This window comes from Adelges cooleyi, unplaced genomic scaffold, assembly GCF_023614345.1.
Source record: "Adelges cooleyi isolate 19-005CV unplaced genomic scaffold, UGA_ACOO_1.1 ACOO_flye_CR_arks_rails_tigmint_CR_PRNA_247, whole genome shotgun sequence".
Classification (NCBI taxonomy): domain Eukaryota; kingdom Metazoa; phylum Arthropoda; class Insecta; order Hemiptera; family Adelgidae; genus Adelges; species Adelges cooleyi.
Genome location: NW_026095912.1, coordinates 340 through 72,428, shown reverse-complemented (window position 1 = coordinate 72,428; position 72,089 = coordinate 340). Strand labels below are relative to the sequence as shown.

General features: G+C 29.4%; 2 protein-coding genes and 2 long non-coding RNA genes across 4 annotated transcripts; 1 reads left to right on the top strand and 3 right to left on the bottom strand.

Moving 5' to 3' along the window:
• The first annotated feature begins 5,882 nt into the window (after positions 1–5,882).
• LOC126836793 (uncharacterized) lies at positions 5,883–7,588 on the top strand. The gene is made up of 3 exons (XR_007685392.1): positions 5,883–5,953; positions 6,749–6,950; positions 7,445–7,588. It is a non-coding gene; the product is annotated as an uncharacterized LOC126836793 (long non-coding RNA).
• A 5,754-nt stretch (positions 7,589–13,342) lies between these two features.
• Positions 13,343–15,428, bottom strand: LOC126836791 (uncharacterized). Its single transcript, XM_050570436.1, has 3 exons — positions 15,286–15,428; positions 14,099–14,273; positions 13,343–13,669 (listed from the first exon to the last, which is right to left on the bottom strand). Exons 1-3 carry the CDS (start codon positions 15,355–15,357, stop codon positions 13,530–13,532), a joined length of 387 nt encoding a protein of 128 aa, XP_050426393.1. The 5' UTR covers positions 15,358–15,428; the 3' UTR covers positions 13,343–13,529.
• Positions 15,429–33,536: 18,108 nt separating this feature from the next.
• Positions 33,537–33,936, bottom strand: LOC126836792 (uncharacterized). Its single transcript, XR_007685391.1, has 3 exons — positions 33,827–33,936; positions 33,695–33,766; positions 33,537–33,614 (listed from the first exon to the last, which is right to left on the bottom strand). It is a non-coding gene; the product is annotated as an uncharacterized LOC126836792 (long non-coding RNA).
• An 11-nt stretch (positions 33,937–33,947) lies between these two features.
• Positions 33,948–70,077, bottom strand: LOC126836909 (uncharacterized). Its single transcript, XM_050570630.1, has 26 exons — positions 69,956–70,077; positions 68,425–68,545; positions 68,029–68,139; positions 67,581–67,664; positions 66,992–67,121; positions 66,617–66,847; positions 66,270–66,543; positions 66,051–66,201; positions 65,515–65,747; positions 65,222–65,420; positions 53,795–53,906; positions 42,788–42,856; positions 42,641–42,729; positions 39,064–39,147; positions 38,423–38,552; positions 38,156–38,243; positions 37,350–37,452; positions 36,836–36,919; positions 36,165–36,294; positions 35,851–36,081; positions 35,500–35,773; positions 35,240–35,429; positions 34,671–34,897; positions 34,382–34,586; positions 34,011–34,028; positions 33,948–33,957 (listed from the first exon to the last, which is right to left on the bottom strand). The coding sequence occupies exons 1-26, from the start codon at positions 69,999–70,001 to the stop codon at positions 33,948–33,950; spliced, it is 3,624 nt and encodes a 1,207-aa protein (XP_050426587.1). The 5' UTR covers positions 70,002–70,077.
• Between the last annotated feature and the right edge of the window lie 2,012 nt (positions 70,078–72,089).

Below are 72,089 nucleotides of genomic sequence, written 5' to 3'. Positions count from 1 at the left end.
GTGAGGTCAGGGCCGGCGCTACGATTTGCGAGGCTCGGGGCAAATTAAGTATGCGAGGCCCTTTTTTCCGTAAAATTAATTGTGACGCCAATTTTTTTGCTCTTCACTTTGTATATTTGTACATTATTTAAATTTCTCATTTCTCATTTTGACTTACTTTTACCTCGCTATTTTGTGTGAGGCAGGACATTTCTTTGCATACACTCTCTATACAGAAGCCAGAACAATACATTTTTTTACCGGTTAATTATAAATTTACAATTGAGTTTATGATTTAGTTCTTTGATTGTCCATTAAGACTTTACTCAACTAACTTCATAAATGTTAAATATCTTTAAGTATATATACAATTTTCTAAAGACATTTCAATGTTCAAGTGAAATTTAAAAAAATAAGTTGTAGGGCATTTTTCTACACTTAAATAAATACAAGATAAAAGGCGAATACCTTGTTTTTAATGCTTAAATTATTAGGAATAATTTTACTGGTATGCAAATAGTTGAACAGGTCACTCGATACAATTTAATATAAATGGTGTCCCGTGTCAGTAAGTAATAATTATCACCACCTTATTTTATGGTCGATTTGTTATCTAATCGATACGGAAAAATATTACAATTATACTAAATGTGTCTACGGGCATAAGCATAATATTTTAACCATTCAAAATAAATAGGCTATATTCTAAAAGTTTAACAATTGTATACAGTTTTAAACTATTTTTAGATTATACCATAAAAATATTAATTTAAAAATAAAATATTCAAAATATTTTTGGTACAACCTTATAAAAAAAAATAACAAACCCGTATATTTAATTAGTAAAATAACTATAAAACCCTATTATATGAGCTTAGATTTTATGTATTACTATATCAAACGAAAGAGTAACTTTTTAGGGTTCTAACAAAACCGGCAGATTCTGAAATAATTGAACAGTTTTAGTTCTAGACGAAGAATTGTGCAAATTAATGAAAAACTCCTACAATTTTAATTAAATCACGTTGAGCGACCTGTTAAACATTACCGAAAAATCCCAAATTTTGATCAATCTATTTTTTGTGGTAGGTGAACAAAAAAATCAATTTTTCTTTCGAGCTACCTTACTGCTAGTGCCTTACAAATTGTTTATTTAAATAGATATTAATTTTTTTTGTTACTTAAAAATCTCAAAAATAAGACTTTAGGGAAAAAGAGGATAAAAAAAATATAGCGGTTGCGACATAGTAACAAAATAACATACATTGATAACAAATAATTGTACAATCGGCAGTAGACAGACATGACCCAATATAATAGTAATAAAAAAATATTAAAAACAATTCTGGTAAAATACTGGTATAAATATAATAAAATATATAATATATTATAAAAGTATATGTGTGGGGGGGGGGGGTAAGTGTGATGTAATGTAATTACTTTAGTAGCCACAAGTATTTAACAATACAATAAAACATAAAGAATAGTTATTAGTTTTGCAAAAGTTATTAATAATTATTAAAAAGCAATGTAATAGTAAAGTAAACTTGTTCGTAGCTACCCAAAAAAATTAATTATATTTATAATTCTATAGTTTGATAATAATAATTATTATTATGTATGATTTTAATAGTATATAAGCTTATATTACTAATAAAAAGAAAAATTTGGTTTGAATTATATAAATCCCGCCTTAGAGCTACTTAGATGCTCCGATTTCAATTCTAAAAAAAATATTTGAGTTTTCAGCTTAATTATTTTAAAATTCTTTTTTAATTTCTCAAATTTTTAGTGTTTATTGCCTTGTTTTTTTTTTAAAGTAAAATAAATATTTATTAAAAAATCGACTTTGAGAAGTCAAAGATAATTTTCTTAAAAAAATTCTATCCACATAATATAATCTTTTTCTTTATTAAAATTGTCTTATAGTAGTCTCGATTAAAAAACATATTAAATAAATTGAGCGTTTTATATGTTTTTGTCACATAAATTTATATAATATACAGAGTGGATATTTATTAGCTTTATGCGGCCCTACGGGGGTGAAAAACGTAGACAATTTATTAATCAGAGAAATTTGTTGAAGAAATAGTATTTTACGTATAAGAGCGTATTTTGTAGATTAGGTGTTATTTTCAGATTTGAGAATTTTGCGTGACTCGTTCAAAAAAATGTACTATACCTACAATTGTCCAATTTTCAAAAGTATATAATTTTACAATTTAATTTTAATGCATAGACTAGAGTCTATATTTCCCTTAAGTTATACAACAACTAGATGAACTAAGTGGGTAGGTAATGCATTTTTAGTTATTTGTTACCAAAAGGTCCTAAAAAGCGCGAGGCCCTGGGCATGAGTCCCGCCTGCCCCTCCCCCCCCCTAACGCCGGCCCTTGGTGAGGTTAGCGGAAGTAGTCAATATACTACTCAAGGAATACGAAGAAATTTTATATCATGATTTAATGTTTAGTTCGACGCTTTTGCATACATTTTGAGCTGACTCGATAGCGCTTTGTAATGGATATTATTTTATCTCTTTTCAGTTTCATTATCTTAGTAATTATATAAACAGCTGGTTTACATAATCAAACAGCAGTACATAGAGCAACAAAATACCTTTGTTCAACTACAAAAGGAACTTACGCATAATTTCTTAACAAAGCCTTATTATTAACGAGCCTATACATAAAGTTGACGGACTTACAGCTATGTGGTCTGTAGCCATAAATGTATAATATATTGTATGGCGGAAACGGTAAACCGTTAAACAACTTTAAAAATCCGTCCGGGAGAAAAAGACAAATCCCAAATCCTATTACCTCTTTTTATAAAGAAGATCCAGTTTATCAGTAAACATTCATAGTAGCATTTGGAATAAGAAAAAAGTTAATATAGATCAATTTAACATTTCGATTTAACAGGGTTGCAAACCTTTTTGAGTATTTTTCAATTTTCTCAACTTCGCCAGAGAGAAAATAATATTTTCCCCAACCCAAAATTTTGTTTTGTTCATCATTTTAAAATACCATTCTAAAGAGCTAATCAAATATAGTTAGCATTAAATCCAAAATTCTAAATTTCACTACTTTCTCCACGCTTATGTAATCCTAATCAAATTGAATAATTTTTGCTCTATTAGTATTATAGCAGTTATTATTGTAATTTTTTTTCAATTTGCATTATAATGTAAAAGTTTAAACAGATATTTTATCAAAGCGTAGGTTTGAATTTAAAATCTATTCGTTAGCCGGTAAAACGAAATTGTTTTTGTGTTTTCTGCTGTTGTTGTTGTAATAGTTCTTATATGTACAAATGTCGCATATACCAAAATATAAAAAAGAAATATATTTTTTTGTTCGGTACAAGTCGATATACTTCTATTTGCTTTTATAACATTTTTGCATATTATTGTTTTCATAGTTTCGCAGTATTTTTTGTCACTGAAAACGATTTTTCTGTTACAATAAAAAAAACGGATTTTACTTATTGTAATAGATTTACACTACAATTCTAAAAACTACGGTTAAAAAAAACAACTAAAGATAATTATTATTCCGGAACTGTCTGTATAATTCGAAAGGAGGAGGGATAGGAGAAGAGGGTGGTAGAGAACGCTAGCTTATCTGCATCTTCATTACCAAAGATACCCGAACGTCCGGCACCCAGAAGAGTTGAACTTTTTTACTATCCAAAAATAGAGGGGAGGGAAAAAACAAATGTAATATTACATAAATATATTAAGAACCATTGAGGGTACAAAAATTAATCATACGTATTTTATATTGAAAATCATGTAGATTTCAATTTTTTTTCCAACACCGTAGCGTGTGCTGAATTTAAAATTTATAAAATTGTTTTTGTGGTTGTGTATTGATTTAGAGAAGTGTTTTTTTACGGGCAGTTGATCAAACGTTGTTCACCACGTGCCGAAAAATACTTTGAAAAATGAGGCACCAAAAACAACGGTAAAAAAAAAACACTCGCATGTCTAATATATACTAACGCATCTAAAAGTGCGAAAAATACGGCTACACAGACCATTATTAAGTATTTTTATGGGTATTATTATTACTCATGATACGTATGTTTTTCATACCGATGCGAATGTAAGGTAAATACAGCGCGGTCGGGGCATAGTGGGGACGGAGAGGTCACAGGTCTACAGATTTGATCATAACTGAAAATGATAAAATCACTTTTAAATAAACGCTTCGATGCGAATCTGTGGATAGTATTGTAAAGGACCTACTTGTCTAGCTGGCTAGACTAGACAAATTGGCCGTCGACAAGGCTAAAATAGATGGATCCCCACGGGAAAACGATTGGCTAGGCCGCTGTCTACGTTTAATCGGCCTTAAAGTCGTCTCCCTTATTAACTTAATATATCGCCCGAGGAGCTAGAACGGGCGGTCACAGTGTTAAATAATCTAACTCTCAGCTGCAGGCCGCAAGATGTTTTATTCCAAATTAGGGTTGCTAAATAAAATGCAAAATTATACACTCTGACCTGGGTCCGGCGATGAAATGGTTGGTCAAAGCGGAGTCGAAACGGACGCACACAAAAAGATAGTCGGATGGGCGACTTGTAGTAAAACGGCAAAAATATAGAGCGCAAGGTCGAGGATATTGGCGGTCCGTGATGGTAAAGTCAATAAGATGACACGCGACGTGCATTGTCCTGTGTGTGCGACCGTTCCCCTGCCTATAGCCGGGGGTGCTATAGGGTGCTGTGTCAGTAGGTTTGGGACGCGAAGTAACGGTCAGGTGAAGCATGATCGCGGTATTATAGCGGTTTAGGAGATATCGTGGGACCAGCAAAAATGTACTTAAAATTTAATATTTAGTCTTGTGCAGGGTGGATGCGATAGGGGTTGATCGTCTCACTATAAAAATGTACTGTCATAGTTACCCGTATATCGTAATTAACAATATCGTAGAAATATTTTCATTACCCGTTGACTGTTGATTCACTCACACGTAGCAACCTAAAAACTAACTACGGCCAAAGTGTAAATGTACCCTATTTTTGGAATGTTTCTTCGATTAATTAAAGAACAATTCATATAAATTTTATTTTTATTTTACCGACAATGCGTATTTAAATTTTATAATCGGATTTTTTATGGATTTTAACTTTGTATTGATAAAATAATTTCAGATTATAAAAGATTTGTTCAATGATTGTTTAAAACGGTTCATCGAAAACGAACGGCGTGAAAGAACTGTTATTACAATGGATCATTTTATGAAGTATATGGACAAATCCGATGAAAATTTAAAAATCATGCATGATTTCTTCGAAAAAGATACAAAAAAAAAAAGAGAAGATTATGGTAAACATTAGCTACATTGTTATACGTTATATTTATTTGAGTAAAATTGTTTTATCTTTGATGCAACACTGTTAAACAATTGGTTTGAAGGAAGTGTTCTGATGCGCATTAATATAAATTTAAATACCAAAATAACTTTTGTGTAGTTTTTCATAATTTCTTAAAGTCATAAAGACCTTCATAAAGTTCTAAATTATTTATATTTCGATGTTATCAAACACTGTGTGCATCTTAAAAGTGTTTAACAATCAACGGCCGGAAAAAAAAAATTACCAAAAAAATGTTTATAATATACACAAAATAAGTAATATTATAAAAAATAAAACCCAAATATACGCTTTATAAGTAAAATAAAAAATTAATGTCTGCTCCTTAGTCCGGACACAAATATAGAAAAAAAAAATACATCATTGTAAGAACAACACATTTTGTGCCTAAATAATTTGTTTCATCAACAACAGTGGTGATCACTGGACTAAACCATGCCTCTACTATAGCGTATTATTATTTATACTTAAATTCAAAATTTTCATTTTGTTTTAGATATTTTAAATTTAAAACGATTCGAAGAAATATTTGAACATTATTGCAACAGCAAACACATAAGCTTACAAGATTACGCTGACGATAGGAAAGAAGCAGTTAAGATTAAAGTTTATAATAATAATTTATTTTTCAACAGCTAAAGTATACAGGGTCAATATTTTATCTCAAACCACTCAATATCTCATAGGGTTTAGTAAGAAATAACATTTTTTTTTAATAATATTTTCATACAATGTTATCTCTATTTTTCTTTTATGTTTTCCCCCCTACCAACTTAGTTTTTTTCTTCACAATTTTTGGAATTTAAATGGTAACGCATACATTTTATTAATTTTTTAAATTGAGAATAATGTATTAAAAGTTTTGACTTGGCGATAACCAGTTTTGGATAACTACTTTTGATGATATTGAAATTTGGAGAGTAGCATTATTTTTAGCTGGGCGCACATTCCAACAACACTTCCCCTCCCATCCTAACTTTCAAACTATTATTACTAGTTTAGACTATTAACTAAAACTATTACTACTATTTTTAGTACACTATTCTCAAATTATGAAAAAAAAACAAATTATTTCTTATGAGATATTACCCTATGAGATATTAATTGATCCAAGATAAAATTATTACCCTATATTTGTGTTATATTTTAACAACCTATAAAATACCTTTAAAAATCGTTTCAATTCTATTAGTTTGGGTAATCAAATATTAAAGCTTGTAATAATACGAAGTGTGCTTGGCATACCTGCTACTTTAAATAAAATATATTAAAAAAAAATTGTTTGTTAATTAGCATGTAAGTTATACGTGTATGAAGGTCTGTGCGCATTTAAATTTTATAATCGTATTTTTTATGGAATTCAACTTTGTATTGATAAAAAAATTTCAGATTACGAAATATTCGTTCAATGATTGTTTAAAATGGTTAAGATATCAGGAAGATCGGACGGTCCAAGACTACATGAGTGTCTTATCTGAGTCACATATTACCTCGGATCAATTTTTGAAGTATATGGTTATTTCCCACCCAGAAGATATTGCGGTCATCAATAAATACTTCGATGATTGTCCAGAAGCAATGGAAAACAAAGGTAAACATTAACTATAAAAGTTTTTACATAATTTCATAATATCTTTTTTATCTTTGAAGCGAAAATGTAAGGACGTCGGTTTTAAGGAATTATTCTCATTCGCACTAATATGAATTAAAATACCTAACTATGTATCTTTTGTTTCTTTTTAACAACAAAAATTATTAATCGAACAGTGTATACGTCTTGAAAGTGTTAAACAATTAACGTCTTGAAGATGTTAAAAGTGACAAAAAAAAAATATCATACTATGTACATTACTAAAAACTGGTGGGACCCAAAATTATCTTCTAAAATAAATAGTAAAAAACAATGTCCACCTTTTAGTCCGGATGCAAATTTAAACAAATAAAAACACATCATTGTAAAAACAATCCAATTTTTAGTTAAACTGTTTCGTCGAAAACTGAGGTGATCTTCGCACCACACCATATCTCTATAAAATAATATATTATTTATATTATAATTTAACATTTTTGTTTTTTTTATTTTAGAAAATATAGGTTTGAAACTATATAGTGAACTTGTAAAGCACTATTGCGAAATACATCACCCAGAGTATACTCTAAAAAGATGCATCGATATGAGGAAAAGTGCACTGTAACAAAATCTAATATAAAAGGAACGTGTCAGCCAAAAACCGATTTGTTTTTTAATGCATTTGATTAATTTTTGTGTATGAAACTTTAATTAATAAAATCGTTGCCATCAAAATGAATTCCCTTTATGACTGTTATATGCTTCAAAATCATCTTAATTCGCTTGTGTGCTGGTTAAATGAACGTGGTTTACACATCAATATCCTTAAATGAGAGTTAATGTCTTTCTCCCGCTCTCGCCATCCTATACGTTTTACGTATACGATAAGGGGCTTTCCTGTTAATATTTTCCACTACAAAACAAAATTAGGTATAACTAATTACGATAATCTTAGTTTCCACAAGCATATTGAATCTACGTCTTGTAAAGCTTTGAAAACGTTAGGGTTCCTAAAACTTTTATTAGGGTTCCTAAGTTTCTTCAAAACCTTCTCTGTGGAACCATAGATTGTCCTACCCTTCTTGCGGAATTTGATTTCCGTCGGGGTAGGCTATAAATCTATTACATGTAAAATAGGTATTATATTTTTTTATTCTAGCTGAAACATAATTTTCAGGGACAAAAAATACCGTGAAAGTTCCGCTATTGAAGTGGAGCTTTCATAGTAAGCCAAAACGTGATTTATTTGAAGCTGATGTAAATTGTTTAATAACTATTATTTCAGCTCCACGGGACTGATGTGACGGTTGGAAAAATTATTACTATATTTGCTAGAATTCGGGAAATAACATACTTTGCAAACGGTTTTTACGGTTTTTCCATACGTATATTGATTTTTAATACAGACTACGAAAATATTGATACATTTCCTAGCAATACAAAATATGTCCTAGGTATAGAGGTACATACATAATACATAGTATAGTTTATAATACACATTTTATAACGTCGTGTAGTCTTTGTCAAGAATTGAAAACAACCGAGGGCCTCTTGAACATCTAAAGTCATTGTAAATAAGTAGAGGAAATAATGTGAACGTTTATTGTTCAAATATAAAATAAAAAATATGTTTTTCTACTCGACGCAAAAATGTAGATTGCTCGTGTATGTACAAATTTATAGGTTTTAAAAAAATACAACAGATATTTTATAGCTTACTTTATAGAAGCCATACCATATTATCTGATTTGATAAAAATGCATAACAACTAGTTAACAACTATTTGGGTTCCAACAACAACACATAGAATAAAAGGAAAATGCAAGATTCGCCACATTGCAACTGTGGGCAAACTTAGACAATCAGACACATTGTAGAAGAATGCCCCGAAACGAGATATGAGGGAAGCATTAATGGATTACATAGGTGCGATTAAGAGGCAATAGATTGGCTATGTAATCTTACTGTCCGCCTTAAAATTGTAGATTCGTTATTATTACATTATTATTCATTATTTTATGTGTTGTGTAGTTTAGAATAGCTACAATTTTAAATTTTACTCTTCTCGTGTTAATTAAATGCCCCCCCCCCAAATTTTTCACTAAAATATGACATCTGAAATAATAAAAAATCACAGAATAATATGGTAATTAAGGTGACTAGAGTAAAGGTTGCTTATTTTACTAAACGTAATATTTTTATATTCATCTATCAATGATTTTGTTTAGTTTGAATTTCAGACTATCAGCTCTACGTAAAGCTATTGTTTTGAATATTAACCTTTATACCTAATTCAAAAACTTATAATTTCAATACAAGAATATACACAGTTTTTGTTAGGTGTCAATAAAAATCACAATAAAATACAATTTAGGTTACGTTGCGTTATAATAGGTAATAACAATATAATATAAATCAAAACATAAAATTAAGATTTTTAGAGTCGATGCAAAACAGGAAAGGTATTGTTTTTATTATATGTTTTTATAGTATTGTTTTTAATATTTGTGTCTTAACTCACATTAGTTCTTTCTAATTTACTGATTTCTATTTTTAATTTTTTAAGTTTGTATATTAGAAACCATATCTTAATGTGACTTTATTAGGGCACAATGCAGTTCAGCCCCCCCCCCCCCCTTTCAAATCACCAACACATTATAGATTTTTAAACTTAAATAACGTTGCACTCGAGCTTTTTGAAAAATAGCTAGTCTAATTACTTCAAATTTGTTGGGTTACTTTTTAGATACCTACAGTACTAAAGATGTACATATATAAGATTGACATTTCGAAAAATAGATATAAATATAAGGAAACTATCATACATAATATGTAGATAGGTGCCACATTAAATATTTACAATTTTTTTAGTTACAATTCACACGTTTAATATAATACAATATATGAGGCGCTCAGAAGCCAAACTTATTAACTCCAAAAAATGAAATTGCCAATGTACTTAGCGCACTCTAGTGGTGAAAAATTCAACTGTGGAAGTATTTATTTTGGCCACTGAAAATTATACACTTTGGTAATCCAACCATGCTATTATTCGAAAAAAAGTGGATTTAATCGTTTTGGCATCTGAGCGTACAATTCATAACATAAAAAAACAGTTTATAAAAACAAATCGTGGATATAACTAAAAACACTGACGTCAGACTCAAAACTGTGTTTATTATTTAACAATATACAACAATAACATGTTTTTGTACCTATACAAAAAACCGTACACCATATGTTAACCCAATTATTATTCGTTAATATTATATTCTATCAAGTATTGAAGAAGATAGTACAATATTATATTTAAAATACATCTACAAATCGGTTCTCATTTACTAATATCAAAGTTTATTTTATTTAAGCGTTTCATAAAGTTTTCAAGAACTTGATATCATATTAACACACAAGTCACGGATATGCACAAGTTTTTTGAATTAACCTTTATCGTTTTAACGTCTAATTCAGGTAGATAATATATTTTGTACTGCATAATAAATTATGACCTAGTAATTTAACGGTTTGTAAATGCTACACGAATAAATAAATTATACAAACTTGTCTAAAAAATCTTATTTAGCATGTTCTGATCCTAAAGGTTATATGATGCGGCATTCGTCTTCCAAAGTGCGCAATAACAAGCAAATCGATCACTCTCACTTTATAATCAGCGAACCAAGCAATCTGCATATAAATGACAAGTATTGAACTTGTACCTATAAACTATATTATTTTTATTATTTTGGAGTTATTTAGTTACGATGTTATGATTTAGTTGATGTTAAACATTATAATTACACGTCTGTTGTTGAACCTATACATTGAATAAAGATGGTAAATGCAGGATTTTAAAACATGGATGAAATCTGAACAATTATCAATATTCGTTTTTTGATATTTTCGTTTGTGAACACAATTTTTATCCATCAATAATGTATTAAATAAATTATTCATTGCTTATGTTATTTTTCATTTTGCACTAGGAACTTATAGATAGATAAGAAAATAAGATAACAATTATTGTATGAACATTTTTCTAGCCAACTATCTTAAACAGAAATTATAACTACATAAACTATTATTACTTTTTGTATTCTTATGTATTAAAAAAAAAAGTATTATGAAGTAACTTTATTACTTATTGCAGGTTTTCAGATGTTGTTTTGGTTGTAGATGAAGAACGATTGCCCACCCATCGTAGTGTATTAGCCTCACGCAGCGAATATTTTAGGTATTTTGAATTGTTTCATTAATTTAATTTTTTTAGACCTTTTTTCTATAGCGGGTAAAAACTATTTGTCTTATTACTATAGAACATCAAAAACGGATTAATGGGTAAGAAAACCTACGAAGTAGCTCATTCTTTGAATAAAACATATATATATATATATATATATATATGTATCGCGAACCTCTCAATATCTTACTGGGTTAAATGAGAAATTTAATTTTTTTTTACACAATGTTTTTATGCAATGTGATCTCAATTTTTTACCATTTTTTGTTTTTTTGTTTTTCCGCCCTCCCAATTTAGTTTTTTGATAACAACTTTTGAAACTTAGGTGGTAACGCATACATTTCATTATTTTTTTTTTTTAATTGAGAATATCGTACTAAACATTTAGACCGGTCGATAACGAGTTTTGAATAACTATTATTAAAGTTATTGAAGTTTTAAGTTTAGGGCATGAGGGGTGTAGTATTATTTTTATGTACGCGTATTTCCCAACCGCACTTCCCCTCCTTTCTAACGTTTTAACTGTTATAACTTTAAAAATAGTTTTCCAAAACTGGCTGTCGACCAGTCAAAGTGTTTTGTATATTATTCTTAATTTGAAAAGTTAATGAAATGTATGCGTTACCATTTAGGTTGGGAGGAAGGTAAAAACAAACAAAAGTGTCAGAAATTGAGATTATGGAAAAAAAAATTATATTATTAATTAAACCCAGTAATATATTGAGTGGAATGACTCCTAATTGACTAATTTAAATCTAGTTCCTAAGTATAACGTCGCTTCAAGATCTATGAATGCATCAGTAATCAAAGGACAGAATGGTTCAAGGAGCCAGTCGATGTTACATGGCTTTTATAAAGACTGTGATAATGTACACATTTATACGTATCATCTGCTGGGATCTGGTTTTATAGTGGTTCATCTTGCACAACCATATATACTAAGTTCAATGAGGTAATAATATAAATATCTTGCAATTCGTATAGCATTAATTTCACTATTCTTGCCAGGCTCGCATTAGTCTTCTTTAGACAATTGTTTGTTATCATTTCCGGTCGTTGAAATAAGCTCTTTAGTTCATCCGCGGCTTATAAAAAATATCTCTTAGGAATAGTTCACTCAAACTATGCAGGTCTCGATTCTTATTCCCTTCTTAGAGCACGAGTCTCCAGCTTGTACAATAATACTAAATATCAGAATAGTGTTAAATGTTTAGTCCTTTGTTCATGAATTTAACTAAAGACAATATTGCTAAATTTGACAGGATGCGGCTTTGGGACCACGATGACCGAGTGTACAGTTACACTATTGAAGCTTCTGTCGATAATCAGAATTGGCAAATGCTTGTAGACAAATCTAAAAAGCTGACACGGTCTTGGCAGGTGTTGCAATTTAAACCCAGGCTGTTGATGTACATCCGTATTACTGGCGTTTACAGTTCAGCAGATCATGTAAGTTCGAATTATACCACTCGAACTGTGGTTTTTAAAATTTTATATTTTTAACACCTTACTGTTGTAGGATTTTCGTTGTGTATATTTCGAGGCTCCCGCTCAAGTGACATTAGATTCCAACATCGTTGAAGACGACCTTGCGGTAACAAATTACAGTGTAAGTAAACCAAAGTCGATACAATATACTGTTGTTGGTTTCCTCTGATATTTAGTTTTTACTATTTTAATGACGAAAATTGAAAGCGACTTTCTGTTGTCAGGAGAACAGTGAAACAGATATCACTGTGCCAGAAGCATCGGCTCAAGCTGCAGACGGTTAAACCAAATTCCGTACATATTTTTATATTTTTCGATTTTATACATACTTATTTGATGAGTGTAATTAAATTTTATGATTTTTGCATTGTGTAAAATTATGTATAATTTGATACTGCAGGGTGATCTAACTGGTGTAAGACTCGTTGATATTCATATTCCAACTATCAAAGATCAAACTTTAGTCATAACTACAATTATTATTCTGAATGGTTGTTTACCTGTCACCGCGCACATCCGTCTTGATATTTTTACTTGAAGTACTATCATAGTTATTTTTTGTCTTTTTTATTCTATGCCTTATCTACACTATTTTCGCATATTACTTACACGAGCTAAGAGTTGTATAAAGTCACCCGTAATGGGAAATATTTGGTGCCATCAGTTTAAAAAAAAAATCTGTCACTGATTTTATTAATTTTTTATATATTTGACGTATTGTATTTTTAATAACATTTTTCGAGAGTTTTAAACATTTTAAAAAGTTTTTAATATTTTAAATATTATACAATTAGACTTTAAAAAAAAAGGATTTTCATATAACCTTTATTTTTACTTTTGATTTCATCATCATAGCTCGACCGATTTTTAAATCAACCTTGCATATCTTTAAGAGACCTCGCTAACCCTGCATTTTTCCTTAATTCAGCGAATACTTCGAATGATATGGTAGCGTATTGTTTTTTCCAAAAGTGTTGTAAAAGTGCACCATATAGTGCCTTATCTATATTTTCTAAACAAAAAAAAATCCAAAATTATGCATATTTTTATATTATTATGGTATGATGTGGTCACCTCAATATTGCCGCTGAAAGAATTTATATTAGCTGAGAAGGTATTGTTTTTTTTATTTAAAATTTTTCAGCGTATTTTTGGGTCTCGCCAATATTTAGTATATTATATTTTATATGATTTTTTTTTTTTTTGGTAACGTTAATAATTGTTAAACACTTTTAAGGCGCATACACTGTTCGATAACATCGAACGATTGATAATTTGTGTTGTTGAAAATAAAAACAAAGGACACATACTTAGGTATTTTAATTTAAATAACTGTGAATGAGAATACCAAAGCTTTACAGTTCCACATCAAAGATAAAAAAATTGTATGTAATAATAGGATAATATGTATAACGCTATAACTATAGCTGTTAATGTATACCTTTTTTCCCCTTTGCACTTGGATTGTCCACGAAGTAACAATCAATTACATCAGCATCACGAGGAGAGTGATTACCCAAATAATAGAGTAACAGATCCACAGTTAAAACATGATCGGTGGGCTCTTGGCCATGGTTCGTCCATTTTAGACAATCATCAAACGAATCTTGTATAACCTGTACATTATCAATATTTAATTTCATAAAAAATTCGATTTTAAAATCAAAATACGCATTAACATAAATATACTTATAACTATTACGGGCTAATTAATATTATTAATATTATCATTTTTTTGGAGGAGGGGGGAAATATAATTTTCGTGTTTTTTTTTTACTGAAAATAAAATTATACACTTATTACTCGATTCTAAAAATTAAATTAAACCAAAAAAATGGTCGTTTTTTTATAAATTAATTAAGAAAAAATTTCAATTGTAGTAGCAAGTAGGTTCGCCAAGTGCACGGTAATAATGTGACGTGACACATTATTACAAGCTTTAATGTTTTATTACCGAAATTTAAAAAAAAATGTATTTTAAGATTATTTCATTGGTTGCTATAATATATTTTATAACCCAAAATATATACTTGAATTGTTGAAAATAAAATTGATTATAAGCTTTAATGTTTTATTATTCATATTAATATATATAATATATACACATTTATCTAGACAGTGCTTCATTATTTTCTGTGTAACGCAAGTATACTTTAATTCAAAGTCAAACCCTTAAGCGATGGCGTTTAAATAATTATGCCGAATTTATTAAAAAAAAAATGTATTTTATTTAGGATACATTATTTATTAAGTTCGGATTTATTTAATCATTTACAGAGTAGTATAATTAATAAATCTTTTTTTTTTGCTAAACAATTTGTTAAGTAAAAAATGTATCATATGAATTAATTTAACTCAGATGATTAAATTACCATTGTAACTTAAATTCAATATTATAACAATATCGAAAATAAAATGTTAACAAAGATCATTAAAAACTTATTTTGGTTATAAATATTTATAACAAGAAATTTAATAATTGTAAGTCTTTAAGCAAAAATAATAATAATTTCCTAGATTAGAAAGGGTATTAAGCTAAAAAATTAACCTTTATGTTATTATAAATGTTTCAGAAAAATATCGACAAAAACCTAATAATAGTAGATTTAAAATAGTAGTATAAATTACCTCATCGTCAGGTCTCTGTGCAAGTTCACCTACGATAAAACATATTACCACAATAGAAAACCTAAGTATCATTGTGTTATTCTTTGAATCAAAATCTGAAGTAAAACTCTGAGACAGAATGAATGCATTTTACCGTCTTTGAATGTCTGTTTTATATAGCATTGGAAAAAAAAACTACAATAAATCATATGAGTACTACACATATGATGACTATTGAATTTCTTAGGTGTGAAATTTGAATTGCATTTTGCACAAGTATATAAAAAGTACACGAGTATACAGGGTAATTATTTTGTCGTTAATCACTCAATATCTCATAGGGTCTTATAAAAAATTTTTTTTTTTCTTAGTATTTTCTAATAATGTGATCTCAATTTTTTACAAATTGTTTTCTTTTTACTATACTATTTTTAAAGTTATAAGAGTTTAAGAGTTATGTCAGGAGGGACAATGCGGTTAGGTGGTACGAGCAATTAAAAATAATACTACATTGATTTAAATTGAAACATATAAACTTTTAATATTTTCACCTTAAAATTTGAATAATAAATTTATGGCTGGTCATCAATATATAAAAAAATAACTTCCAATTGTTATTATGAGTCAAACCAACTTTTTAGGGGATTTTTCCTTATCATTTGTTACTTTTTTTGAAATACTGCTTTAAAAATATTTTCAACTTTTAACGTTATTTCATTTTTGTGAGCTTAGAAAATCGAAGGTCGTACTAGTAGTATACCATAAGTTGACAATATTGTCGAATCAGCTTTTGTGTACACAGATGTGTTTTTATTTCTACTGCGCTATATCATTTGATTTTTTTTAGAAAACCCGAATTTATTAAAATATTTACAAATCCGCCCTAAAGTACCAACTAGATGAAATTTGTGATTTATTGAGTTGCTACTCGAAGGAATTTGTCCAGTGTTAAAAAAGTTACAGTGTATACAGAAACAAAAATAGCTCACATCGAAGCTAAAAATGTTTAAACAAAAGCGTGAAAATAAAATGTAATACAAAATTTGAGTTTCGGTTTTATTTTTTTTAATGGATCAAGATTTGTTCATTTTTTGAAACTCTCGAAAATGGGAATCTTAAACAAATGGTATTGGTCACAAAAAAATGTTTTATTTAATATCATAGCCATTCAATGTTAGCATTCACTAACCTGTGAGGTACATTGAAATATATTACATGATTTGATTACATTTCGAACACCATTTTAATACTATTTGACATGTGCAAAATAATAACTACTAATACTTATTGATATTTTTGGGGAAACCCATTTTTTGGGCTTTTTATACTGCTTTTTACTTCTAGTCGATCGAATTTTTTTTTTTTTTTGTGTTGGTGTGAGTGCTTGCTATTATAATAGCTCAGAAAATCGAAGGTTTCACTAGTAATAAATTATAAGCTGACAATATTCTAGAATCAGATATACTACCGTTGGAGTTGTATACACAGATGTCTTTATACGTTTTTTTTTCAACTGCTTTATCGTTTGAATATTTGCAAAATATATTCAAGTCTTAATAAATAAATTGTATAATATACAGAAAACGACCACGTGTGGCCTAGTCATTTGTACACGTTGTCTTTTTTCAAATTCAATATCAATCTGTTAATATTTAAAACGTTTGGGATTCCACGTAAATCATAATAGTATTACTTTACAGCGTGATAAAAAAACCCTTATTGAAAATTAGTTTTAACACAAAAGCAAAAAATTAAAGTAGAGTAAACATTTTAGGTTTTGGTAAGATAGACCGAATCACATTGAACACCATTCGAATACTTTCATAAATGCACTCTGGGTCTTTTGTCTCTCTGGCGTGTTTCCAAGCAATAACCCGTTGATTGTAAAACTCGAATAACCAATAAAAAATTTTGACTTGAAGAAGTCCGTCCAGTATAAAAAAAAAACAACATACACACAAAAAAACTCCACTTAACTGTAAACCAATACCTTCGTCCGAAGCTGAAATATCTGAAACCTTGTCCCCTAGATGAGGTAGAATATTTTTCTTTCTTTTGTGCTTTTGGAACATAAAGTCTAAAAATCAGACTAAATTTTCGTTAAAAATAATAAAAAAACTACCACAATGTGTTTATTATCTATTTTTCTATTAAGTACTCGAATATATTGTAAGCTAATTAATTAGTTTTCATAGTTGTTAATAATAATTGTTCGAGTTCGAATATCGAACATTTTTTATTAGTTGGTAACATGTTTTCAAAAAGATGTTGTATAAACAGAGTAGGTATATATTTTTGTGCTAGTATAAAAAAAACAGTTTTCTTTTAAACGTATTTCGTCTGGTTGTTTGTATTTTTATATATTTACAAAAGTTATAGCGATTGCCTATTTTGTACATTTCAGCGTTTGACAAAAATCCCTTTTATTGTACATCAATATATTGGTATATTGTATTATTCACAATGACTATAGCATTGCAAGCAAAATATGAAAAACACCATTTGATTAAATACCACCTGTTATGACTATACAAGAACAGTAAAAATTTACAAAAAAAAAATAGTTTATAGTTTTTTTGTATTATATGCTAAAAATGGATTAGACGAAAAAAAGACTCTCGAAAGAGTCTACGAACAAAAAGATAAACTAAAGATAGAACAGACAGTAGATAATAAACTATTTTAGTACAAAAGGATAGAAAGTAGCTGGTATTTTTATATTTTTCAATATTTTATAGTTTTCCCTACGTTATATATTATTAGTATGATCCAAACCACAGTGGCGCGTATTTAACTGCACAATACATAAATGATACAACGACGATTAATTTTATACTTACAAGTTCTGGTCGGTGGTAGGTATATAACTTTTATACAGCGGTATTTTATTTTTTAATAGGTTCCGGCGAAACTTTTAAGCGCAATATATGTAAATTTCTATGAGAAGTTTGTTACTTGTGTGTCGACCTTCTGTAATCCGGATTTTCACAGTCAACTAGTTTTCTGTCTAGCCTTTTGCCGACTTCGGGTTTTGACTTCAACTCGATGCAAAAATCCTGGTTGACGTGGAACTGTTGATTTTGCCCATGTGCAATCAGACCCACACTGTGCAAATGACTGTCCCCAAAATAATCGAATAAACGACTAACAACACAATAACAGTCGAGTACGGTTTATACATGGTAATTATAGCTGTTATAAGAGATGTTTTTTCAAAGGCACAACAGCAAAAATAAGTAAATATATTATCTACAAATATTTTTTTTTAGCACTGAAACGGTTCATACAGATGTAATAACAGCAATGGTAAATGGTCAATACTCTTAATACAGATACATAGTACATACGTATTTAAACGGCTTGTTGATTTCATTACTGCCATAACTGTTAGTCGTTTATTCCATAATGTTAGGGAAACACGTGTCAGCCAACATTACATAAAGTCAGTTGGAATTCTCCTGACGAAATGGACAGCCATTTGCTCAGTGTGGATGTGATTGCACAAGTGCAAAATCAACAGTTCCACGTCAACCAGGATTTTCGCATCGAGTTGAAGTCAAAACCCGAAGTCGGCGAAAGGCTAGACAGAACACTTGTTGACTGTGAAAATCCGGATTGGCCGAATCTACAGAAGGTCGACACACAATTAACAAACTTCTCATAGAAATTTACATGTATTGTGCTTAAAAGTTTCTCCGAAACTTATTAAAAAATAAAATACCGCTGTATAAAAGTTATATACCTACTACCGATCAGAACTTAAGTAAGTATATAATTAATTTTGAAATTAAATTCTATCGCTGTATTGAACAGGTTGTTGGAACGACTAACGGCTTACGAACTGGCATCCGAGAATGGATAGACCTTTGCCTATCCACAAAGATTATTGTAAATTGCTGTTGTGGTAATTGCTGTACTTCTGTTGCTGCTATGTACTTTGATGAAAAACCACAAAATATAGAAATTGAAATTAAAGAGGGAAGGGCGCAATTTCGGCTCTGAATCGAAATAGTTATTAGGTGCAAAAATTGGTCTTTTAGAACCCATATGGAAATTAGTATGCTTCACATAAAAAATAACAATTGAAATTCGTCCAATAAATACAACGGAAAAGGTTTCTTTATTAAAATTTAACTATGAAAAGTTAAATAGCTTGTTTTATAACGTGATATACACTATACTGGACTATAGAAAACCGCATCCAAATGAAATCAAGATCTTACGGCGTTTAGACTAGATTACTATTAGGTTCTTAAAATATTCATTAAAATCAATTTGAACCAAAATTTAAGATTTTAATAAATACAAATAAATGGTGGGACCCGGCACCAGTCAAACCTACTCCGGTTATCGTACTTTACCAAGGCGACGCTGATGGACCTTTGCCGGCCACACCGGAGAACGGCTTGTGAGAACTGCCAGTAATCTACTGGAAGGCGTACAGGAGCGGTGGAACGAATTGACCAAGTTGGTAATGTTGGACAAACAGAAGAAGATGTTGATGAGACCTGCCGGGTAGTAGCGCAGCGAATGGCCGGCGAACCTATGCAGTACTTTAGGTTCGTCGACATCCTATCTTTGTTACTGGCCTACTCGGAAAACGAAGTCACCTATGCGGCGAGGCAAACGTTTCAGCCTAGACAGAACACTTGTTGAGTGTGAAAATCCGGATTGGCCGAATCTACAGAAGGTCGACACACAATTAACAAACTTCTCATAGAAATTTACATATTTTGTTCTTTAAAGTTTCTCCGAAACTTATTAAAAAATAAAATACCGCTGTATAAAAGTTATATACCTACCACCGACCAGAACTATGTAAGTATAAAATTAATTTTGAAATTAAATTCTATCGCTGTATTGAACAGGTTGTTGGAACGACTAACGGCTTACGAACTGGCATCCGAGAAGGGATAGGCCTTTGCCTATCCACAAAGGTTATTGTAAATTCTGTTGCTGCTATTTACTACTACTGTATTTCACAATGTACTGATAATATGTGGGAAATATACATTGTTCTTTTGATAAAAAACATTACAGTTAACTTTTGTTTTTAGACTTAAAAAACGACTGGAATAATGGACCTTATCGACCTACATACATCATTTAGTTCATATTTTCGTAATGGACCAAAATAAAGTGAATGAAATATGATACCTCAAGCAAAACAGTGTGGTATTCTATTAGAAATAAGGGAAATTGAGTCTCGTTTGGTAAATAACTGTTCTAGTTTAATTGAAGTCGTAGTTAACAATATATGCAAACAGTTTAATTCTATTATAAATATACGTATCGGTGGGAGAAGAATACATTTTTTACAAAGAAATAGTTATTCAACAAGAGTAAAAGTAGGAATTATTATAATTCAACTCTAAAACATGTTTACGAAAAGTTCATTAAAAAATTGTGAATATTATTATAACGTCCAGGTAATTTGACGTTATTAATTATTATTTAGGTATATTATACAAAATGTTTGATATAGGTATTGAATTTTTTTAAAAATCTAGAACGCTTACTTCCAATATCTCGAACAAAAGTTACAAATATGTTAGGATAATAAACCTTTATTTTTTTTATTTTTTAGGGAAAATTGTAAAAAAAGTTGATAAAAAACACTTATTGGATAAGATTAAATGCAATTAAGAGACAAAAATTGTATTTTAATAACCATAGTTATAAAAAAAAATCGTGGCTGTTCGATCAGCAGGAGTGCCAGACAGTCATTATGGACTAGCTAAGCCTCTAATTGATACTCTAGACGAGAATAAATTGAAAGAAAATCAAACAATTTATTCAGAGTTAGTGTATAGAGATAGGTACGAGAGACGAAAATCAAAATCTTGTTTAGTTTCAAGAATGGAAAAATCGTCTGACAGCTTTACGGTTTGGTGAAATTTGCAAAATGCTACCCTACACAAGTTGCAAAATCAAGGTTCACAATATTTTATACAAGAACCAGTCAAGTCCTATTACATAAAAATAAATACACTGCACCAGACAATGCATCATATTTTATTTAGTAGGTGCGACCATTGTCCATCAGCAACTACTGCTCACATTAGAGTACCATCAACTTCAAGTTTCCACGTTTTAAAGCTAACTGCCTTTCTTCGTTGCCAGCTTTACATTGAGCTTTTTATTGAAAAGAATATGTAGATATGGTATAAGTAGTAGTGGGATAGTAGCTGGTAGTTTTATATTTTTCAATACCTAATAGTTTTCCGTACGTTATAATTATTTGTATGATCCAAATCGCTGTGGCGCATACTTAACTGCACAAAATACAAATGATACAAAACGATATTATATTATGGGGTTTTTTTTTAATTGAAAAAAACTGTTTGCTACATAACCTAGTAAAAATGCCAGTGAACTCGTACAGCTTTACAGAATTAAAATCGTACCATCTCAAGTAGTCGAAATGTTGTCTAGCTTTTTGGTCTAAAACGTCAAAAAAAACAGACCACATGCCTTAACTCACGTTCTATGTCCACATGATTATTACGCAGTGGCGCAACCAAGAGGGGGGTCCTTGGGCCCAGACCCCCCTTGAGTATTTCTAACTGGGTCAGTAATAGTTGGAAAATTGGATCAGGTAATTTTAGTTATTGTCTAATTATATTTTACAGTAGGTAAACAATATTTATTCATTTTGGCAATATAATAATTTTGTTTCGGCCTGCTTTGCGGCAGATAACAAATTGTTATCACATATTGTCAAAAGTTTATACCTTATAATTAAATACAATACAAAATAATAATGCACTTGTGATTATTATTATCACCCCATTTGATTGTTGATTGTCAATTGTTCATTAGAAGGCAATTGCAGTTTTTGTGAACATTTGGTTATACTCGATTTAGTCCACGCTTTGACTCATGCGCGTTTTGAAACCGCGTACCGACAAGTATATCTGTTAACATACTTAATCAAGGAGAGATCGGTTTGCTTAAAATCATAATACAATTTTTTTTTTAGCGCGTACAGGTCGGTATGTCTTCCGATATCTCTGACCCAAGTACTACCAGCTTTTTTTATTCGAATACAGCGTATAGAAAACATATAATGAAAAGATTGGGTGATTTTTTTTTCATGTATGTCTTTCTTTGTTTAATGTGTTTTTTAATTTATGTGTTCAATTTTGAGTAACCTCAAAGATGTATTACTTAAATTTAAAACAAATAATATGAGTTATTTGTTTAGTTAACCGTTTTTTTTTTACTATAGAATGTTTAATGTTTTGTATTAAAATTTAACTCCTTAAAGTCCAAAAGAATGTTTGATAACGTGATATACACAATTTTGAGAAATATAAAACAGCACTATTGAATGAAACCATAAATGCTGATGCAGATTTTTCAAGTTTCAACAAGTGTTTAACGGCCAGTGACATTGCCAATTTAATTGTCTGGTGTATTATTGTCTAGTTAAGCCCAGTATATTTGATATCCATTATTTCAAGATATTTCAACTTTTTCCCATAAATGTGCACTTTTAATTTACATTTCAGATATATTAGCTAAAAGATTTTAAAAGTGAATTCTACTAAAGTTCCTAAACTTTTTAGAAAACATAGTTTCAATTAGAATTCAAGATCCTACTAAGTTAAATACTTTTACCTACTAAGTTTTATCTTACTAAGTTTACAATTTATAAAAAACATCTAACCTCAATATAATCGACTGGAACATAATTGTATCTGTGTCATAGTTTTTTGACCGCCAGTTAACGGCATAAGTTGACTTCTCTAATTTATTGTGAACACAACATTCTATATTATCTCCAATAGCCGTTGTACATTCATAAAGTTGTTAATTGTAATAATATATATTGAAAATCACTCATTAATTTCGTAATCAATTTGGTTTTTCAATTCATACGAATATGGGACCATACGACTACTTGTTAACGGCTGGAGGCTTCGCCCTTGGACTAGGAAGTGCGGCGTTAGTGGGTGAGTTATGGATTTCGCCTGCCGTACGAGTCAATAGAAGCTAAAGAAATTGAAGCATCGTGGCAGAAGCTAGTGGATGAAGCCCTAGCATCAGCACAGGAAAAAAGTTACACCAGCGGCCAGGAATTAGAGCGGGTTCTAAGTATACTGAAAGAAAGGAAGGAAATAATACTAGCCCAACTTGAAAAAAGTAAAGAGGGAATGGCGATCTTTGCAGAAAGCTTGCGAGAACTGCCAGTAATCCTACTAAAAGACGACGCTGATGGATCATTACTAGCCAACCCACCGAAGGACGGCGCGGTAGAACCTACTCCGGTAAACGTACTCCATGGCGACGCTGCTGGCCCGTTGCCGGCCAATCGTCAGGAAGAGGACGGCGTGGTAGAACCTACTCCGGTAATCGTACTCCACCAAGGCGACGCTGATGGACCGTTGCCGGCCACACAAGAGAACGGCTTGCGATAACTGCCAGTAATCGTACTGGAAGGCGTACAGGAGCGGTGGAACGAATTGACCAAGTTGGAAATGTTGAACGAACAGAAGAAGATGTTAGAGACCTGCCGGGTAATAGCGCAGCGAATGACCGGCGAACCTGCGCAGTACTTCAGGTTCGTCGACATCCTGTCTGTAGTACTGGCCTACTCGGATAACGAGGTCACCCATGCGGCGAGGCAAACGTTTCAGCCTAGACAGAAGGCTAGAAAGAACACTTGTTGAATGTGAAAATCCGGATTGGCCGAATCTACATAAGGTCGACACACAATTAACAAACTTCTCATAGAAACTTACATATTTTGTGCTTAAAAGTTTCTCCGAAACCTATTGAAAAATAAAATACCGCTGTATAAAAGTTATATTCCTACCACCGGTACCAGAACTTAAGTAAGAATAAAATTATTTTTGAAATTAAATTCTATCGCTGTATTGAACAGGTTGTTGGAACAACTTACGGCTTACGAACTGGCATTCGAAAAGGGATAGGCCTTTGCCTATCCACAAAGGTTATTGTAAATTGCTGTACTTCTGTTTACTTCTACTGTACTTCACAATGTACTGATAATATGTGGGAAATATACATTGTTCTTTTGATAAAAAACATTACAGTTAACTTCTGATTTTAGACTTAAAACGACTGGAATAATGGACCTTATCGTCGGTTGGACCTACATACATCATTTAGTTCATATTTTTGTAATGGACCAAAATAAAGTGAATTAAATACGATACCTCAAGCAGAACAGTGTGGTATTTTATTAAAAATAAGGGAAATTGAGTCTCGTTTGGTAAAGGACAGCCATTATGAACTATGTATAACCTTAATATAATCGACCGGAACATAATTGTATCTGTGTCATAGTTTTTTGACCGCCAGCTAACGGCATAAGTTGACTTCTCTAATTTATTGTGAACGCAACATTCTATATTATCTCCAATAGCCGTTGTTTATTCATAAAGTTGCTAATTGTAATAATATATATTAAAAATCACTCATTAATTTCGTAATCAATTTGGTTTTTCAATTCATACGAATATGGGACCATATGACTACTTATTCACGGCTGGAGGCCTCGCCCTTGGACTAGAAAGTGCGGCGTTAGTGGATGAGTTATGGACTTCGCCTGCCGTACGAGTCAACTGAAGCTAAAGAAATTGAAGCATCGTGGCAGAGGCTAGTGGATGAAGCCCTAGTCTCAGCACAGGAAAAAAGTTACACCAGCGGCTGAGGAATTAGAGCGGGTTCTAAGTATACTGAAAGAAAGGAAGGAAATAATACTAGCCCAACTTGAAAAATCTAACGAGGGAATGGTGATTTTCGCAGAACGGCTTAAGAGAACCGCCAGTAATCGTACCGAAAGCCGATGCTGATAAACCATTGCCGGCCAATACTAGCCCAACTTGAAAAATCTAAAGAGGAAATGGCGATTTTTGCACAATCAGAAAATACCAGAAGTGTATATATATATAAATGAGGAGGAGTGACTGAGTGGGTGAATGAGGCAGTGTGTAAGCGCTCACTGTTGCCGGATCAACACTCGGTCACAGGCGCTCTGTTTGCTGGGCGAGCAATCGTCCGGTGAAAAGGAACCGCCATCCCCCTCTCCGGCGACGGATTGACGAGCGGTTCCGGAAGAAAATTTGTCAAGAAACCATCTCATAATGGCAGCGTTGGGCCTACATGGCCCCTTAGTATATACTAGCCCAACTTGAAAAATCTAAAGAGATAATGGCGATTTTTGCACAATCCGAAAATACCAGAAGAAAAATAAGCAGGACCAGAGTGTTAAGAAAGCCCATTTCCAAATGTCTGTTCTTCCTAAATTCTATTGAAGAACTTGAAGGGTGTGCCCAGACTGAAGCGGAAGTTGAAAGTGACGGTAACCGTGAAATAAAATTGTTACATGACCGGTTGGCCACGGCCACACACGCGGCCAAAGAATTAAAGAAAGTACAAAACAAAATCTATGAAAAACAGCAAAATATAGAAATTGAAATTGAAGAGGGCGGGGCGCAATTACGGCTCAACAATTGCGAGGACAGAAAAACGGATGAAAGGAAATTTAGTAGGAATCCTATACTAATAGAATTTTTAGAACAACTTAAAGATAGTGCTGAGAAGAAACCTACTCCGGTAATCGTTCTCCACCAAGGCGACGCTGATGGACCATTGCCGGCCAACCCACCGAAGGACAGCGCGATAGAACCTACTCCGGTAATCGTACTCCAAGGCGACGCTGTGACTTGAAGGTGGTGCTGAGAAGAAACGAAATCAGTGTCATAAATGTAGACGTTACAAATGCCAATGCCTGGAGTAATCGCCAGGACTGTTGAGCTGTTAGGATCTCATTGTAATGATTTCGTTGATGTTCTACGAAAACCGGCCATCTACTTTGCCATTCCGATAAACGTTTTAGCAGAGTTAGCAAGCATTGAAAACAATATTGCCATATTTTCAACTCATAGTTCAAGGGTAGGGCGTGTTACATTAGACTAGATTACTATTAGGCTCCTAAATGTTCATTAAAAATAATTTGAACCAAAATTTTAGATTTTAATAAATAAAATAAAAAATGAAGAAATTCTAACCTTGGACCATATTCTTGTCGCTGCCATGTAGCATAATTGATTGGCGTCTGTAGATGTGAACACAACACTTGAAGAGTTCTTATTATTCGTTTCAATTATTTTTCATTCAAGATTTGAAATCTCCAATGATATATTCAGAAGTTTCTATAAAAAAAAAATCATATTAACTCTTTCGTTTGATATTTATAAAAATGTTATAAAATCGTTGTTTAACATTGCCATGGCGACAACAATAATGCAAAAAATAAAATACTGCTTTATTTCTGGCTTTATTACATATGAGGCGCTCAGAAGCCAAACTGAAATAAATAAATATAAAACTGAAACTCCATAAAATGAAATTTTCAGGACAGGCAGTTAAAGTTATTTGAAATAATGTATTTAAGTGCAATTGCCAATAGCGCAATCTTGTGGTGAAAAATTCAACTATGGAGTTATTTATCTTGGCCACTGAAAATTATACACTTTGTTAATCCAACCATGCTACTATTCACAATTTGAAAGAAAAGTGGAATTAACCTGTTTGTCATCTGAGCGCCTCATATGTTTTATTAGAGAAATACAAAATTAATCTAGAAATATTCGGTAGTGTATAGCGCCAAATCAGGTTATACTAAGAAAAATCATTAGAAAAGTCAATTTGATATTTACAATATAATAGTATATTAGTATATTATGATAAATAGGGCGTTCAAAAAGTTGGGAAACTTTTTTGAGATTTTATTTTTTAGTAGATATACGTCAGATGTCCTAAAAAGCGATAAAGAAACAAGTTTAACCCGTTGCTTATTGGTCCGAGATAAGTTATGACATTTTTGTTTTTTAACTTTGATTTTGAAGCAAAAAAGTTAAGATTTGACATTTTGACTATTTATGATTTCCACCAGTCTAAAATACTGGACTAATTTTTACTCCCACTTTATCTAGTCCAGCTCCGCTACCTTCGGTGAATCATATTAGTTAAAAATAAAAAAATTACTCGTCACAATACCGAACACATAAGTTATAAAATTTGCATACCTCCGAGTCTTCAGAGCATTTCCTTTCATTCGATTCGATAGATATAAACATTTCGTTAGATCATTAAAACTGTGTGTCATTCACACAGTAGAAACGACTCGTGTAGGATAAAACAAAATTTTATGTAAACATAAATATCTACGTAGCAACATAAAAAATAGAAGCCAGTATTACAAATAACAACGATTAATATATATATATATATATATATATATATATATATTCACATTGAGTTCAAGATTACAACACAAAGCCAAGTGGGAATGAACAATTCCATGGAAAAGTAAATAAACATTTCTACCGTTTGTATTAGCTCTTATATTTTAACGCACGTACATTTTTTTTATTAAATTAACAACATCATGTTCAACGTTTTAATACGTCTTATTTTATATATTACTAGATTAGATAAATTAATATTGTTCCACGAGAAGAAATACAATGTCAGTGATCGTCCATAGGAGTGCTAACATATGCAGATGAATTGGTGTTCATGGAAGAATCACGAGACGGATTAAAGTCATGTTTTATCGGTTGGAAAAAGCAGCACTACAAGTTGGACCACACATAAATAAGGATAAAACAAAGTACATGGTCACAGAAAGACTAGATAATACGAGAATCTATCCGGCCCTAAACGTCGGTAACCACAATTTCTAAAGATCCTAACATTTCTTAAGGTCAGCCCCTTCAGAAGGAAATGAAATCGAAAAAGAAATTATGTCGACAATTCAGTATGGAAGTAAATGTTTCTATGGTCTTGCTTGGACCAAGATCACTGTCAAAGGAATTGAGAAAACAATTAGGTATACACTTCATTGCTGCTTATAGCGCAGAGACATGGCCAATGAAGACTAGATAACACACTTTTAAAAAAATAATCATGGAATAGATATTGATTATTGAACGCCCATTTAAATAAGTAGTTTTATTTTTTTATCGTTCTGGCACTTTCTATATTCGATAGAATATAATATAAACTAATAAATGTGTACACAATATTTGGCGTATAACTCGTTGAATTGGTTCCCAAACGTGTTCTAGTTACCTAACCTAACGTATCCGCAGAATATTATACTTATGTATCTCACATATAATGTCTCAATTTATAAAGTATGTTATCTAATCGTAGGAGTATTATAATGTACTAGCTTCCCGGCCATCTTCCAGAAGTTATATTTAACAGTCTAATTTTTATATTTCAATTGGTATTGATGATATAACATAAAACATAAATTAAAAATAACATAATATAAAAGAAGACTACTCCTACACACTAATTTGCAGCTTACAATTATGCATAAAACAAACAAAAATTATTTGCAAAAATAAAAAATATAACCATGATCTATCAACAAGACTGACGTCGGCTTCAATGTGTGTTTGATGTTTGACAGTACACGACAATATCAAGCGCCTATACAAAAAATCGTACACACTATGTAAATACAATGGTTCTTCATAATTACACAACTTAAGCTGCCTAGTTTATGTTTTTGCTTGCCCTAATAGTACCTAATAATATATAGACTTATAAGTTTTGAAAAAACAAAAACAACGAAACGCATTTTTGCCAACGCAAAATTATCCACAAAAATATTTCTGTCTGTAACCAGCTCAAAAACCTATACTCAGAATACTTAAAAAAAACTATAGGTGGTATACCTATTTGCTTAATGCAACATTTTTTATGTACGAATTCATTTCTAATTCTAAAGCTCATTTTCTTTAAATAAATGTTATTTTGTTATTAACTATAGGAAACATTTTTAATAACACTACTTTACACTATACAAAAAATATTTCAATTTGTATCGGTGTTTGGCTAGTAAATATTTAGCCAACTCAACATGTATTTGACCTAACCAAATTTAGTTGGACCAACTATTTATTTAGTTAATCAAATTAGAAATCCAGTGCGTTCCAATACTATTAACCATAGTTTTAATTGGACTGTCTTTTCTGTGTGATCTTATTTTTTACATTTTTATTTTATTAAATCTTAAACAAATTGAAAATAAATAAAATATGCAGATGGACTTTTAAAACTAATAAGCCTTTTTTTTTGTACGTAAAATTAATTTTCAGAATAATATACCATGAGAACAGCTTTAGCTATTCAAAACTTAATTTGTTAGAATAATATAATATAAAAAATCGAAACCTTTTCCAAACTGACCGCGCTGCAATGTTATTATATAAAAAAAAAAAATACTTGGGTTTGATGGGTAATAAGTGTAAATACGTATATCAGCAATTATGAAAGAGATCCATGGTTGAGGCGGCCAATAAGGTTATACAACTTTTCCATTATGCACATTTTTCACAATTATTGTTGCCGACATATAAAACTGTTATAATTATATTATTATAAATATTAAATAAACAAAAGGTTAAGAAATGTAAAATTTAGAGGGTGGATGCTACCTGAAAGAATAAATGTTTTACTAATTTTATTGTCTTTTAATCCTAAAGGTTATATGATGCGGCCTTCGTCTTCCGAAACGAGCAGTAACGAGCTAATCGACCTCACTAAAGTCTTGGTTAGCGACATAAGCAACCTCTATTTAAGCGACACGTATGTGATAATGTATTTGTACCAATTAACTATAGTACTGGCATGACATTTATCATTTTTAAAGTCGAGTTAAATACAAAAGAAATGCACAAGGTGGGAATAAAAAATGGTTTCGTCGGTAAGTAAAGCAATTAATTAACTATTTTAAAAAAAATAAAATGATAATATACATTTGTCTAAATTATTAATTTCAAAGTTCCCAAGTACCAGTATAATGTCACTTCAAATTCTATGAATGCATTTGTAATTAATGGAGAATGTGAAAAAGATAGCCAGTCTTTGTTAAACAACTATTATGTGAAATATAATAAAGACATTTTCACACATTATGAACTGCGATGGGGTTTTATAACGGTTCATCTTACACAACCATATATTCTTGGTTCTATGAGGTAATAGTATAAATATTTTGCAGTCTTTATAGAAATAAGCCCTCTATTGATAATTTTTTTTAATCATTTCCGGCCAGTGAAATGAGTTTTTTAATCCACACACGGTCTATAAATAATTGATTTTAGCATTTTTCACTCGAACTATGCAAGTTTCGTTTATTATTTCCGTCACAGAGCCTGAGGCTCCAACTTGTACAGAAATATTGTTTATCAGAATTAGGCTTAATTAAATGTTTAGATATATCGATAAGATCCTTAATCAAATATTTTTCTTAGGCTGTAGTTACAACTATACCCCAATTTTTATTATTGAATGTTTTCTAGCTAGACCTGAAAATACAGAGTGATCTTTTTATCTTAATCCACCCAATGTCTCATAGGGTTTAATAAAAAATTGGTTTTTCACAATTTTTATACAGTTTTTTTTTCAATTGTATTATTACGTTTACATTGATTTATTCAACTTGTTATTCACAAGTAAAATACAATTTTATTTTGGCCAAACTATCTATTGTTCGTTGTTAAGCTAATACAATATTTATATTGCCATTTCTGACAGGTTGCTGCTTTGGGGTGACCGAGCTTACCGCTACAAGATTGAAACTTCTCTCTATAATAATTATGATTGGGAAATGCTTGTCGACAAATCTGAGGAGCTGACACGATCTTGGCAGATATTGAAATTTGAACCCAGGCCGATACACTACATTCGTATAACTGGCGTTTACAGTTCAACAGGCGATGTCAGTACTATCGATGTATGTTTTTATTTAAACTTTTTCTAACACTTTTATCGTTGTAGGATTTTCGTTGTGTATATTTGGAGGCTCCCGATCAAGTAACAATAGACCCCAACGTCATTCAAGACAACCGTGCGGTTACAAATACTTTAATATATAACATATGTACTATTACTATGGCGAAAATTGAGAGGGAATTTCTATTTTCAGGAAACAACGAAACAAATTATACTACCATGACAGATGCATCGGCTCAAACTCCAGACGTTTAAACCAAATTCCAATTGTAAGCATATTATTTGTGTTCATTGCACACTCGACACGACTTTAAGATATTCTTATTAAATTTTATTTTTCCGCTTATACACATCTATTCTAGTTTTTTCTTTATTAAGTCCTATTATTTCTGAATAGTTATTAATCAATATCAAGTTTTTTAAGCCACAATCTCTCCATTTTTCGTCATTTTTTTTTATTGAACTATGTGTAATTTATTAATTTTTCAATTCAATTATTTCTTAGTTAATAAAATGTATTATTTATTGTTTTTACATTCCGTTTAAATCAAAAAGAACTTAACAACAAAAAACGTTAACATAACTATTTATTATATCGAAAAATTGCATTGCATTGAAAATGAATAGTACAATATGTACCTACAAGTATAGGAAAAAATGATTTTAAAAATTTTCATTTTTCCTATGAAAATCAATGCCCGACATCATAAGAGTTGATCTTAACCCTGAGTTGATCCTAAAATTATAAAACACTAAAATATATATTAACATCATAATTTTCAACGTTTTAGTATGATACCAAACACTTGATGAATAGTTAACACTCTTTTAAATACACAATCATTGTATTTAATACCTATTGAAAAACGTGGTAATATTTTTTTATCGTCGTTCTGTTATTTTCTATGTTTGATACGAATTAATATTTTAAACGAATAACAGTTTATATGACAATTATTGGCGATTGGCTTTTTGTATTGGTGCCAAACATGTCATAACATGTCATTGTTGTAAATTGTTTATAATTATCAACCGATTTTATACAGATGTTTTGTGTTATAGATAGAACTCCCCATAGTTGTGTGAAAAGTATAGTTATGTATACCTCACATATAATATCTCAATTTGTACAGTATGTTATCTAATCGTATGAATAATATAATGTGTTCAATTTAAGTGTTCGACATTGTATTATAACACTATGCTGATTATTATTTTACGGCCAACTCCAGGTAAATAATATATTTTAAAAATATATGTATTATTAAAATACATTCGAAACTTAGATGTCCAATTTCTTCTTTAACCGAATCTATCAAACTCCAAGCAGATAACCAATTCATACCTCTTGTCTGAAGATAACGCGAAAATTCCTAATAGAATGTTCAGAAAAAAAGTTTTTTTAACATCTCATAATTGCTATTTCCTGGCGAATCAACCACTTTTAATAAAGCAAAAAATAACCTTTTATTTCTCCTTAATAAATGTACCGGATGCACACTGCTGCCTGATCTACAACACCAACATCTTGTGTACTATCAATCTGTAAACTAACATGTTGTTCACCCAATTCTAATTGTATTTTATCTCTTATAAACGTAACGATGGATAAAACAACTTTATTCACTGTAGTTTTAGATAGTAAAGTTACAAGTAAACCTCTACCGCAAGAAACCAGTGACTTTTTTTCCAAATTTTCTTTCCTACGTATGCTGTTTTCTATGGTGGAATTCAAATGCTTATATAACGTAGCATCCCGTTTAGCTGTAAACTGTATTAACTCCAAATAATTTATTTTGTTCAAAATATTATCTACATCATTCCATTTGTATAAACTTTCGGAATTTTTAGAGCCTCCGAGCGATATTTTTTTCTATCTGGTGAGTTTATATGTATTTAGTTTAATGTCACTGGATGTTAACGCCTGAATAGGAAATTGTTTGACAACGTTTATTTTTTAAGAATATTAGCGTTTGGACTAAGCTTGAATTGAGATTAAATTTCCTAAGATGATATAAATATATATTTGTCCAAACGCTCGGCCGGACCTACGCTTCGCATAAATACCATTCGAGAGGAACCATTTAGGCAGTCGATCTGCAAGTCAACTAGTAGACGTCCCTTCACACGGGTCAACATGTCAACTAGAACTTAAGACTTTAATCAAAAACATCATCTTTAAAATTTTGAAAAGCGTCTGTTTATGCGTTCTGTCAAATAATAACAACATTTTGGTAAAATAAGCCACTATGGTTTGTTTTCATTTCGAATCAACTCAATAATAATTTTCTCATCTTCATAGTAAAGACAAAACAAGAATAACACAGATGGCTTATTTAAATGTCCCTCAATTATTACATTTATTGTACATAATTTTACACAATACGAAAATTCTAAAATTTAATTAGATCAACCAAACAAAACAAAAACGAGTTTATATAAAACAAAAAAATATAATTTGCTAATAATATCTTTAATTCATAGCGAGCGTGTAACAAACACAAATATGATAATAACTTAAATATGGTTTAGGCGACCGTAATATCTGTTTCGTTGTCCTCCTGAAAATAGAAATTATGTCTCAATTTTCGTCATTATAATAGTAAAATATATATATAATATACGTTCAAGAATTTGTTACCTCAAGATCGTCTTCGACGTAGGAATCCAATGGTACTTGAGCGGGAGCCTCCAAATATACACAACGAAACTCCTACAGCATAAAAGTGTCATAAAAAGTTTTAAAAATAACATATATCATAATAGTACTGACCTTTCCTTCTGAACTGTCAACGCCAGTAATACGAATGTAGAGTATCGGTCTGCGTTTAAATTGCAACACCTGCCAAGATCGTGTCAGCCCATTAGATTTATTGATAATCAAATCCCAATCCTCATTGTTGGCTGAAGTTTCAATAATGTAACTATATGCTTGGTCGTCGCTACTTTCATTCGACTTGCCCCAAAGCAGCAACCTGTCAAATATGACGAAAATAATTATGTCTTAGTTCAATTATGTATAAGAATCATGAAAAAACAGAGTAAGTAAACAAAAAACTAGTGTAAAATACATTTTTGTTTCACCACTTTCTACTTCGTTTTACTTTTATAATACCGGTTGGTGAAAGATATCAAAACGAAATGATAGTTTATTTATATTTATAATAATACAATTTAAAAATAAACATAGTAATTTAGTTTATAAATTAAAAAAATCATTCCAACGACTGGAAATGATAAAAAGAATTATCAAAACAAGAGATATGTGGGCCTGGACAGCATAGTGAAATGATTGCTATACAAAATTGACAGAATTTTATACAATTACCTCATTGAACTGAGTATATATGGCTGCGTAAGATGAACCACTATAAAACCCGATTCCAGCAGATGATATGTGTATGTGCGATATCTATCGTAGTCGTCAATGAAGGCATTTAATAGCGTTCTTCTATTGTTACTATTTTTACCTTCGATTACAATTGCATCGACAGATTCTGAAGCCACATTATACGTCTCGTTGTCTTTGGGAACTTGGTTGAAATTAATAAATTAATCAAATATATTAAATCTTTTTTTTTTAATTAAAAAATAAGTTACTTCACTGGATTTCTTACCGACAAATCCGTTTTCGATTCCCCACTTGTGCATATCAATTGTATTGTAACGGACATCCCAAATTCTAAAAGTCGCAGTACTGTCGGTTCCAACAATGTGTATATACCGAACTATGCGTGGATGAATCCACAGACGTTGACGCGATCGGCAATTATAATTTGAATAATCTATAAGTCGCTCCCAATGTTGCCCATCTATTGAAACTTCAATGTAATAAGAGTAACACCTAAAGTATCACATAATTTGAAAATGTTTTAGAAAAGGTACTTGTAAAAGAGTAAATAAAATAAAATATTAGGTAGAGAGTTGTGAAAAATACTGTCGTACCAAGAATACAAGATATGAACCACGAATTCTCAATAAAAAAAAAAATAGAATACATTTTTTCAATCTTTGATTAGTTTGTTTGTTTTACTTATAATTAAAATAAATTCTTGACAAAAAAAAAAATGGTTACACATGTATGAATGAAAGTCACGAATATGTTGAATAATATTATTAAATTGCATTTTTTTTTTCTTCAATAATGGCCATTTAAATTAAAAATATTAATAAGTTCAAAACACACCTCATTATTTCAATCCTATGTTCACGCCATAAGGATATATCAACATAGTTTATAATTGATGGAGTATTTAACTTTATTACATTAGTACCGCTTCTGTTATTTAAAACCGAAAAACCCTGAGACCGATGGATAAGATTCACATTGGTAACTGGAGAACTATGAGACTGATAATCAAGACGCACATTGGGTTCTAAAAATTTTGATAATTTAAACCGTCATAATTTAAGATATACAAATATTGATGTGTACAGCAAGCATACTTATCTGTCCCCGAAATTGAGGCTTATCTGTTGACCAAGTGTTACTAAGTTGTATGGCATCTGAAATTATATCCGAACTAACCAGTTTTGATTCCTTAGCCTTAGACAAATCTCCGTTACTCATTAAGTGATATCTGACGGCCGATAAAACATGGATTTCAGTATCACGGTCCAATTCGTTTTGATTATTATTGATCCAGCGACAAACCTCGCGGAATATAACTAATTCGTCGGCATAAAACGTGTCTCGATTGAGAATGTCTTGAAGAGCTCCCTAAAAATATCAATTGTTTCTTAACTTTTACCAACCACGAGCAATATGATTTTTTTGTTTAAAAAAAAAATCATTACAGATGTCAATGACAAAAAATCTTCAGATTTCAATATATCCAAAACGTTGTTTTCAATCAAGTTGAGTGATTCGACTTGGAGCTCCTTGTATTGATAAAGTCGTGCCATAGCAAAGAACGAACAAACATTTTGTACATTAAAACTTCTTTGCAAATATTCGTGCAGCGAAAGTTTTAAGTTTGGAATATCAAAATAATCCGAAATCTTAAGTAATTCGAAAACCTCTCTACCCTAAAAAAAAAATGAGGAATGTGTTTAATATTAGATCAAACACATACTATCGGACTCGCGAAGCAGTGTCGATTATACGTTACCTCTACACCACTTAAATTTATTCGACCAGAATAAATATATTTAAGAATTATTTTAAATAAGGATACTGGTGCTTCACTTATTTGCACATGCGATTCATAGGTTTCTTTAAAATCTCCATACAATAAGCGACTAAAAATAATACAAAATATTACTACAAACATTAAGTTTTAGAGCAAAATTAAAAAACGCTAATAAGTTTTAATATCTACTAGATGTTAATTATACCATTTTTGGGATGATAAAACCATTTGTTTTGACTCTCCAAGTATACAAAGATTTTTAAATTTTAAATACTTCAATTGGCTGACTCCATATGCCACAAATTATATTTGTTTCATAATATTCAAGACAATATTAGGGTTAAAATTAAGTGGGAGTATTTAGAAATATTTGGTCTGATTTTGGCCACAACGAACCAGGAAGTGTAAACTATAATGAATAACAATTATTGTGAACCAATAGTCCTGAAAATTCCATGGGGTGAAGCCAACGAGCCGGTTTGACTTGGAAGACCCCATATACAATTAAATTAAGATTTAATTTATGCCTAACTTAAAACCCTGATTTTCAAAATCTACAGAAACACAAAAATAATAGTAATAGTAATAAAAAAAAATAGTTTTACCCGCCCTGGAAGAAAAACCTAAGGAAATATACTTAAATTAAATACTCAAAAAATTTGCTGCGTGAGGCTAATACACTACGATGGGCGGCCAATTTTTCTCCATTTACATCCAAAAAAACATCTGAAAACCTGGAATAAATTTTGAAATTAATTAAAAATACACATACAATTATAAAGAAAGAGATAAATAATCACAAAAAGGGGAGAAAGTTGAACCTATTTATTTCGACAGGTCAGTCCAATTATTTATATTTAATGAAAGCATCCAGGTATATCATGTTTTACTACTTTGTGTACAACCTAGTTTAAATCAAATATTACACTAAAATTAGCAAAACGGGACACACAGCTTACATTCACCATCTTTTTACAGGAATAACTATTGATTATAAATATAATAACATTGTATTATTAATATTTATAAAAAACGGTATAAAATATTATGATTTAACAGAATAGAATATATATTTGGCTATGGTATCAATAAACTTTATAGAAGATAAACTTGCTAAATTTTGAAAACTATAAAGTTAATAGGAACAAATACAAAATCGCATACCTGACTTTCAAATAGAGGTTGCCTATGTCGCCGACCAAGAATCGAGTGTGGTCGATTTGCTCGTTACTGTCCGCTTTGGAAGACGAAGACCCCGACATATAACCTTTAGGATTAGAACACAATAAAATTGATAAAACGTTTAATTTTATGGATGAGTTTGTATGGTTCATTTTTTTAGGCCACACTTTCTCCTCACTATAATATTATTATACTTTAAAAATAATTTAAATTTTGGAATTTAAAATCTATACTCTAACTTACTTGTTAGTTTATTTTTTAATTTTACATGCATACATTACGATCGTTGATTTAATTTTGAAAGCGTTTTAGCTCATATCATTTTAAAGTAGGTATTAAAAAGTATTAAATTTGCTCTCTAGTAAATGTGAAGCTCTATCCACTTTTAAAAATTTTAGTGTATCGTACATTCATAAAAAAAATACTTATTAGTTTCAAAAGTTCATTTGCATATTTTATTTAGCTTCAATTTTTTTAAGATTTAACAAAACAAAAATGAAACAAATGGTTTTCATCCTCTCAATTTTTACTCATAAGAAAGTGAACTCAGTGATAAGATAACACAGAAAAAATTGCATAGTTGGTACTACTAAAATTATGGTTAATAGTATAAGGATACACTAGTTGGGTCAACTAAATTTCTTGTAAAAGGCGTTGTGCAGAAAAAGTCGTTAATATGTACCCAAAATATGGCAAATTTTTTAATATCGATTTTATTCACTCATTATTAGTCTTATTTGTATTACCTTATTATTACTATTACTTATTAGATATAAGTATTAACCTACTTTGTTTGTTACTCAAAGTTTTGGTTAAAAGATTCCAAAAATAAACGCTCACACCTCGTAGAATAGGTAAATTACAATCCTCTATACCCTAAAAAATAAAAAATAAAAAATTTGTTTTATATTTCTTCATAAATATTTTTTCAATTAACACAAAAAATTCAATTTAACAGATTAAACATATGTTATCGGCCAAACGATCACACAACCCTAATAAAAAATATATTTATATCGTTTAATAACCGGGAAGCAGCGTCGATTATACGTTACCTCTAAAACACTTATCTTTATTCGACCAGTATAAATGTATTCAAGAATGACTTTAACTAAGGTTACTGGTGCATCACTTATTTCCACATGCTTTTTATAGGTTTTTTTACCAACTCCATACAATAAGACTCTATAAATAATACACAATTTTACTACAAACATTAAATTATAGAGTAAAATTAAAAAACGCTACCCTTCTCAGGGGTAAACATGATAGTTATTATGGTCTACTAGTTACTAAGTTTACCGTTTATGAAATGATAAATTGCTTTTTTGTTATTAGAGAGTCCAAATATATAGAACAAGATTTTTTTTTTTAATTAAAAAAAACGTCTATCGGTATGTTCCCTTTAATTTCATAGTATTTTAAACGGCTGCATCATTAAAAATAAGTGGAAGTATTAAAAAAAAAAAAGAGTTCTCATATTAGGTCACAACGAACTAGGATGTGTAAACTATTGTGAACCAATAGTCCTGAAAATTCCACCGGATAAAGTCGATGAGCCGGTTCGACGTGGAAGTTCCCATATAGAAGTTAAAAAAGATTTAATATATGCCTATCTTTCAAACCTGATTTTCAAAAGCTACAGCTGCACAAAAATAATAATTATAGTAATAAAACAATGATACGAATTAACTACCTAAAATATTCGCTGCGTGCGGCTAATACACTACGATGGGCGGGAATTCGTTCTCCATCTACAACCAAAACAACATCTGAAAACCTGAAATAAGTGTTAAAGTTAATTGAAAATAAACGTACGAAAATTACTAATACATTTTGTATATTATCAAACTTAGATAGTCGGCTTTAAATTTTGTCTTACAGTTATTAATATGTTTCAATCTTATCTTAGTTTTTTACCTTATCTTACTTTTAACATACTATGATTTTACCAGATTAGAATATATTTTGGGATAAGGTATCAATGCATTTTATAGAAGGTAAATTTACTAAATTTTGAAAATTATTAAGTTAATAGGAACAAATACAATATCGCATACGTGTTGCTCAAATAGAGGCTGCTTATGTCGCTGACCAAGAATGGATTGTGGTTGATTTGCTCATTACTCCACGTGTTGGACGACGAAGGCCGCATCATATAACCTTTGGTATTTGAACATATTAAAATTTATAAAACATCTAATGTTTTTGATGCGTTTATATGGTTTATTATTTTTTTAATCGTCTGTTAACTTAATATTTATAATAAGATAAATATCATATTTTCATATTTTGGCAACAAAAAATTGTAAAAATGTGCCTAATCTTAAGTTGGTTACTTCTGTTCCCACCCTCGTTAGCTATTTGTAAAATAACTAAGTGAAAATGTACATTTAATAGAATTAGACATCAATACATGATATTCCACATATGTACATATATGTATAGATATCTACCGTCTACCTATCGTTTGTACACAAACGTACGTTGCTATTTCCAAGTACAAACAAGTTCCCATTTCAGATAATCTCTTCTGTAAAGACAATATTTTAATATTTACCAGAAACTATATTGTTTTGATAAAAATAAAACAGGAAATCTATTTTAGATTAAGCAAGTCCAATAATATTTAAATATTTATTCAATTTGTGGTATAAAATATAGTTTAAGGAGTTAACCACGCAAGCAAAAAAAAAATAAAAGGACTTGTTGGTCTTGAGTTTTTTTTGATGATTGATGACATATCTTTAGGGAAGGTGTGTTTTGCATTTAGAGCCATGGGTAGTGGAGAAGAGATAAATTAGTTTACTTTATCTAGGTGAGAGGAGTCCGGGAGGATCGAGTGGGGTTTTAAAACATTGACAAATGTTGAACCAGCAACTCGACCTTTTCTTGAGAAGAGCCGGCAAGGCTGTTGTTTTGATGTTGAAGGAGGGCCATTAATTGTTCTGTGTCTAAATAGTGATTTAGTTTTCCACCATAAGGAACCATTAATTGGTGACAGTATAACCTTATAGGCCGCCTCAACCCCTATCCCTATCTTAATTAATGATATATTTACACATTTCACTCATAAAACCAAAGTACTTTTTCTTAATGAAATAACATTTCAGCGAGGGGACGTTTAAAATAATTGTTTTAATAGGTTAAGAAGTTCTGAAGGTATGCGACCTATGTAAATATTACCCACTACAGCTGCTAAGCAATGTTTAGCAAACTTTATTAGACTTTTGGTATTTTGGCCAAATGCGACGACGACTTGAGAGTGAGTTTTTCAAAATGGCTCAACTTATTTTGAACAAATTTATTTTAGCATTACGGTTCTGCAAAACTTCCAAAGTTCTAAAATGTTTTATTTAAGTCTTTCATGATTTTTTTTTAATAAATTGGATTTCAGTGCGGCTGTGTTCGGCAAGTTTAGCTTTGTTAACTTATCTTATTCTGAAAATGATTGTATAAACAAGAAAAAGAATAAATACATTTTGGTCTAAGTTTAAGTATTCCCAAAACTTTAACGACTTTTCATTGTTTAATGATAAAATATAATGAATTGACAGTTTACAGTAAAATTGTACCCAAAGTCGATAAAATTCTGAATCTTACCAATAAAATAACATACAAATTGAAATATTTATATGTTTTTGGGCTGTTCGCAAACAAAAAATTGTGTGGACAATATTACGTAGACCAAAAAGAGAGGAATTATTTAACTATTAATAAAATATATTATTTACCTGGGGTTGGCCATAAAATAATAAATACTGAAAAAAAAATCAGCATACTGCTATAATACGTGTTCATATAATATCAAATGTTGACCACTTTAAACTATGCACCAAAGAAAAACCACGTCATTGATACTGAACACCAATTTAAATATGTAGACGTGTTACAATAGCGTACAATATTTTTCTACATGCGATGGGATATTATGTTTTAAATGTATCATTGTGTTTACATAGCGTGTACGATTTTTTGTATAGGCGCATGTTATTGGCGTAAACTGTCAAGCATCAAACACACATTGAAGCTGACGTCAGTCTTGTTGAAGATACTTAAATGAGCCATTGAAAACAATATTCCCTTATTTTTAGATCATAAATTACGGGGTAGGACGTGTTACTTTAGACTAGACTACTATTAGGACGTTAAAATATTTCCACCAGTGTAAGACTTTAGGCCAAACTAAAACCGTTTACACACACAAGTAAATGACAACATTTTTTTTTCTATAAGCTACGTTTACTCACACTTTCCTTAGTCTTAAACAATTTACCCCACTTTGTTTTTTTGTAATTATGTCTGTATACTAAAAATATTGTTATAAAATTGTTTTGGCTTTAACAATGATTTTTGGATGTTACCATTTTTTGTCAAAGATGAAGTAACTGTTATAAAAAAAAAACGTTATCAGGATTTCATTATTAAAATATTACAAGTGGGGGGGCCAGGGAAATAAACCTACCTCGAAAGATGAAAATGAAAATTGTAATTTGTTAGTTCAATTGACGTATGTGTTTTTTTTAAACTTTTTATATAACTTAAAATTTTTCTGTTGTGTAATTTGGAGGCTCCTTATCATGTAACATTTGATTCCAATTTTGTTCAAGACGGTCGTACGGTAACAATTACATTAATGTATCTATTTTCTTACAAATCTGTCGCAACTGACTGGCTCGCTTGGTCCCTTGTTTTGCGATTAATGTGTCCCGCACCCTTAAGAGCACCATGTTATCTCGGCCAGGGCTGTCGTGTGACCAATTATTATTAATCATGTTACATTATTCATCTCCACAGATTTGTCAGTTCATTAGCATAGGCGCAAATAGCCTTTGGAGTGATTGTAGTTTAAACCACTTAATATCGAGTAATAATTATTCAGAAATTCCTAAAACTTAACAGGGCTTGGTAAGGACAAAACAATAATGAAACAGATGGTTTATTAAAAGGTCCCACAGTTATCACATTTATTGTATACAATTTTATATAATTTTACTAAATAAGATAATCATAAAATTGTATTACATTAATCGAATAAAACAAAAACAAGTATGCATAAAAGAGAACAAAATTATTTGATAATAATATTTTTAATTCGTAGCAAGCGTGCAACGAAATCAAATAGGCTTATAATTCAAATTTGGTTACTGGAGTTTAGTTGGCCTCCTGAAAACAAAAATCATCGTTCAATTTTCGAAATTATAATGGTATGAAATAAAAAAAAATAATTAGATAAACTAATAATAACGGTTATCGAATTTGCTGTGACTAACCCGTCATTTGTTACCGCACGATCATCTTCAACGACGTTGGAATCTAATGTTACTTGAGCGGGAACTTCCAAATATATAACACGAAAAACCTACAACATATAAGTATTATTAAAAGTTTAAGAAAACACATAAACTAATTGTACTCACATTGCCTGCTGCACATTTAACGCCAATAATACGAATGTAGAGTATCGGCCTGGGTGTAAATTTCAATACCTGCCAAGATTGCGTCACCTCATCAGATTTATTTACAATTCTCTCCCAATCCTCATTGTCGACTGAAGCATCAACAGTGTAACTGCAGGCATCGTCGCCCCGAAGCAGCAACCTGTCAGTTATGGCAACCATAATATTGTCTTAGTTTCATAATGAATAAAAATCATAAAATGTCCAAATTGTTTTTGCTTTTATTAATTATTAGTAAAATATTTGATTGAATTATTGTTTGTCTTATGTGTGTCTGATCAGCATAGTGAAAATATTGGTATAAATGATTCAGAACTAGCGAGTTCATAGCAAAAACAACTGATCCAGAACTTGGATATTGCATGGCATTACGTTGAGAGTAACATATACCCTCAATAAGCTTTAGTAACCTTACCTCAGCGTCCTAATAAAATAAGTTGTATCTTTAAGAAAAGTCATTTGTTTAGATTGCGTAAATTTAGATAATGATTAAGTATAAAATCTGTCCAAAGGTAGTAAAATGTTTATAATTTAAGTATTTTTTTCATTTATACTTTTAATTGGTTACATTTAAATTGATAAGACAAATTAGTTACAGATAAAAATTGTGCTTGTTATTTGATTATTTTTCTTTATGTTAAATAATAACTATTTTTATTTAAATATTACTCTAATTGTTCACCCATAGATGTGAACGCATTATATTAAGTATCAACAGTACAGGACACATTAATTGCGAAGCAAACAAGCCAGTCAGTCTCTATAGATTTGTCAATACATTATCATAGGCACAAATAGTCCAACATATTTGGAGATATTGTGGTTTAAGCAACTTAATATCGAGTAATAATTATTCAGAAATTCCTAAAACTTAACAGGGCTTGGTAAGGACAAAACAATAATGAAATAGTTGGTTTATTAAAAGGTCCCACAGTTATCACATTTATTGTATACAATTTTATATAATTTTACTAAATGCGATAATCATAAAATTTTATTACATTAATCAAATAAAACAAAAACAAGTATGCATAAAAGAGAACAAAATTATTTGACAATAATATTTTTAATTCGTAGCAAGCGTGCAACGAAATCAAATAGGCTTATAATTCAAATTTGGTTACTGGAGCTTTAACCGTTTAATTGGCCTCCTGAAAACAAAAATCATCGTTCAATCTTCGAAATTATAATGGTATGAAATAAAAAAAAATAATTATATAAACTAATAATAACGGTTATCGAATTTGCTGTGACTAACCCGTCATTTGTTACCGCACGATCGTCTTCAACGACGTTGGAATCTAATGTTACTTGAGCGGGAACTTCCAAATATATAACACGAAAAACCTACAACATATAAGTGTTATTAAAAGTTTAAGAAAACACACAAATCAATTGTACTCACATTGCCTGCTAAACATTTAACGCCAGTAATACGAATGTAGAGTATCGGCCTGGGTGTAAAGTTCAATACCTGCCAAGATTGCGTCAGCTCATCAGATTTAGTTACAATCCTCTCCCAATCCTCATTATCGACTGAAGCATCAACAGTGTAACTGCAGGCATCGTCGCCCCGAAGCAGCAACCTGTCAGTTATGGCAATCATCATAATGTCTTAGTTTAATTATGAATAAAAGTTATAAAAAACACTTTATTTTACTAGGTTGGCGAAAGAAATCATAGCAAAATGATAGATTATAAAAAAAAATAATACAATTTAAAAAACGAATTAAACATGGTTCTAGAAGCCTACAATAACTGATCACAATAAAATCCTATTTATACTTTTATTACAATAATTGTTTTAAAGCTTGGTATTATTTTTTAATTTTTTTTTTTTGTTAAAATTATTCATTTACATGGCCATTGCCTATTTGTTTAATGAACTACAGATCAATTTTTATTAAAAAAAAAAAAAACATATGTTACTACATTTTAAGAAATAAATTGGAATCAATGATCTTATCGAAAAAAGAAATATTTAATAAATATCATAATACTGATAAATACAATTTTTTACGGGTTGGAGACTTGGGCTCTGAGAAGGAAATAAGAAAGGAGACTTCACATTTTTGGAGAAATTATTTATAGATGTGTATGAATTAAAAAATTCATTCCGACGACTATAAGTAAAAATAGAGATTGCCCAAAGAAGGCTTATGTGTGTCTGATCAGCATAGTGAAGAGATTGGTATAAAAATTGCAAGATATTTATACTGTTACCTCATTGAACTAAGTATATATGGTTGTGCGAGTTGAACCACTATACCACCCGATCCCAGCACATGATACGTGTATCTGTCCTTTCTAGCGTTGCTTTCATTGTAACTCTCTACTAGCGAACCATCATTAGAGTTATTTTTACCTTTGATTACAAAAGCTCTCAAATATTGTGAACTGACATTATAACCGATCTTAGGAACTTGATTAAAATAATAAATTAAACAAATATAAATGAAAATTTTTATCATTTTTATTTAATTAAAATATGAGTTACTTCATTCGCTTTCTTACCGACTAATCCATTTTTTACTTCCACATTATGCATATCTTCTGTATTGTACGTAACTTCCAAAAATGAAAAAGTCTCATTAGCAGTGCTATTGGTTCCAACTATGTGTATATACCGAACTAGGCGTGGATGAAACCACAAATATTGAAATGTTCGACAATTATAATTTGAATGATCTATAAGACGCACCCAATTTTGCCCATCTATTGAAACTTCAATATAATAAGAGAAACACCTAATTTGTAAAAAAGTATATAAATTGAACGATAGGAAAAGATTTGTGAAAAAAGTATTTGAATAATAAAAGACAACTATGTTATAGACAACTAATTATTTATAAACAATAAAAATATAATATTCATTGTCAAAATGGATTGCTTAAAATAAAATTGAAATAATATTTTGACAAATAAACGTTTTTAAAAAAAGCGAACAAAATCATAAAATCAAAGTTATAAATGTTTAGATTTATTATTCCACTACAATTTTTGTTAAGCGACGGCCCTTTCAATAAAAAAATATTTATAGTTTAAAAACATACTTTAATTCATCTATTGTCTGATAATACCATGACGTTATTTCCATATAGTTTATAGTTGATGGAATATCCAACTTTAACATATTAGTACCTTTGTCATGGTAATCGGTATGTGGAATACTCTTAGATTTATATTTAAGATTTTCATTGGGTTCTAAAATACAACATAATTAAAACCAACATAATTTGAGAAATACAAATTGATGTGTACAGCAAGCATACTTAGCTGTCCTCGAAATTGAGGCTTATCTGTTGACCAAGTGTTTCTAAATTTAATTGCATCTGAAATTATATCCAAACTAACCAGTTGTGATTGCTTAGCCTCAGACAGTTCTTCGACACTCATTAACTCATGTCTGACAGCTGATAAAACATTGATTTTAGTACCACGATCGAGTTCGTTTTGGTTTTTCTTGATCCAGCGACATGCCGCACGGAATATAAATAATTCGTCAGCATAAAACGTGTCACGATGGAAAATATCTTGAAGATTATCCTAAATAAAAGTTATTTCTTATGTTTTCAACTAACACGGACAATATATATTTCTTATTTAAAAAAGACATTACGGGTGACAAAGACAGAAATTCTTCAGATTGCAATACATCAAAAGCGTTTTCGTCTATAAGGTTAAGTGATTCATCTACGAGATCCTTGTATTGATAATTTCGAGCCAACTCAAGAAACGAACATACATTTTGTACAGTAATGTTTTTTTGCAAAGTCTTGTGCAGTGAAACTTTTAAGTTTGAAATATCAAAAAAATCCGAAAGTCTAAGTAATTCGAAAATCTCTCTATCCTAAAAAATAAAGATTAAATAATGTGTTAATTCTTTTATCATTAATAGATACACATACTATTAGACAAACGGTCACATAACCCTAATAAAAATTAGATTTGTGCCATTTAATAACCACTAATGTTCTACGATTTTTTGTTACCTCAATACCACTTAAATTTATTCGACCAGTATAAATATATTCAAGAAGGATTTTAAATAACGTTAATGGCGCGTCACTTATTGTCACCTCCAAATCATTAGGTTTTTTAAATTTTCCATAAAAAGATACCCTAAAAAAAATACACATTATTACTACTAACATTAAATTATGGAGTAAAACGATAAAAACGATACCCTTTTCAGGTGTGAGCATGATAATTATTATGATTTACTTAATATTAAGTATACCATTTTTGAAATGATAAAAGCAATTGTTATTGGAGAGTCCAATTACATAAAACTTTTTTTTTTAATAATTTTAAAAACGTTTATCGACATGTTCCCTTTATTTTCATAATATTTAGGACAGCTGCATCATTAAAAATAAGTGGAAGTACTTCAAATAGTAGAGTTCTCGTTTTAGATCATAACAAACCAGAAAGTACAAGTTAATAAACATTTAGTTAATGCCTAACTATCAGGTGTAAGCTACAAGAAAAAAACAATAGTAATAAAACAAATATATATATTATATCATATTAAATGATAAGAATTAAATACCTGAAATATTCACAGCGTGCGGCTAATACACTTCGATGGGCTGGCAATCGTTGTCCATCTACAACCAAAACAACATCTGAAAAACTGAAATAAGTCACTAGTTTAAAATGGAAAATTATATAAGCAAAGAATAATTTAGGGTTAAAAGGAGATAAAGAAATGAGATGGGAGAAATGTTAAACCTATTTATTTTGACAGGTCAATCAAATATATTTTTCAATAATAGCTTTCTTATAAGCATGAATAGTTCATAATTAAAATGCATATCATATTTGTCACTTTGTGTACTACCTACTTTAAATCAGATTACATTTTTTAGACTGAAATTAGCAAAAAAGGACACGCTTACAGCTTACTTTAACAGGTAGAACACATAACTTTAACTGTATACAAGATAAATATGCTAAATTATAAAAATATTATAGTTAATAGGAACAAACTAAATATCACATACCTCTCGCTTAGGTGGAGTTTGCGTATGTCTCTAACCAAGATGTCAGTGTCGTCAATTTGCTCGTTATTGTGCGTTTCGGGGACCGAAGGTGGATCAAAATAGTCTTCCATATTATAACATGTGGTACAACATGCTAAAGAAAATTAATAAAACCGCAAATTTTTTGGACGAGTTAGTTTGGTTAGTTTTTGTTTATTAAATATATTTTTTAATAATGAAATCATGATAGTTTAATTGCACGTAACAGAATCATCTAGTAACAATTGTAAAATCTGTTAACGTCCCAGCGTTTAGTCTAAAATAAAATAATTTTTATGGACACTATAATATAATTCATCACTCCATTCTGGTCAAAACTTTAGATCGTATTGGTATCGGTGAACCCTTACTATCTTGGCTGTATTCCCACTTAGTCGACCGTTATCTCAAAGTCTCAATTCCATGGTTTCAAACATGTTATGGTGTTATGGTGAAGAATAAAATAGGAAGACAAAAGGACTATGCCGAATAAGAACTTCTAAAGAAATTTCTAAAAAAGAGAAGATGCTTTAACTAACCTACCAAATTAACCTTGCGCAAAAATTGTAAGTTATTATTTAAAATACGATTAGTGTAAGCAGTACAGTACAAAATAAAATTAAAAACGACGTCAGTCATAAAGTAGACGATAAATTGATAAAGGCTTAGAAATAAATAAAAAAGTCAAATGATACTGAGAGCCGATTTAGTTTTATTTTATTTTCATATTGTACAATCTTTTACTTTACTTATTATAAATAAATAATTGAGCTCTTATATGGTGCAAAGTATTTTGTAAAGCTATACAAACAAGTTTTTGTTGTATATTGTTAAAAACTAAACACAGATTTATTTCTGACGTCAGACTAACCTACCAATGGTTTGATTTAATAAATAGTTTTTTTTCAATACGAACCACGCACTGCAGATTAGTATTATATTATTTAAAAAAAATACATACAAATATATTTATATATCAATTTAAAAAACGCAGCGATATTTTAAAGTTAAACGCAAATAGTCTGCAGAGTTCTTAACGTTCCCAAAGTGCTTTCAGCTACCGAAAGTTAAATTAAATTTATAAAACATATATTAATTTATTTTTTGAAAAATGAAACCATGAAAAATGTTGCAAAAGCTAATGAGTATTCCACCTATAGTATTTTTGAGATATTTTGAACATGGATATGTTATAGGGGTGGTTACAAACAGGAATCTGTGTGGACAATTTTGCGTAGACAAAATATCAGTGTTACATCATTCAATATGTTCCATTATTATATAATAATATGACTCTCAATATACTTGTTTATTCAAAAATTTTTTCAATCCATTTTTATTATCGACCACATCAAAAAATAATTTAGTTAGCGATAACATCCATAATATGATCCATAATATCCATAATAATTATGTACATATTCTAAGGCTTAAAACTTTCAAGCGATTATTTATGAAATAATTGATAGTCTTAACTAAGCGTGCAAAATACTTTATTGGAAAATGGCAAATTAATCTTTAATCTTTCTAGATTTTATAATAGACATTATATCAGGTCAATAAGAACATTGCCTAATTGAATTTCCAAAATTATTATTCTATTTGTTGTTACTAGTGAGCAAAAAAAAGACCTGAGATAGCGATATGTTATATAATTATGTACAGAAGATAACGCTTTATAATTGCTGCAATTGAATTTTAAAGAAAAAACAAATTATTTATTTATTAGTAAAATATATGGTTTACCTGGAATTGACCGTAATATAATAATGGCTAAAAAATAATTAATCATCGTGTTAAATTATGTATAAATATAATCTCAAATGTTGAATACTTTATAAAACAATATAAAAAAAAACTTGTCAGCAGATATTGAAATTCAAACATGTAGTTTTTTGACAAAAGCTTACAATACTTGTGTTCTAAACTTAACGTCAAATGTTTAAAAAAATTCATTGTGTTTACTTTGGTTGTACGGTTTCTTGTAAAGGCGTATAAACATGTTATTATTGTATACTGTTAAATATACAAAACGTTTTTACACTATTGTAATAAAACTACATATTTATATTTAATTGTCGATAGGTATCTTTTAACAAGCATTACTGTATAGTGTTCTACAATTGTTATCATATACGTATACAACACCATGCTGATTTATTTTTTAGCCTATATTATTCTATGGTCAACTCCAGGTAACAAATAATATACTTTATTAATACATAAATAATTTTGTTTCTTTATAAATTTATCGCAACACCACTGAGCGATACGTCTTGTACATAATTATGGGACTTATCGCTAACTAAAGTATATCGATGTTTGCACAATATTGATTATAAACAGACATAATATAAGTTTTGAAGAAAAAACCAGCTTATTGGTACGCTTTTTGGTGTACGCAAAATTGTCCAGACAAATGTTTGGTTTTTAACCAGCCCAAATACATATAAATATTTCAATTTGTATCTTTTTTTGGTAAGATTTAGAATTTTATCGGCTTTTGGAACGAATTCCACTTTTTAAAAGTTAATTTAATATATATTTTAATATTTAACTTTCAAAAGTTGATTAAGCTTTGGATAATACTTAAAACTCTAATGGCTATATTCGTTTAGCTCTAAAATATCGCTCCGGTCTTAAACATATAAATATAAATATATATATATATATATATATATATATATATATATATATATATATATAAGACTTACGGTAGATTCAAGCTGTTTGTAGTTTTAAACGTTATAAAACAATAACATGTTTGTGAAGCTTATCAAAAAGTCATGCACAATACGTGAACTCAATTATATTTCTATAATACAGGGTGATCCACTGATCGTGAAGCACTCAATAACTCATACGGTTTAATAAGACATACATTTTTTTTTTTCATTTTGTTTTTATACGATTTGATGTCAATTTATCAAAAATATTTTTGTTTTTACCCCCCTCTAAACTGAGTTTTTTTTTAGCAACTTTTGAAACTTAAATGGTAACGTATATATTTTATTATATCCTTGTATATCCTTAGGCGTATAGAAAAAGATAATGCAGTATTAAATAATAAAAAATAAGCTTTCAGTATCATTTGACTTCTTTATTTATTTTTAGCCTTTATCTTTTTTAAGTCTACTTCAAATACATAATGTATTTTAAACTGCACGGCTGTCACTTATCATATTTTTGCTTTAGGTTGGTTTGATAAGTTAGTTATAGTATCCTTTTTTTTTAGAAGCTTCTATTCGCACCATAATCCTTTTGTTTTCCTATTTTATTATTGATATAGTGTTAGTTTTTAGTCAACAAATTTTTTATGTTATACGAGAGACTCGACCTATAAAATAAAAATGGATAAATAGATCATAACGTTCATACGTGTGATCACAAACTTTACAAGAGAATCTATTAACTAGTAAATAACAAAATACTTTAAATGGAATTTTGACGTTTGTGAAAATTAAAATTAAATTTACTTGAAAAAAAATTGAATGTTTTTTAATACTTAATTTAATATAATATTAACTAAAATGTTTTGGATATATAATTAATGGCCCTAAACAAATTAAATATTGTATAACTAAGATATTTTTAAAATGATATCAACGATTCTAAAATATTCTAGTAAAAATACAAAATTAAATTACCCTTGGGTAGAGGTTAATTTTAAATTTTTAATTATTTTTAAGGTAAAATTATATTATTTTAGAGTGAACTCTGATGACTTGCTTTTAAAATTATTCATAGTAACCATTCATCATAACCATTCTGTTACGCGTGAAAAACTATCATAATTATATTATTTAAATTATTATATAAACAAAAGGTTAAATAATGTAAAATCGGGTAGGTGGATGCTACATGAAAAATAAACCATCAAACTCGATCTGAATATAACCTGTTTTATTAATTTTATTTAGCATGTTCTAAAATCGATGATGATACTCCGCCTTCGTCTCCCAAAGCAAACAAAAAAGAGCAAATTGACCACACTCACTACATGGTCAGCGACATAGGCAACCTATATCTTAGCGACAGGTATGCGATATGAAATTTGTTCAGATTGATTTTGTTTTTTTCAACATTTAGCACGTCTGTTTTGTATATATTTTAAAAATACCATAGCCCAAAACGTAGTCTATTCTGTTAAAACAAAAATATATTTGGGAGCCTCCCGCTCAAGTAACTTTATATTCCAACGATGTTGAAGACGATCGTGCGATAACAAGTGACAGGTTAGTCTTGTCAAATTTGACAACTGCTTTTGTTAGTTTACTATAATGTTCTTTGTTTTTATCATTGATATGTCTAAAATTGAACGAACATTTTTGTTTTCAGGAGGCCAACCAAACGATTAAAGCTCCAGTAACTAAATTTGAAATATAAGCATATTTGAGTTAGTCACTCGCTTGCTATGAATTAAAAATATTATTATCAAATGACTTTAATCTATTTTATACATTTTAGTTTTTGTTGTGTTTGATTAATGTAATTTAATTTTTCAATTGTTTCATTGTGTAAATTATGTGATACTGTATACAATAAATGTAGAGTTTTGAATGCCAGTCTTATAAATGTTTGTTAATTGGCTTGATTCTATTATTACCTTCAAATAACAAGTTTACAAATAATTATAAAAAAAAAAAAGCCCCTAACTCTATTGCCTCCGGAGTTATCAGTGAACAAAATTGACTGTACCGATAAAGTGAGCGCCGCTTACAGTTTATCACTTGTATTTTACATATTATTGCCACATATTATTCTGTATCCTGTAACAACATGACGATCTCCTCGGCTTAAATATGTTAAATCTTTTATAATCATTAAATTTACATTTTAGGCTTTCTTTACATTTATTTCATTCATTTTTATTATTTTGAAATACAATTTAAAAAAAAAAAAAAAAATTACAGTTTTTTTATTTTTATTTATTTTCTAATGATAGTAATTACATAATATATATAAACAATTGGTAATAAGTAAAAAGATATATATTTTTTTGTTACATATTCATTGTTCTGAGTTTATCTAGTAATTAATAATAATGGAAAAAGTTATTATTACATGTTTTCTAGCTAGACATATAAATACAGAGGGATAATTTTATCTTGATCAACTGGATATCCCATAGGATTTAATAAGAAATGTATTTCATTTGGCTTGTATGTGGTATATGGCTGGGGGTCAGGTACTAAATATTGAGATTAGACATAAGAGATTAGGGATGGGGATGGAGTTGGAGTTAGAGTTGGGAATTGGGATAAAAATGTTTGTTATTTGATTATATTTCTTTATTTTCAATAATAATTATTTTTATTTAAATATTACTCCAATTGTTCATCTATAGATGTAAACGTATTATATTAAGTACAATATATTAAGTATCAAAAGTACAGGACACATATAGTGCAAAACAAGCAAGCCAGCCAGTCTCCACAGATTTGTCAATTTACTAACATAGGCACAAATGGTCCAACAAATTTGGACAATATAGTTGTTTAAACCACTTAATATCAAATAATAAATATTCAAAAATTCCAAACATTTTACAAGGCAAGTAAGGACAAAACAATAATAAAACAGTTGGCTTATTAAATTGTCCCACAATTATTACATTTATTGTATACAATTTCATTTAACTTTACTCAATGTGATAATTCTTAAATTTAATTACATTAACTAAATAAAACAAAAACAAATACGTATAAGAGAAAAAAGTAATTTGATAATAATATTTTTAATTCATAGCAAACGTCCAACGACGTTGGAATCTAATGTTACTTGAGCGGGAACTTCCAAATATATAACACGAAAAACCTACAACATATAAGTGTTATTAAAAGTTTAAGAAAACACATAAACCAATTGTACTTACACTGCCTGCTGAACATTTAACGCCAGTAATACGAATGTAGAGTATCGGCCTGGGTGTAAATTTCAATACCTGCCAAGATTGCGTCAGCTCATTAGATTTATTTACAATTCTCTCCCAATCCTTATTATCGACTGAAGCATCAACAGTATAACTGCAAGCATCATCATCCCAAAGCAGCAACCTGTCAGTTATGGCAATCATCATAATGTCTTAGTTTAATTATGAATAAAAGTTATAAAAAACACTTTATTTTACTAGGTGGCGAAAGAAATCATAACAAAATGATAAATCAATTTAAAAAAAAAAATAAAAAAATATTTTAAAAAACTAATGAAACAATGTAATATTATTTGTTTATTTTTTTTACTGGAACTTATTAATAGTGTAATATTTGATTGATTTAAGCCTAAAAATGCTGCTAACAATAAAATCGTATTTATAGTTTTATTATCAAAGATACTAAAACTATCATAATTGTTTTACAGATCGGTATTATTTTTTAATTTTGTTTATGTAAAAATTATTCATTTATATTGCCAATTGTTTTAATGAACTACAGATCAATTTGTATTAAAAAAAAAAAGAATACTTACATTTATACGTTTATCAAGAAAAAAAGTAAAGTTAAAAGACTGTTTTTACGGGTTGGAGACTTGGGCTCTGAGAAGGAAATAAGAAACGATACTTCACAGTTTGAGTGAACATTTTTTGAGAAATTATTTATAAATCGTGTAAAAAATTCATTCCGACGACTAGAATTAAAAATAGAGATTGCCCAAAGAAGGCTTATGTGTGTCTGATCAGCATAGTGAAGAGATTGGTATAAAAATTGCAAGATATGTATACTGTTACCTCATTGAACTAAGTATATATGGTTGTGCGAGTTGAACCACTATACCACCCGATCCCAGCACATGATACGTGTATCTGTCCTTTCTAGCGTTGCTTTCTTTGTAACTCTCTACTAGCGAACCATCATTAGAGTTATTTCTACCTTTGATTACAAAAGCTCTCAAATCTTCTGAACTGACATTATAACCGAACTTGGGAACTTGATTAAAATTAGTAAATTAAACAAATATAAATGAAAATGTTTTATCATTTTTATTTAATTAAAATATGAGTTACTTCAGTCGCTTTCTTACCGACTAATCCATTTTTTACTTCCACATTATGCATATCTTCTGTATTGTACATGACTTGCCAAAATATAAAAATCTTATTAGCAGTGCTATTGGTTCCAACAATGTGTATATACCGAACTAGGCGTGGATGAAACCACAAATATTGAAATGTTCGACAATTATAATTTGAATGATCTATAAGACGCACCCAATTTTGCCCATTTATTGAAACTTCAATGTAATACGAGAAACAGCTAGTTTGTAAAAAAGTATAAAAATTGAACGATAAAAAAAGATTTGTGAAAAAAGTGTTTGAATAATAAAAGACAACTATGTTATAGACAACTAATTAACAATAAACAATACAAATATAATATTCATTGTCAAAATGGATTGCTTAAAATAAAATTAAAATAATATCTTGACAAATAAACGTTTTTAAAAAAAGCGAATAATTCATGAAATAAAGTTTAAAATGTTTAGATTTATTATTTAAACACAGTTTTTATTAAGTGACGGCTATTTCAATAAAAAATATTTATAATTTAAAAACATACTTTATTTGATCTATTCTATATTCATACCATTCCGTTATTTCCATATAGTTTATAGTTGATGGAGTACTCAACTTTATCATATTAGTACCTTCGTCATGGTAATCGGTATGTGGAATACTCTTAGATTTATATTTAAGATTTTTATTGGGTTCTAAAATACAACATAATTAAAACCAACATAATTTGAGAAATACAAATTGATGTGTACAGCAAGCATACTTAGCTGTCCTCGAAATTGAGGCTTATCTGTTGACCAAGTGTTTCTAAATTTAATTGCATCTGAAATTATATCCAAACTAACCAGTTGTGATTGCTTAGCCTCAGACAGTTCTTCGACACTCATTAACTCATGCCTGACAGCTGATAAAACATTGATTTTAGTACCACGATCGAGTTCGTTTTGGTTTTTCTTGATCCAGCGACATGCCGCACGGAATATAAATAATTCGTCAGCATAAAACGTGTCACGATGGAAAATTTCTTGAAGATCGTCCTAAATAAAAATTATTTCTTATGTTTTCATCTAACACGGACAATATATATTTCTTATTTAAAAAGACATTACGGGTGACAAAGACAGAAATTCTTCAGATTGCAATACATCAAAAGCGTTTTCGTCTATAAGGTTAAGTGATTCGTCTACGAGATCCTTGTATTGATAATTTCGAGCCAACTCAAGAAACGAACATACATTTTGTACAGTAATATTTTTTTGCAAACACTTGTGAAGTGAAAGATTCAAGTTTGAAATATCAAAAAAATCCGAAAGTCTTACTAATTCGAAAATGTCTCCATCCTAAAAAATAAAAAGTAAATATGTGTTAATTCTTTGTTCATTAATAGATCATACACATACTATTGGACAAGCGGTCACATAACACTAATGAATATTAGATTTGTGCCATTTAATAACCATTAAGGTACTACGATTATTTGTTACCTCAATACCACTTAAATTTATTCGACCAGTATAAATATATTCGAGAAGGATTTTAAACAACGTTAATGGTGCGTCAGTTATTGTCACCTCCACATCATTGGTTTTTTTAAATTTTCCACTAAAAGATGCCCTAAAAAAATACACATTATCACTTCTAACATTAAATTATGGAGTAAAACGATAAAAACGATACCCTTTTCAGGAGCGAGCATGATAATTATTATGATCTACTTGATATTAATTATACTATTTTTGAAATGATAAAAGCAATTGTTATTGGAGAGTTTAAACACATAAAACATTTTTTTTTTTCATAATTTTAAAAACGTTTATCGGCATGTTCCCTTTAGTTTCATAATTATTAAGACAGCTGCATCATTAAAATAAGTGGAAGTATTTAAAAAAAAAACGGTTCCCATATTAGGTCATAATGAACCAGAAAGTATAGGTAGGTTAATAAATATTCAGTTTATGCTTAACTGTCAGGTGTAAGCAACAAGAAAAAAAACATTAATAATAAAACAACTAGTTTTTACACGCCCATGATTTATAGTCTAAGGAAATATGCCTAATGATAAGAATTGAATACCTAAAATATTCACAGCGTGAGGCTAAAACACTTCGATGAGCGGGCAATCGTTCTCCATCTACAACCAAAATAACATCTGAAAATCTGAAACAAGTCACTAGTTTAAAATAGAAAATTATATAAGCAAAGAATAATTTAGGGTTGGAAGGAGATAAAGAAATGAGATGGGAGAAAAATTAAACCTATTTACTTTGTCAGGTCAATCAATTATATTTTTCAATAATAGCTTTCTTATAAGCATTAATAGTTACACTTTGTGCACTACCTACTTTATACAATTATTAGACTAAAAAAGAACACACTTACAGCTTTCTTCTACAAGTAGAAAACATTATAATTTTAACAGAGTAGAATACATTTTTGGTATGGTATCAAAAAACTGTATACAAGATAAACGTACTAAATTATGAAAATAATATATTTAAGGTACAAACTCAAAACCACATACCTGTCACTTAGATAGAGATTTCTTATATAATCGACTAAGTTGCGAGTGTCGCCGATTTTCTTGTTACTATGTGGTTTGGAGACCGAAGGCGAGATGAGAGATATGTTAAACCTATTTATTTCGACAGGTCAATCAATTATATTGTTCAATATTAGTTTTCTTATTAGCATTAATAGTTACACTTTGTGTACTACCTACTTTAAATCAAATTGAAATTAATAGACTAAAACTAGAAAAACAGGACACACTAAAAGCTTACATTTACAGGTATAACATTTTATCATTTTAACAAAGTTGAAATTATTTTTGGTATGGTATCAAATAACTGTATACAAGATAAATGTGCTAGATTATAAAAATATTACAGTTAATAGGAACAAACTGAATTTCACATACATGTCGCTTGGATGGAGTTTGCTTATGTCCCTGACCAAGATGTCAGTGTCGTCGATTTGCTTGTTACTGTGCGCTATGGGGACCGAAGGTGGATCAAAATTATGCTCCATATTATAACATGCTAAAGAAAATTAATAAAACTGTTAATTTTTTGGACGAGTTAGTTTGGTTTTTTCGTTCATGTAACATACCCACCCCACTTTACATTTTTTAAACATTTGTTCATTTAATATATTTTCTAATAATATATATATATATATATATATATACTAAATCTATCCATATACGTGGTCAAAACGTTGAATTGACAACGGCTAAAAAATAAATAAAAAAGCCAAACGATATTGAGAGCCGATTTATGTGTTTGTTTTCTTTTGATATTGTACCATCTTTTTCTATACTTATAAGATAGAATATATTATTATAAACAAATAATTGAGGTCTTATATGGCACAAAGTGTTTTGTAAAGCTATATAAAAATGTTATGTTGTAAATTAAACACAGATTTAATTCTGACGTCAGACTTCTTGATCATACCAATAAAAATAGTTTTTTTTATGAACTTTGCGCTGCAGCTTTGTATTATAGTATTTGAAAAAGATATATATATTATAAATGTATACATGTTAAGGAGCGGAGCGATATTTTAGAGCTAAACGAAAATAGCCCGTTTTTTATATTTTTCAAAGCGTTGTCAACTCTCGAAAATTAAATTATAAAATACATATTGAATTAACTCTTGAAAAATGAAACCATGAAAAATGTTGCTTTAAGCTAATGAGTGCTACACCTACAGTAATTTAAAAGAAATTTTGAACATGGGGTGGTTACAAACAAGAATTTGTGTGGAAAATTTTGCGTAGACAAAATATCAGCGTTACATCATTCAATATATTATATTGTTATAATATAATATGACTCTCAAAATGCTTTTTCATTCAAAACTTATTAGTCAATCTATTATTATTGTTGACCACATCAAAAAATAATTTAGTTGACGATAAGCTCCATAATTATGTACATATTTTATCGCTTAGAACTTCCAAGCGAAAATTAATGAATTAATGGTCAGTCTTAACTAAGCGTGCAAAATACTTTATTGGAAAATGGCAAATTAATCTTTAATCTTTCTAGATTTGACATTAGACATTACATCAGGTCAATAAGACCATTGCCTAATTGAGTTTCCAAAATTATTATTCTATTTGTTGTTACTAGTAAGCAAAAAAAAGACCTGAGATAGCGATATGTTCTATAATTATGTACAGAAGATAACGCTTTATAATTGCTGCAATTGAATTTTAAAGAAAAAACAAATTATTTATTTATTAGTAAAATATATGGTTTACCTGGAATTGACCGTAATATAATAATGGCTAAAAAATAATTAATCATCGTGTTAAATTATGTATAAATATAATCTCAAATGTTGAATACTTTATAAAACAATATAAAAAAAAACTTGTCAGCAGATATTGAAATTCAAACATGTAGTTTTTTGACAAAAGCTTACAATACTTGTGTTCTAAACTTAACGTCAAATGTTTAAAAAATTCATTGTGTTTACTTTGGGTGTACGGTTTCTTGTAAAGGCGTATAAACATGTTATTATTGTATACTGTTAAATATACAAAACGTTTTTACGCTATTGTAATAAAACTACATATTTATATTTAATTGTCGATAGGTATCTTTTAACAAGTATTACTGTATATTGTTCTACAATTGATAGCATATACGTATACAACACCATGCTTATTTATTTTTTAGCCTATATTATTCTATGGTCAACTCCAGGTAATACATAATATATTTTATTAATACATAAATAATTGTATTTCTTTATAAATTTAACGCAGCAACTACTGAGCGATACGTCTTGTACATAATTATGGGACTTATCGCTAACTAAGGTATTTCAATGTATATTTTAATATTTATCTTTCAAAAGTTGATAAAGCTTTGGATAATACTTAAAACTCTAATGGCTATATTCGTTTAGCTCAAAAATATCGCTCCGGTCTTAAACATATACATATATATATATATATATGTATATATAAGTTATATATAACTTATATATAACGTTATAAAACAATAACATGTTCGTGAAGCTAATCAAAAAGTCATGCACAATACATGAACTCAATTATTTTTCTATAATACAGGGTGATCCACTGATCGTGAACCACTCAATATCTCATACGGTTTAATAAGAAATACAATTTTTTTTCATATTGTTTTTATACAATTTGATCTCAATTTATCAAAAATATTTTTGTTTTTACCCCCATCCAAACTTAGTTTTTTTGATAGCAACTTTTTTTTTTTTAATAGCCTTTATTAGGTGATGTGTACATAAATAAATTTACAAACAATTTAATATAAAATACAAGAAGTATAGTTAAGTTAAAAATAAATAAAACTATATAGAATAACCAGAGCTCAGGATGAAGGATATGGTGGCGTTAATTACGGGAACAACACGGGAATTAAGGATGAGAACTGGGTTAGGATGCCATACGAGGCAAGGAAATTAAAAAAAGATATTCTTTCGGAATAAAGGGAAGGACACTCAAAAAGGAGATGGGAGAAGTTACCGATAGCTTCCTCTTCGTGCAAGTGGCAGAAAGGTACAGAATTGAGCTCCATCTTGAAGGCGTGGGCCGGGAGTAAATTGTGACCAATCCTTAGTCTACAAAAGGAGACAATACTCTTGCGGGGAAGGCCAAGTAAATGAAACCAAGGGAAGCTGGGGGAAATAGGAATAATAGACCGATGCCATTGTACAAAATTATGTGGGAGGGCAGCCCATTTGGCATGCCAAGCTTTATTTATGGTGGATTTGAAGGAAGAAAAAGCATCGAGGGATAAAAGATTAAATAGAGGATACATGGAGTGATTTAAGGAAGCTTTGGCAAGGGAATCAGCAATTTCATTACCCCTAATCCCAGCGTGACCTGGAACACAGTGAAAGTGAACATCTTTCCCTGAAGATCGGATTTTGAGTAAAAGGGATCTAATCGAAGAATTACAGGGGAATAAAGGTGTTGAAAGGATTAGTAGTTAGAGCTAGAAGACTCGCTTGGGAATCAGACAGATAAGGAAGCGATTTTCTAGTGAAGAAATTATCTAGAGGAGCGCGTGAAGAATGGCAGTACATTCCGCGGTAAAGGAGAAAGAAGATGGAAATAAGTTGGTGGAGAAAGATACACTAAGACTGGGAATAACGTAGGCGCATCCCAACTTAGAGGTCGATAGCAACTTTTGAAACTTAAATGGTAACGTATATATTTTATTATTTTTTTAAATTCAATAATTTGGTCAATAACCAAATTCGAATAACTATTTTTTAAGTTGTAAGAGTTTTAAAGTTAGGAGGAGAGGGAAGTGTAGTTGGGAAAATGGCGCAGAAAAAAATAACACTACCCTCCACTTTCCTCCCGCCCTAAACTTCAATAACTTCAAAAACAGTTATCCGAAACTGGTTATCGACCAGTCAAAACTTGTAATACATTATTTTCAATTTAAAAAAATAATAAAATATTTACGTTACCATTTAAGTTTCAAAAGTTGATATCAAAACAACTTAGTTGGGAAGGGGGTTAAAACAAAAATAATTGTGAAAAATTAAGATCACATTATATAAAAAAATATGAAAAAAATTAATTTTAATTTCCTATTTAACCCTATGATATATTGAGTGTTTCGCGATAAGTGGATCACCTTGTATATCCTTAGGCGTATAAAAAAAGAAAATGCAGTATTAAAATAATAAAAAATAAGCTTTCAGTATCATTTGACTTCTTTATTTATTTTTAGCCTTTATCTTTTTTAAGTCTACTTCAAATACATAATGTATTTTAAACTGCACGGCTGTCACTTATCATATTTTTGCTTTAGGTTGGTTTGATAAGTTAGTTATAGTATCCTTTCTTTATTAGAAGGTTCTATTCGCACTATAATCCTTTTGTTTTCCTATTTTATTATTGATATAGTGTTAGTTTTTAGTCAACCAATTTTTTATGTTATACGAGAGACTCGACCTATAAAATAAAAATGGATAAATAGATCATAACATTCATACGTGTGATCAAAACTTTTACAAGAGAATCGATTAATTAGTAAATATCAAAATACTTTAAATGGAATTTTGACGTTTGTAAAAATTAAAATTAAATTTACTTGAAAAAAAATTGAATATTTTTTAATACTTAATTTAATATAATATTAACTAAAATGTTTTAGATATATAATTAATGGCCCTAAACTAATTAAATATTGTATAACTAAGATATTTTTAAAATGATATCAACGATTCTAAAATATTCTAGTAAAAATACAAAATTAAATTACCCTTGGGTAGAGGTTAATTTTAAATTTTTAATTGTTTTTAAGGTAAAATTATATTATTTTAGAGTAAACTCTGATGACTTGCTTTTAAAATTATTCATAGTAACCATTCATCATAACCATTCTGTTACGCGTGAAAAACTATCATAATTATATTATTTAAAATATTATTTAAACAAAAGATTAAATAATGTAAAATCGGGTAGGTGGATGCTACTTGAAAAATAAACCATCAAACTCGATCTGAATATAACCTGTTTTATTAATTTTATTTAGCATGTTCTAAAATCGATGATGATACCCCGCCTTCGTCTGCCAAAGCAAACAAAAAAGAGCAAATTGACCACACTCACTACATGGTCAGCGACATAGGCAACCTATATCTAAGCGACAGGTATGTGATATGAAATTTGTACACATTGACTTTGTTATTTTCAACATTTAGCACGTCTGTTTTGTATATATTTTAAAAATACCATAGCCCAAAACGTAATCTATTCTGTTAAAACAATAATATATTGGGGATCCTCCCGCTCAAGTAACTTTATATTCCAACGATGTTGAAGACGATCGTGCGATAATAAGTGACAGGTTAGTCTTGTCAAATTTGACAACTGCTTTTGTTAGTTTACTATAATGTTCTTTGTTTTTATCATTGATATGTCTAAAATTGAACGAACATTTTTGTTTTCAGGAGGCCAACCAAACGATTAAAGCTCCAGTAACCAAATTTGAAATATAAGCATATTTGAGTTAGTCACTCGCTTGCTATGAATTAAAAATATTATTATCAAATGACTTTAATCTATTTTATACATTTTAGTTTTTGTTGTGTTTGATTAATGTAATTTAATTTTTCAATTGTTTCATTGTGTAAATTATGTGATACTGTATACAATAAATGTAGAGTTTTGAATGCCAGTCTTATAAATGTTTGTTAATTGGCTTGATTCTATTATTACCTTCAAATAACAAGTTTACAAATAATTATAAAAAAAAAAAAGCCCCTAACTCTATTGCCTCCGGAGTTATCAGTGAACAAAATTGACTGTACCGATAAAGTGAGCGCCGCTTACAGTTTATCACTTGTATTTTACATATTATTGCCACATATTATTCTGTATCCTGTAACAACATGACGATCTCCTCGGCTTAAATATGTTAAATCTTTTATAATCATTAAATTTACATTTGAGGCTTTCTTTACGTTTATTTCATTCATTTTTATTATTTTGAAATACAATTTAAAAAAAAAAAAAAAAATTACAGTTTTTTTATTTTTATTTATTTTCTAATGATAGTAATTACATAATATATATAAACAATTGGTAATAAGTAAAAAGATATATATTTTTTTGTTACATATTCATTGTTCTGAGTTTATCTAGTAATTAATAATAATGGAAAAAGTTATTATTACATGTTTTCTAGCTAGACATATAAATACAGAGGGATAATTTTATCTTGATCAACTGGATATCCCATAGGATTTAATAAGAAATGTATTTCATTTGGCTTGTATGTGGTATATGGCTGGGGGTCAGGTACTAAATATTGAGATTAGACATAAGAGATTAGGGATGGGGATGGAGTTGGAGTTAGAGTTGGGAATTGGGATAAAAATGTTTGTTATTTGATTATATTTCTTTATTTTCAATAATAATTATTTTTATTTAAATATTACTCCAATTGTTCATCTATAGATGTAAACGTATTATATTAAGTACAATATATTAAGTATCAAAAGTACAGGACACATATAGTGCAAAACAAGCAAGCCAGCCAGTCTCCACAGATTTGTCAATTTACTATCATAGGCACAAATGGTCCAACAAATTTGGACAATATAGTTGTTTAAACCACTTAATATCGAGTAATAAATATTCAAAAATTCCAAACATTTTACAAGGCAAGTAAGGACAAAACAATAATAAAACAGTTGGCTTATTAAATTATCCCATAATTATTACATTTATTGTATACAATTTCATTTAACTTTACTCAATGTGATAATTCTTAAATTTAATTACATTAACTAAATAAAACAAAAACAAATACGTATAAGAGAAAAAAGTAATTTGATAATAATATTTTTAATTCATAGCAAACGTCCAACGACGTTGGAATCTAATGTTACTTGAGCGGGAACTTCCAAATATATAACACGAAAAACCTACAACATATAAGTGTTATTAAAAGTTTAAGAAAACACATAAATCAATTGTACTCACATTGCCTGCTGCACATTTAACGCCAATAATACGAATGTAGAGTATCGGCCTGGGTGTAAATTTCAATACCTGCCAAGATTGCGTCACCTCATCAGATTTATTTACAATTCTCTCCCAATCCTTATTATCGACTGAAGCATCAACAGTATAACTGCAGGCATCATCATCCCAAAGCAGCAACCTGTCAGTTATGGCAATCATCATAATGTCTTAGTTTAATTATGAATAAAAGTTATAAAAAACACTTTATTTTACTAGGTGGCGAAAGAAATCATAACAAAATGATAAATCAATTAAAAAAAAAATTAAAAAAATATTTTAAAAAACGAATGAAACAATGTAATATTATTTGTTTATTTTTTTTACTGGAACTTATTAATAGTGTAATATTTGATTGATTTAAGCCTAAAAATGCTGCTAACAATAAAATCGTATTTATAGTTTTATTATCAAAGATACTAAAACTATCATAATTGTTTTACAGATCGGTATTATTTTTTAATTTTGTTTTTGTAAAAATTATTTATTTATATTGCCAATTGTTTTAATGAACTACAGATCAATTTGTATTAAAAAAAAAATAATACTTACATTTATACGTTTATCAAGAAAAAAAGTAAAGTTAAAAGACTGTTTTTACGGGTTGGAGACTTGGGCTCTGAGAAGGAAATAAGAAACGATACTTCACAGTTTGAGTGAACATTTTTGGAGAAATTATTTATAGTTCGTGTATGAATTAAAAAATTCATTCCGACGACTAGCATTAAAAATAGAGATTGTCCAAAGAAGGCTTATGTGTGTCTGATCAGCATAGTGAAGAGATTGGTATAAAAATTGCAAGATATTTATACTGTTACCTCATTGAACTAAGTATATATGGTTGTGCGAGTTGAACCACTATACCACCCGATCCCAGCACATGATACGTGTATCTGTCCTTTCTAGCGTTGCTTTCTTCGTAACTCTCTACTAGCGAACCATCATTAGAGTTATTTCTACCTTTGATTACAAAAGCTCTCAAATCTTCTGAACTGACATCATAACCGAACTTAGGAACTTGATTAAAATTAGTAAATTAACCAAATATAAATGAAAATGTTTTATCATTTTTATTTAATTAAAATATGAGTTACTTCATTCGCTTTCTTACCGACTAATCCATTTTTTACTTCCACATTATGCATATCTTCTGTATTGTACATGACTTGCCAAAATATAAAAATCTTATTAGCAGTGCTATTGGTTCCAACAATGTGTATATACCGAACTAGGCGTGGATGAAACCACAAATATTGATATGTTCGACAATTATAATTTGAATGATCTATAAGACGCACCCAATTTTGCCCATCTATTGAAACTTCAATGTAATACGAGAAACAGCTAATTTGTAAAAAAGTATAAAAATTGAACGATAGAAAAAGATTTGTGAAAAAAGTGTTTGAATAATAAAAGACAACTATGTTATAGACAACTAATTAATAATAAACAATACAAATATAATATTCATTGTCAAAATGGATTGCTTAAAATAAAATTAAAATAATATCTTGACAAATAAACGTTTTTAAAAAAAGCGAATAATTCATGAAATAAAGTTTAAAATGTTTAGATTTATTATTTAAACACAGTTTTTATTAAGTGACGGCTATTTCAATAAAAAATATTTATAATTTAAAAACATACTTTATTTGATCTATTCTATATTCATACCATTCCGTTATTTCCATATAGTTTATAGTTGATGGAGTACTCAACTTTATCATATTAGTACCTTCAATATGGTAATCGGTATGTGGAATACTCTTAGATTTATATCTAAGATTTTTATTGGGTTCTAAAATACAACATAATTAAAACCAACATAATTTGAGAAATACAAATTGATGTGTACAGCAAGCATACTTAGCTGTCCTCGAAATTGAGGCTTATGTGTTGACCAAGTGTTTCTAAATTTAATTGCATCTGAAATTATATCCAAACTAACCAGTTGTGATTGCTTAGCCTCAACCAGTTCTTCGACACTCATTAACTCATGTCTGACAGCTGATAAAACATTAATTTTAGTACCACGATCGAGTTCGTTTTGGTTTTTCTTGATCCAGCGACATGCCGCACGGAATATAAATAATTCGTCAGCATAAAACGTGTCACGATGGAAAATTTCTTGAAGATCGTCCTAAATAAAAATTATTTCTTATGTTTTCATCTAACACGGACAATATATATTTCTTATTTAAAAAAGACATTACGGGTGACAAAGACAGAAATTCTTCAGATTGCAATACATCAAAAGCGTTTTCGTCTATAAGGTTAAGTGATTCGTCTACGAGATCCTTGTATTGATAATTTCGAGCCAACTCAAGAAACGAACATACATTTTGTACAGTAATATTTTTTTGCAAACACTTGTGAAGTGAAAGATTCAAGTTTGAAATATCAAAAAAATCCGAAAGTCTTACTAATTCGAAAATGTCTCCATCCTAAAAAATAAAAAGTAAATATGTGTTAATTCTTTGTTCATTAATAGATCGTACACATACTATTGGACAAGCGGTCACATAACACTAATGAATATTAGATTTGTGCCATTTAATAACCATTAAGGTACTACGATTATTTGTTACCTCAATACCACTTAAATTTATTCGACCAGTATAAATATATTCGAGAAGGATTTTAAACAACGTTAATGGTGCGTCAGTTATTGTCACCTCCACATCATTGGTTTTTTTAAATTTTCCACTAAAAGATGCCCTAAAAAAATACACATTATCACTTCTAACATCAAATTATGGAGTAAAACGATAAAAACGATACCCTTTTCAGGAGCGAGCATGATAATTATTATGATCTACTTGATATTAATTATACTATTTTTGATATGATAAAAGCAATTGTTATTGGAGAGTTTAAACACATAAAACATTTTTTTTTTTCATAATTTTAAAAACGTTTATCGGCATGTTCCCTTTAGTTTCATAATTATTAAGACAGCTGCATCATTAAAATAAGTGGAAGTATTTAAAAAAAAAACGGTTCCCATATTAGGTCATAATGAACCAGAAAGTATAGGTAGGTTAATAAATATTCAGTTTATGCTTAACTGTCAGGTGTAAGCAACAAGAAAAAAAACATTAATAATAAAACAACTAGTTTTTACACGCCCATGATTTATAGTCTAAGGAAATATGCCTAATGATAAGAATTGAATACCTAAAATATTCACAGCGTGAGGCTAAAACACTTCGATGAGCGGGCAATCGTTCTCCATCTACAACCAAAATAACATCTGAAAATCTGAAACAAGTCACTAGTTTAAAATAGAAAATTATATAAGCAAAGAATAATTTAGGGTTAGAAGGAGATAAAGAAATGAGATGGGAGAAAAATTAAACCTATTTACTTTGTCAGGTCAATCAATTATATTTTTCAATAATAGCTATCTTATAAGCATTAATAGTTACACTTTGTGCACTACCTACTTTATACAATTATTAGACTAAAAAAGAACACACTTACAGCTTTCTTCTACAAGTAGAACACATTATAATTTTAACAGAGTAGAATACATTTTTGGTATAGTATCAATAAATTGTATACAAGATAAACGTGCTAAATTATGAAAATAATATATTTAAGGCACAAACTCAAAACCACATACCTGTCACTTAGATAGAGATTTCTTATATAATCGACTAAGTTGCGAGTGTCGCCGATTTTCTTGTTACTATGTGGTTTGGAGACCGAAGGCGAGATGAGAGATATGTTAAACCTATTTATTTCGACAGGTCAATCAATTATATTGTTCAATATTAGTTTTCTTATTAGCATTAATAGTTACACTTTGTGTACTACCTACTTTAAATCAAATTGGAATTAATAGACTAAAACTAGAAAAACAGGACACACTAAAAGCTTACTTTTACAAGTATAACATTTTATCATTTTAACAAAGTTGAAATTATTTTTGGTATGGTATCAAAAAACTGTATACAAGATAAATGTGCTAGATTATAAAAATATTACAGTTAATAGGAACAAACTGAATTTCACATACATGTCGCTTGGATGGAGTTTGCTTATGTCCCTGACCAAGATGTCAGTGTCGTCGATTTGCTTGTTACTGTGCGCTATGGGGACCGAAGGTGGATCAAAATTATGCTCCATATTATAACATGCTAAAGAAAATTAATAAAACTGTTAATTTTTTGGACGAGTTAGTTTGGTTTTTTCATTCATGTAACATACCCACCCCACTTTACATTTTTTAAACTTTTGTTCATTTAATATATTTTCTAATAATATATATATATATATATATATATATATATATATATATATATATATATACTAAATCTATCTATATACGTGGTCAAAACGTTAAATTGATAAAGGCTAAAAAATAAATAAAAAAGCCAAACTATACTGAGAGCCGATTGATGTTTTTATTTTATTTTGATATTGTACCATTTTTTTGTATACTTTATATGATTGAATATATTATTATAAACAAATAATTGAGTTTTATATGGCACAAAGTGTTTTGCAAAGCTATATAAACATGTTATTGTTGTAAATTAAACACAGATTTAATTCTGACGTCAGACTTTTGATCATACCAATACAATAATTTTTTTTTTTTTTAACTTTGCGCTGCAGCTTTGTATTATAGTATTTGAAAAAGATATATATATATAATTTGTATGTATACTTGTTAAAGAACGAAGCGATAATTTAAAGCTAAACGAAAATAGTCTGCATAGTTTTTTATATTTTCCAAAGGTTTGTCAACTTTTTAAAATTAAATTAAAAAATATAGTATTTTTAAATTCCATACGATCCATGCACAGCAGATTAGTATTATATTATTTTAAAAAAATACATACAAATATATTTATATATCAATGTAAAAAACGCAGTGATATATTAAAGCTAAACGCAAAAGGTCTGCAGAGTTTTTAATGTTCCCAAAGCGCTTTCAACTACCGAAAGTTAAATTATAAAACATATATTGAATTATTTTTTGAAAAAATGAAACCATGAAAAATGTTGCAAAAGCTAATGAGTACTCTACCTATAATATTTTTGAGATATTTTGAACATGGATATGTTATAGGGATGGTTACAAACAAGAATTTGTGTGGACAATTTTGCGTAGACAAAATATCAGCGTTACATCATTCAATATATTATATTATTATATGACTCTCAATATACTTGTTTATTCAAATCTTATTAGTCAATCTATTGTTATTATGGACCACCTCAAAAAATAATTTCGTTAGCGATAAGCTCCATAATTATGTACATATTTTATCGCTTAGAATTTCTAAACAATAATTTATGAAATAATGGACAGTCTTAACTAAGCGTGCAAAAAATTTTATCATTATATCAGGTCAATAAAAACATTGCTTAAATGGAATTCCAAAATTATTATTCTATTTGTTGCAACTTGTGAGCAAATAAAATACCTGAGATAGCGATATGTTCTATAATTATGTACAGAAGATAACGCTTTATGATTGCTGCAATTAAGTTTAAAGAAAAAAACAATTACTTATGTATTAGTAAAATATGTGGTTTACCTGGAGTTGGCCATAATATGAAAATGGCTAAAAAATAATTAATCATCGTGTTAAACTATGTATAAATATAATTTAAAATGTTGAATCTTTTTTAAAACACTATAAAGAAAACCTTGTTAGCAGATATTGAAATTCAAATATGTAGTTTTATAACAAAAGCTTACAATAATTTTGTTCTACACTTGTTAACATATGTTTTAAAAGAATCATTGTGTTTACATTGGTTGTACGGATTTTTGTAAAGGCGTATAAACATGTTATTATTGTATACTGTTAAGTATACAAAACGTTTTTGCGCTATTGTAATAAAACTACATACTTATATTTAATTGTCGATAGGTATCTTTTAACAAACATTACTATACAGTGGTCTACAATTGATATCATATACGTATACAACACTATGCTGATTTTTTTTTTAGCCTATATTATTTTATGGTCAACTCCAGGTAATAAATAATATATTTTATTAACACATAAATAATTTTGTTTCTTTATAAATTAATCGCAGCAACCACTGAGCGATACGTCTTGTTCATAATTATGAGATTTATCGCTAACTAAGGTGTTTCGATGTTTGCACAATAGTAATTATAGACAGACATATAAGTTTTGAAAAAAAAAACAAGCATATTGGAACGGTATAATTAACGGAATTAAACTAATTATATATTGTATATCTAAAATATTTTTAAAATTAAATCAACGGTTCTAAAATATTCAAGTAAAAATACAAAGTTAAATTACCCTAAGGTAGAGGTTAATTTTAGAATTTTATTTATTTTCAAGGTAAAATTATAATATTTTAGACTGAACTCTGATGACTTACTCTTAAAATTATTCATAATAACCATTCTGTTACGCGCGAAAAACTATCATAATTATATTATTTAAAATATTATATAAACAAAAGGTTAAATAATGTAAAATCGGTTAGGTGGATGCTAATTGAAAAATAAATCATCAAACTCGATCTGAATATAACCTGTTTTATTTAGCATGTTCTAAAATCGATGATGATACCCCGCCTTCGTCTCCCAAAGCAAACAAAAAAGAGCAAATTGACCACACTCACTACATGGTCAGCGACATAGGCAACCTATATCTAAGCGACAGGTATGCGATATGAAATTTGTTCATATTGATTTTGTTTTTTTCAACATTTAGCACGTCTGTTTTGTATATATTTTAAAAATACCATAGCCCAAAACGTAGTCTATTTTGTTAAAACAATAATATGCCATACCTGTAGTAAGATGGTAAAAGTAAGTCGTGTGTGTCCCGTTCTGCCAAATTTGGTGGAATAATTATTCTAATTTGATTTAAAGTAGGTAGTATACAAAGTAGCAAAATGTGATATGCCTAAAACAATAATATGCCATACCTGTTAGTGATGGGAAATAAATCCGGATTTTCTTAAAATCCGTAAAGTCCGGTTTTCGGTTTTCGAAGTTCAATGAAAAAAATCCGGATTTTACGAAGAATCCGGGTTTAATGATAAATCCGGATTTCAAAATTTGAATTTCAGAAACCGTAACCTGGGTTTAAAGAAAAAGCCAAATTACCGATTTTAAAATTCACAAAGCCATTTTGTAATTACTAATTCAGCAGTACAAGATGACCAAATTGTTCAAATTAGTTGACTTTTAATCCTCTATGAAATGCTATTATCGGAACCCTTCAACTAAATTACCCTAAGTTATATGTTTCTAATGAACTTTAAGTTTCATACATGTAATCTAGCTTAAATACAAAGTAAGTATGCCGTATTACAGTTTACTGTTTGTGGTATATTGAAAACAATTACCTGTTTAAATTTTTAAGCTATATTTGAGTAGTTTTTACATGCTTTTCTTTAACTCGCTAACACGTACAGATATTTTTCAAATCTTGCAAAATTAATTTAACCCACTTTCCGATGTCGTAGAAGGCTGAAACTTGGCACAGACACTCATCTAGGATGACACTATAATATAATGTTATCATATTGGGACTCGGGCATCCAGGTCGCCCTACACAGGGTCATATGTGGGGGTCATTTTACTAAAATTTCATGTTTTTTTCAAATCTTCTAAAATGAATTTAGTAATCTATCCACCAATTATTACGTACCTTTAATAGGACTAAAAAGTAA

Coding starts and splice junctions, on each gene's coding strand:
- LOC126836791 (XM_050570436.1), bottom strand. CDS start 15,357: ATGATACTTAGGTTTTCTATTGTGGTAATATGTTTTATCGTAGGTGAA. Junction 14,274..15,285: donor CACAGAGACCTGACGATGAG/GTAATTTATACT, acceptor GATAATGTACAG/GTTATACAAGATTCGTTTGA. Junction 13,670..14,098: donor AAGTGCAAAGGGGAAAAAAG/GTATACATTAAC, acceptor TTTTTTGTTTAG/AAAATATAGATAAGGCACTA.
- LOC126836909 (XM_050570630.1), bottom strand. CDS start 70,001: ATGATTAATTATTTTTTAGCCATTTTCATATTATGGCCAACTCCAG. Junction 42,730..42,787: donor TTAAATGTGCAGCAGGCAAT/GTGAGTACAATT, acceptor TATATGTTGTAG/GTTTTTCGTGTTATATATTT. Junction 39,148..42,640: donor CGTGCGGTAACAAATGACGG/GTTAGTCACAGC, acceptor CACTTATTTCAG/GTTTTCAGATGTTGTTTTGG.